Raw genomic sequence first — 72,089 nt, forward strand, 5'->3', positions numbered from 1 at the left:
TTCAATGGCAAAAATCAATGAATATTGTAAATGCACAAACAGTAATTTCTCCGCATTGCAAGGTGCAATTCTGAAATTTTTTGCTTTTTCCTGCTCCTCTTAGCATGATAAAGAAGTTTCAATGAGAGTGAGATGCCAGCTCCTTTCATTCAGTCAGTAGCTTCAAACATTTCCGGACATTTTTCAATGGCAAAAATCAATGAATATTGTAAATGCACAAACAGTAATTTCTCCGCATTGCAAGGTGCAATTCTGAAATTTTTTGCTTTTTCCTGCTCCTCTTAGCATGATAAAGAAGATTCAAAGAGAGTGAGATGCCAGCTCCTTTCATTCAGTCAGTAGCTTCAAACATTTCTGGACTTTTTTCAATGGCAAAAATCAATGAATATTGTAAATGCACAAACAGTAATTTCTCCACATTGCAAGGTGCAATTCTGAAATTTTTTGCTTTTTCCTGCTCCTCTTAGCATGATAAAGAAGATTCACAGAGAGTGAGATGCCAGCTCTTTTCATTCAGTCAGTAGCTTCAAACATTTCTGGTATATGAATAACATGATGTTTTTCAATGGCAAAAATCAATGAATATTGTAAATGCACAAACAGTAATTTCTCCGCATTGCAAGGTGCAATTCTGAAATTTTTTGCTTTTTCCTGCTCCTCTTAGCATGATAAAGAAAATTTAAAGAGAGTGAGATGCCAGCTCCTTTCATTCAGTCAGTAGCTTCAAACATTTCTGGACATTTTTCAATGGCAAAAATCAATGAATGTTGTAAATGCACAAACAGTAATTTCTCCACATTGCAAGGTGCCATTCTCAAATTTTTTGCTTTTTCCTGCTCTTCTTAGCATGATAAAGAAGATTCAAAGAGAGTGAGATGCCAGCTCTTTTCATTCAGTCAGTAGCTTCAAACATTTCTGGTATATGAATAACATGATGTTTTTTTAATGGCAAAAATCAATGAATATTGTAAATGCACAAACAGTAATTTCTCCGCATTGCAAGGTGCAATTCTGAAATTTTTTGCTTTTTCCTGCTCCTCTTAGCATGATAAAGAAGATTCAAAGAGAGTGAGATGCCAGCTCCTTTCATTCAGTCAGTAGCTTCAAACATTTCTGGACGTTTTTCAATGGCAAAAATCAATGAATATTGTAAATGCACAAACAGTAATTTCTCCACATTGCAAGGCGCAATTCTGAAATGTTTTGCTTTTTCCTGCTCCTCTTAGCATGATAAAAAAGATTCAAAGAGAGTGAGATGCCAGCTCTTTTCATTCAGTCAGTGGCTTCAAACATTTCTGGTATATGAATAACATGATGTTTTTCAATGGCAAAAATCAATGAATATTGTAAATGCACAAACAGTAATTTCTCCGCATTGCAAGGTGCAATTCTGAAATTTTTTGCTTTTTCCTGCTCCTCTTAGCATGATAAAGAAGATTCAAAGAGAGTGAGATGCCAGCTCCTTTCATTCAGTCAGTAGCTTCAAACATTTCTGGACGTTTTTCAATGGCAAAAATCAATGAATGTTGTAAATGCACAAACAGTAATTTCTCCACATTGCAAGGTGCAATTCTGAAATTTTTTGTTTTTTCCTGCTCCTCTTAGCATGATAAAGAAGATTCAAAGAGAGTGAGATGCCAGCTCCTTTCATTCAGTCAGTAGCTTCAAACATTTCTGGACGTTTTTCAATGGCAAAAATCAATGAATATTGTAAATGCACAAACAGTAATTTCTCCACATTGCAAGGTGCAATTCTGAAATTTTTTGCTTTTTCCTGCTCCTCTTAGCATGATAAAGAAGATTCAAAGAGAGTGAGATGCCAGCTCTTTTCATTCAGTCAGTAGCTTCAAACATTTCTGGTATATGAATAACATGATGTTTTTCAATGGCAAAAATCAATGAATATTGTAAATGCACAAACAGTAATTTCTCCGCATTGCAAGGTGCAATTCTGAAATTTTTTGCTTTTTCCTGCTCCTCTTAGCATGATAAAGAAGATTCAAAGAGAGTGAGATGCCAGCTCCTTTCATTCAGTCAGTAGCTTCAAACATTTCTGGACGTTTTTCAATGGCAAAAATCAATGAATATTGTAAATGCACAAACAGTAATTTCTCCACATTGCAAGGTGCAATTCTGAAATTTTTTGCTTTTTCCTGCTCCTCTTAGCATGAAAAAGAAGATTCAAAGAGAGTGAGATGCCAGCTCTTTTCATTGTCAGAAGCTTCAAACATTTCTGGTATATGAATAACATGATGTTTTTCAATGGCAAAAATCAAGGAATATTGTAAATGCACAAACAGTAATTTCTCCGCATTGCAAGGTGCAATTCTGAAATTTTTTGCTTTTTCCTGCTCCTCTTAGCATGATAAAGAAGATTCAAAGAGAGTGAGATGCCAGCTCCTTTCATTCAGTTAGTAGCTTCAAACATTTCTGGACGTTTTTCAATGGCAAAAATCAATGAATATTGTAAATGCACAAACAGTAATTTCTCCACATTGCAAGGTGCAATTCTGAAATTTTTTGCTTTTTCCTGCTCCTCTTAGCATGATAAAGAAGATTCAAAGAGAGTGAGATGCCAGCTCTTTTCATTCAGTCAGTAGCTTCAAACATTTCTGGTATATGAATAACATGATGTTTTTCAATGGCAAAAATCAATGAATATTGTAAATGCACAAACAGTAATTTCTCCGCATTGCAAGGTGCAATTCTGAAATTTTTTGCTTTTTCCTGCTCCTCTTAGCATGATAAAGAAGATTCAAAGAGAGTGAGATGCCAGCTCCTTTCATTCAGTCAGTAGCTTCAAACTTTTCTGGACGTTTTTCAATGGCAAAAATCAATGAATATTGTAAATGCACAAACAGTAATTTCTCCGCATTGCAAGGTGCAATTCTGAAATTTTTTGATTTTTCCTGCTCCTCTTAGCATGATAAAGAAGTTTCAAAGAGAGTCAGATGCCAGCTCCTTTCATTCAGTCAGTAGCTTCAAACATTTCTGGACATTTTTCAATGGCAAAAATCAATGAATATTGTAAATGCACAAACAGTAATTTCTCCGCATTGCAAGGTGCAATTCTGAAATTTTTTGCTTTTTCCTGCTCCTCTTAGCATGATAAAGAAGATTCAAAGAGAGTGAGATGCCAGCTCCTTTCATTCAGTCAGTAGCTTCAAACATTTCTGGACTTTTTTCAATGGCAAAAATCAATGAATATTGTAAATGCACAAACAGTAATTTCTCCACATTGCAAGGTGCAATTCTGAAATTTTTTGCTTTTTCCTGCTCCTCTTAGCATGATAAAGAAGATTCACAGAGAGTGAGATGCCAGCTCTTTTCATTCAGTCAGTAGCTTCAAACATTTCTGGTATATGAATAACATGATGTTTTTCAATGGCAAAAATCAATGAATATTGTAAATGCACAAACAGTAATTTCTCCGCATTGCAAGGTGCAATTCTGAAATTTTTTGCTTTTTCCTGCTCCTCTTAGCATGATAAAGAAAATTTAAAGAGAGTGAGATGCCAGCTCCTTTCATTCAGTCAGTAGCTTCAAACATTTCTGGACGTTTTTCAATGGCAAAAATCAATGAATGTTGTAAATGCACAAACAGTAATTTCTCCACATTGCAAGGTGCCATTCTCAAATTTTTTGCTTTTTCCTGCTCTTCTTAGCATGATAAAGAAGATTCAAAGAGAGTGAGATGCCAGCTCTTTTCATTCAGTCAGTAGCTTCAAACATTTCTGGTATATGAATAACATGATGTTTTTTTAATGGCAAAAATCAATGAATATTGTAAATGCACAAACAGTAATTTCTCCGCATTGCAAGGTGCAATTCTGAAATTTTTTGCTTTTTCCTGCTCCTCTTAGCATGATAAAGAAGATTCAAAGAGAGTGAGATGCCAGCTCCTTTCATTCAGTCAGTAGCTTCAAACATTTCTGGACGTTTTTCAATGGCAAAAATCAATGAATGTTGTAAATGCACAAACAGTAATTTCTCCACATTGCAAGGTGCAATTCTGAAATTTTTTGTTTTTTCCTGCTCCTCTTAGCATGATAAAGAAGATTCAAAGAGAGTGAGATGCCAGCTCCATTCATTCAGTCAGTAGCTTCAAACATTTCTGGACGTTTTTCAATGGCAAAAATCAATGAATATTGTAAATGCACAAACAGTAATTTCTCCACATTGCAAGGTGCAATTCTGAAATTTTTTGCTTTTTCCTGCTCCTCTTAGCATGATAAAGAAGATTCAAAGAGAGTGAGATGCCAGCTCTTTTCATTCAGTCAGTAGCTTCAAACATTTCTGGTATATGAATAACATGATGTTTTTCAATGGCAAAAATCAATGAATATTGTAAATGCACAAACAGTAATTTCTCCGCATTGCAAGGTGCAATTCTGAAATTTTTTGCTTTTTCCTGCTCCTCTTAGCATGATAAAGAAGATTCAAAGAGAGTGAGATGCCAGCTCCTTTCATTCAGTCAGTAGCTTCAAACATTTCTGGACGTTTTTCAATGGCAAAAATCAATGAATATTGTAAATGCACAAACAGTAATTTCTCCACATTGCAAGGTGCAATTCTGAAATTTTTTGCTTTTTCCTGCTCCTCTTAGCATGAAAAAGAAGATTCAAAGAGAGTGAGATGCCAGCTCTTTTCATTGTCAGAAACTTCAAACATTTCTGGTATATGAATAACATGATGTTTTTCAATGGCAAAAATCAATGAATATTGTAAATGCACAAACAGTAATTTCTCCGCATTGCAAGGTGCAATTCTGAAATTTTTTGCTTTTTCCTGCTCCTCTTAGCATGATAAAGAAGATTCAAAGAGAGTGAGATGCCAGCTCCTTTCATTCAGTCAGTAGCTTCAAACATTTCTGGACGTTTTTCAATGGCAAAAATCAATGAATATTGTAAATGCACAAACAGTAATTTCTCCACATTGCAAGGTGCAATTCTGAAATTTTTTGCTTTTTCCTGCTCCTCTTAGCATGAAAAAGAAGATTCAAAGAGAGTGAGATGCCAGCTCTTTTCATTGTCAGAAGCTTCAAACATTTCTGGTATATGAATAACATGATGTTTTTCAATGGCAAAAATCAATGAATATTGTAAATGCACAAACAGTAATTTCTCCGCATTGCAAGGTGCAATTCTGAAATTTTTTGCTTTTTCCTGCTCCTCTTAGCATGATAAAGAAGATTCAAAGAGAGTGAGATGCCAGCTCCTTTCATTCAGTCAGTAGCTTCAAACATTTCTGGATGTTTTTCAATGGCAAAAATCAATGAATATTGTAAATGCACAAACAGTAATTTCTCCGCATTGCAAGGTGCAATTCTGAAATTTTTTGCTTTTTCCTGCTCCTCTTAGCATGATAAAGAAGATTCAAAGAGAGAGAGATGCCAGCTCCTTTCATTCAGTCAGTAGCTTCAAACATTTCTGGACGTTTTTCAATGGCAAAAATCAATGAATATTGTAAATGCACTAACAGTAATTTCTCCACATTGCAAGGTGCAATTCTGAAATTTTTTGCTTTTTCCTGCTCCTCTTAGCATGAAGAAGGAGATTCAAAGAGAGTGAGATGCCAGCTCTTTTCATTCAGTCAGTGGCTTCAAACATTTCTGGTATATGAATAACATGATGTTTTTCAATGGCAAAAATCAATGAATATTGTAAATGCACAAACAGTAATTTCTCCACATTGCAAGGTGCAATTCTGAAATTTTTTGCTTTTTCCTGCTCCTCTTAGCATGATAAAGAAGATTCAAAGAGAGTGAGATGCCAGCTCTTTTCATTAAGTCAGTAGCTTCAAATATTTCTGGTATATGAATAACATGATGTTTTTCAATGGCAAAAATCAATGAATATTGTAAATGCACAAACAGTAATTTCTCCGCATTGCAAGGTGCAATTCTGAAATTTTTTGCTTTTTCCTGCTCCTCTTAGCATGATAAAGAAGATTCAAAGAGAGTGAGATGCCAGCTCCTTTCATTCAGTCAGTAGCTTTAAACATTTCTGGACGTTTTTCAATGGCAAAAATCAATGAATATTGTAAATGCACAAACAGTAATTTCTCCACATTGCAAGGTGCAATTCTGAAATTTTTTGCTTTTTCCTGCTCCTCTTAGCATGATAAAGAAGATTCAAAGAGAGTGAGATGCCAGCTCTTTTCATTCAGTCAGTAGCTTCAAACATTTCTGGTATATGAATAACATGATGTTTTTCAATGGCAAAAATCAATGAATATTGTAAATGCACAAACAGTAATTTCTCCGCATTGCAAGGTGCAATTCTGAAATTTTTTGCTTTTTCCTGCTCCTCTTAGCATGATAAAGAAGATTCAAAGAGAGTGAGATGCCAGCTCCTTTCATTCAGTCAGTAGCTTCAAACATTTCTGGACGTTTTTCAATGGCAAAAATCAATGAATATTGTAAATGCACAAGCAGTAATTTCTCCACATTGCAAGGTGCAATTCTGAAATTTTTTGCTTTTTCCTGCTCCTCTTAGCATGAAAAAGAAGATTCAAAGAGAGTGAGATGCCAGCTCTTTTCATTGTCAGAAGCTTCAAACATTTCTGGTATATGAATAACATGATGTTTTTCAATGGCAAAAATCAATGAATATTGTAAATGCACAAACAGTAATTTCTCCGCATTGCAAGGTGCAATTCTGAAATTTTTTGCTTTTTCCTGCTCCTCTTAGCATGATAAAGAAGATTCAAAGAGAGTGAGATGCCAGCTCCTTTCATTCAGTCAGTAGCTTCAAACATTTCTGGATGTTTTTCAATGGCAAAAATCAATGAATATTGTAAATGCACAAACAGTAATTTCTCCGCATTGCAAGGTGCAATTCTGAAATTTTTTGCTTTTTCCTGCTCCTCTTAGCATGATAAAGAAGATTCAAAGAGAGAGAGATGCCAGCTCCTTTCATTCAGTCAGTAGCTTCAAACATTTCTGGATGTTTTTCAATGGCAAAAATCAATGAATATTGTAAATGCACTAACAGTAATTTCTCCACATTGCAAGGTGCAATTCTGAAATTTTTTGCTTTTTCCTGCTCCTCTTAGCATGAAGAAGGGGATTCAAAGAGAGTGAGATGCCAGCTCTTTTCATTCAGTCAGTGGCTTCAAACATTTCTGGTATATGAATAACATGATGTTTTTCAATGGCAAAAATCAATGAATATTGTAAATGCACAAACAGTAATTTCTCCACATTGCAAGGTGCAATTCTGAAATTTTTTGCTTTTTCCTGCTCCTCTTAGCATGATAAAGAAGATTCAAAGAGAGTGAGATGCCAGCTCTTTTCATTTTCAGAAGCTTCAAACATTTCTGGTATATGAATAACATGATGTTTTTCAATGGCAAAAATCAATGAATATTGTAAATGCACAAACAGTAATTTCTCCGCATTGCAAGGTGCAATTCTGATATTTTTTGCTTTTTCCTGCTCCTCTTATCATGATAAAGAAGATTCAAAGAGAGTGAGATGCCAGCTCCTTTCATTCAGTCAGTAGCTTCAAACATTTCTGGATGTTTTTCAATGGCAAAAATCAATGAATATTGTAAATGCACAAACAGTAATTTCTCCACATTGCAAGGTGCAATTCTGAAATTTTTTGCTTTTTCCTGCTCCTCTTAGCATGATAAAGAAGATTCAAAGAGAGTGAGATGCCAGCTCCTTTCATTCAGTCAGTAGCTTCAAACATTTCTGGTATATGAATAACATGATGTTTTTCAATGGCAAAAATCAATGAATATTGTAAATGCACAAACAGTAATTTCTCCACATTGCAAGGTGCAATTCTGAAATTTTTTGCTTTTTCCTGCTCCTCTTAGCAAGATAAAGAATATTCAAAGAGAGTGAGATGCCAGCTCTTTTTATTCAGTCAGTAGCTTCAAACATTTCTGGTATATGAATAACATGATGTTTTTCAATGGCAAAAATCAATGAATATTGTAAATGCACAAACAGTAATTTCTCCGCATTGCAAGGTGCAATTCTGAAATTTTTTGCTTTCTTCTGCTCCTCTTAGCATGATAAAGAAGATTCAAAGAGAGTGAGATGCCAGCTCCTTTCATTCAGTCAGTAGCTTCAAACATTTCTGGACGTTTTTCAATGGCAAAAATCAATGAATATTGTAAATGCACAAACAGTAATTTCTCCACATTGCAAGGTGCAATTCTGAAATTTTTTGCTTTTTCCTGCTCCTCTTAGCATGATAAAGAAGATTCAAAGAGAGTGAGATGCCAGCTCTTTTCATTCAGTCAGTAGCTACAAACATTTCTGGTATATGAATAACATGATGTTTTTCATTGGCAAAAATCAATGAATATTGTAAATGCACAAACAGTAATTTCTCCGCATTGCAAGGTGCAATTCTGAAATTTTTTGCTTTTTCCTGCTCCTCTTAGCATGATAAAGAAGATTCAAAGAGAGTGAGATGCCAGTTCCTTTCATTCAGTCAGTAGCTTCAAACATTTCTGGACGTTTTTCAATGGCAAAAATCAATGAATGTTGTAAATGCACAAACAGTAATTTCTCCACATTGCAAGGTGCAATTCTGAAATTTTTTGCTTTTTCCTGCTCCTCTTAGCATGATAAAGAAGATTCAAAGAGAGTGAGATGCCAGCTCTTTTCATTCAGTCAGTAGCTTCAAACATTTCTGGTATATGAATAACATGATGTTTTTCAATGGCAAAAATCAATGAATATTGTAAATGCACAAACAGTAATTTCTCCGCATTGCAAGGTGCAATTCTGAAATTTTTTGCTTTTTCCTGCTCCTCTTAGCATGATAAAGAAGATTCAAAGAGAGTGAGATGCCAGCTCCTTTCATTCAGTCAGTAGCTTCAAACATTTCTGGACGTTTTTCAATGGCAAAAATCAATGAATATTGTAAATGCACAAACAGTAATTTCTCCACATTGCAAGGTGCAATTCTGAAATTTTTTGCTTTTTCCTGCTCCTCTTAGCATGATAAAGAAGATTCAAAGAGAGTGAGATGCCAGCTCCTTTCATTCAGTCAGTAGCTTCAAACATTTCTGGACGTTTTTCAATGGCAAAAATCAATGAATATTGTAAATGCACAAACAGTAATTTCTCCACATTGCAAGGTGCAATTCTGAAATTTTTTGCTTTTTCCTGCTCCTCTTAGCATGATAAAGAAGATTCAAAGAGAGTGAGATGCCAGCTCTTTTCATTCAGTCAGTAGCTTCAAACATTTCTGGTATATGAATAACATGATGTTTTTCAATGGCAAAAATCAATGAATATTGTAAATGCACAAACAGTAATTTCTCCGCATTGCAAGGTGCAATTCAGAAATTTTTTGCTTTTTCCTGCTCCTCTTAGCATGATAAAGAAGATTCAAAGAGAGTGAGATGCCAGCTCCTTTCATTCAGTCAGTAGCTGCAAACATTTCTGGACGTTTTTCAATGGCAAAAATCAATGAATATTGTAAATGCACAAACAGTAATTTCTCCACATTGCAAGGTGCAATTCTGAAATTTTTTGCTTTTTCCTGCTCCTCTTAGGATGATAAAGAAGATTCAAAGAGAGTGAGATGCCAGCTCTTTTCATTCAGTCAGTAGCTACAAACATTTCTGTTATATGAATAACATGATGTTTTTCAATGGCAAAAATCAATGAATATTGTAAATGCACAAACAGTAATTTCTCCGCATTGCAAGGTGCAATTCTGAAATTTTTTGCTTTTTCCTGCTCCTCTTAGCATGATAAAGAAGATTCAAAGAGAGTGAGATGCCAGCTCCTTTCATTCAGTCAGTAGCTTCAAACATTTCTGGACGTTTTTCAATGGCAAAAATCAATGAATATTGTAAATGCACAAACAGTAATTTCTCCACATTGCAAGGTGCAATTCTGAAATTTTTTGCTTTTTCCTGCTCCTCTTAGCATGAAGAAGGAGATTCAAAGAGAGTGAGATGCCAGCTCTTTTCATTCAGTCAGTGGCTTCAAACATTTCTGGTATATGAATAACATGATGTTTTTCAATGGCAAAAATCAATGAATATTGTAAATGCACAAACAGTAATTTCTCCACATTGCAAGGTGCAATTCTGAAATTTTTTGCTTTTTCCTGCTCCTCTTAGCATGATAAAGAAGATTCAAAGAGAGTGAGATGCCAGCTCTTTTCATTTTCAGAAGCTTCAAACATTTCTGGTATATGAATAACATGATGTTTTTCAATGGCAAAAATCAATGAATATTGTAAATGCACAAACAGTAATTTCTCCGCATTGCAAGGTGCAATTCTGAAATTTTTTGCTTTTTCCTGCTCCTCTTATCATGATAAAGAAGATTCAAAGAGAGTGAGATGCCAGCTCCTTTCATTCAGTCAGTAGCTTCAAACATTTCTGGATGTTTTTCAATGGCAAAAATCAATGAATATTGTAAATGCACAAACAGTAATTTCTCCACATTGCAAGGTGCAATTCTGAAATTTTTTGCTTTTTCCTGCTCCTCTTAGCATGATAAAGAAGATTCAAAGAGAGTGAGATGCCAGCTCCTTTCATTCAGTCAGTAGCTTCAAACATTTCTGGTATATGAATAACATGATGTTTTTCAATGGCAAAAATCAATGAATATTGTAAATGCACAAACAGTAATTTCTCCACATTGCAAGGTGCAATTCTGAAATTTTTTGCTTTTTCCTGCTCCTCTTAGCAAGATAAAGAATATTCAAAGAGAGTGAGATGCCAGCTCTTTTTATTCAGTCAGTAGCTTCAAACATTTCTGGTATATGAATAACATGATGTTTTTCAATGGCAAAAATCAATGAATATTGTAAATGCACAAACAGTAATTTCTCCGCATTGCAAGGTGCAATTCTGAAATTTTTTGCTTTCTTCTGCTCCTCTTAGCATGATAAAGAAGATTCAAAGAGAGTGAGATGCCAGCTCCTTTCATTCAGTCAGTAGCTTCAAACATTTCTGGACGTTTTTCAATGGCAAAAATCAATGAATATTGTAAATGCACAAACAGTAATTTCTCCACATTGCAAGGTGCAATTCTGAAATTTTTTGCTTTTTCCTGCTCCTCTTAGCATGATAAAGAAGATTCAAAGAGAGTGAGATGCCAGCTCTTTTCATTCAGTCAGTAGCTACAAACATTTCTGGTATATGAATAACATGATGTTTTTCATTGGCAAAAATCAATGAATATTGTAAATGCACAAACAGTAATTTCTCCGCATTGCAAGGTGCAATTCTGAAATTTTTTGCTTTTTCCTGCTCCTCTTAGCATGATAAAGAAGATTCAAAGAGAGTGAGATGCCAGTTCCTTTCATTCAGTCAGTAGCTTCAAACATTTCTGGACGTTTTTCAATGGTAAAAATCAATGAATGTTGTAAATGCACAAACAGTAATTTCTCCACATTGCAAGGTGCAATTCTGAAATTTTTTGCTTTTTCCTGCTCCTCTTAGCATGATAAAGAAGATTCAAAGAGAGTGAGATGCCAGCTCTTTTCATTCAGTCAGTAGCTTCAAACATTTCTGGTATATGAATAACATGATGTTTTTCAATGGCAAAAATCAATGAATATTGTAAATGCACAAACAGTAATTTCTCTGCATTGCAAGGTGCAATTCTGAAATTTTTTGCTTTTTCCTGCTCCTCTTAGCATGATAAAGAAGATTCAAAGAGAGTGAGATGCCAGCTCCTTTCATTCAGTCAGTAGCTTCAAACATTTCTGGACGTTTTTCAATGGCAAAAATCAATGAATATTGTAAATGCACAAACAGTAATTTCTCCACATTGCAAGGTGCAATTCTGAAATTTTTTGCTTTTTCCTGCTCCTCTTAGCATGATAAAGAAGATTCAAAGAGAGTGAGATGCCAGCTCCTTTCATTCAGTCAGTAGCTTCAAACATTTCTGGACGTTTTTCAATGGCAAAAATCAATGAATATTGTAAATGCACAAACAGTAATTTCTCCACATTGCAAGGTGCAATTCTGAAATTTTTTGCTTTTTCCTGCTCCTCTTAGCATGATAAAGAAGATTCAAAGAGAGTGAGATGCCAGCTCTTTTCATTCAGTCAGTAGCTTCAAACATTTCTGGTATATGAATAACATGATGTTTTTCAATGGCAAAAATCAATGAATATTGTAAATGCACAAACAGTAATTTCTCCGCATTGCAAGGTGCAATTCTGAAATTTTTTGCTTTTTCCTGCTCCTCTTAGCATGATAAAGAAGATTCAAAGAGAGTGAGATGCCAGCTCCTTTCATTCAGTCAGTAGCTTCAAACATTTCTGGACGTTTTTCAATGGCAAAAATCAATGAATATTGTAAATGCACAAACAGTAATTTCTCCACATTGCAAGGTGCAATTCTGAAATTTTTTGCTTTTTCCTGCTCCTCTTAGGATGATAAAGAAGATTCAAAGAGAGTGAGATGCCAGCTCTTTTCATTCAGTCAGTAGCTACAAACATTTCTGTTATATGAATAACATGATGTTTTTCAATGGCAAAAATCAATGAATATTGTAAATGCACAAACAGTAATTTCTCCGCATTGCAAGGTGCAATTCTGAAATTTTTTGCTTTTTCCTGCTCCTCTTAGCATGATAAAGAAGATTCAAAGAGAGTGAGATGCCAGCTCCTTTCATTCAGTCAGTAGCTTCAAACATTTCTGGACGTTTTTCAATGGCAAAAATCAATGAATATTGTAAATGCACAAACAGTAATTTCTCCACATTGCAAGGTGCAATTCTGAAACTTTTTGCTTTTTCCTGCTCCTCTTAGCATGATAAAGAAGATTCAAAGAGAGTGAGATGCCAGCTCTTTTCATTCAGTCAGTAGCTACAAACATTTCTGGTATATGAATAACATGATGTTTTTCAATGGCAAAAATCAATGAATATTGTAAATGCACAAACAGTAATTTCTCCGCATTGCAAGGTGCAATTCTGAAATTTTTTGCTTTTTCCTGCTCCTCTTAGCATGTTAAAAAATTTTCAAAGAAAGTGAGATGCCAGCTCCTTTCATTCAGTCAGTAGCTTCAAACATTTCTGGACGTTTTTCAATGGCAAAGATCAATGAATGTTGTAAATGCATAAACAGTAATTTCTAAACATTGCAAGGTGCAATTCTGAAATTTTTTGCTTTTTCCTGCTCCTCTTAGCATGATAAAGAAGATTCAAAGAGAGTGAGATGCCAGCTCTTTTCATTCAGTCAGTAGCTTCAAACATTTCTGGTATATGAATAACATGATGTTCTTCAATGGCAAAAATCAATGAATATTGTAAATGCACAAACAGTAATTTCTCCGCATTGCAAGGTGCAATTCTGAAATTTTTTGATTTTTCCTGCTCCTCTTAGCACGATAAAGAAGATTCAAAGAGAGTGAGATGCCAGCTCCTTTCATTCAGTCAGTAGCTTCAAACATTTCTGGACGTTTTTCAATGCTAAAAATCAATGAATATTGTAAATGCACAAACAGTAATTTCTCCACATTGCAAGGTGCAATTCTGAAATTTTTTCCTTTTTCCTGCTCCTCTTAGGATGATAAAGAAGATTCAAAGAGAGTGAGATGCCAGCTCTTTTCATTCAGTCAGTAGCTACAAACATTTCTGTTATATGAATAACATGATGTTTTTCAATGGCAAAAATCAATGAATATTGTAAATGCACAAACAGTAATTTCTCCGCATTGCAAGGTGCAATTCTGAAATTTTTTGCTTTTTCCTGCTCCTCTTAGAATGATAAAGAAGATTCAAAGAGAGTGAGATGCCAGCTCCTTTCATTCAGTCAGTAGCTTCAAACATTTCTGGACGTTTTTCAATGGCAAAAATCAATGAATGTTGTAAATGCACAAACAGTAATTTCTCCACATTGCAAGGTGCAATTCTGAAATTTTTTGCTTTTTCCTGCTCCTCTTAGCATGATAAAGAAGATTCAAAGAGAGTGAGATGCCAGCTCTTTTCATTCAGTCAGTAGCTACAAACATTTCTGGTATATGAATAACATGATGTTTTTCAATGGCAAAAATCAATGAATATTGTAAATGCACAAACAGTAATTTCTCCGCATTGCAAGGGGCAATTCTGAATTTTTTTGCTTTTTCCTGCTCCTCTTAGCATGTTAAAAAATTTTCAAAGAGAGTGAGATGCCAGCTCCTTTCATTCAGTCAGTAGCTTCAAACATTTCTGGACGTTTTTCAATGGCAAAGATCAATGAATGTTGTAAATGCACAAACAGTAATTTCTAAACATTGCAAGGTGCAATTCTGAAATTTTTTTCTTTTTCCTGCTCCTCTTAGCATGATAAAGAAGATTCAAAGAGAGTGAGATGCCAGCTCTTTTCATTCAGTCAGTAGCTTCAACCATTTCTGGTATATGAATAACATGATGTTTTTCAATGGCAAAAATCAATGAATATTGTAAATGCACAAACAGTAATTTCTCCACATTGCAAGGTGCAATTCTGAAATTTTTTGCTTTTTCCTGCTCCTCTTAGCATGATAAAGAAGATTCAAAGAGAGTGAGATGCCAGCTCCTTTCATTCAGTCAGTAGCTTCAAACATTTCTGGACGTTTTTCAATGGCAAAAATCAATGAATATTGTAAATGCACAAACAGTAATTTCTCCACATTGCAAGGTGCAATTCTGAAATTTTTTGCTTTTTCCTGCTCCTCTTAGCATGATAAAGAAGATTCAAAGAGAGTGAGATGCCAGCTCTTTTCATTCAGTCAGTAGCTTCAAACATTTCTGGTATATGAATAACATGATGTTTTTCAATGGCAAAAATCAATGAATATTGTAAATGCACAAACAGTAATTTCTCCGCATTGCAAGGTGCAATTCTGAAATTTTTTGCTTTTTCCTGCTCCTCTTAGCATGATAAAGAAGATTCAAAGAGAGTGAGATGCAAGCTCCTTTCATTCAGTCAGTAGCTTCAAACATTTCTGGACTTTTTTCAATGGCAAAAATCAATGAATATTGTAAATGCACAAACAGTAATTTCTCCACATTGCAAGGTGCAATTCTGAAATTTTTTGCTTTTTCCTGCTCCTCTTAGCATGATAAAGAAGATTCAAAGAGAGTGAGATGCCAGCTCTTTTCATTCAGTCAGTAGCTACAAACATTTCTGGTATATGAATAACATGTTGTTTTTCAATGGCAAAAATCAATGAATATTGTAAATGCACAAACAGTCATTTCTCCGCATTGCAAGGTGCAATTCTGAAATTTTTTGCTTTTTCCTGCTCCTCTTAGCATGATAAAGAAGATTCAAAGAGAGTGAGATGCAAGCTCCTTTCATTCAGTCAGTAGCTTCAAACATTTCTGGACGTTTTTCAATGGCAAAGATGAATGAATGTTGTAAATGCACAAACAGTAATTTCTAAACATTGCAAGGTGCAATTCTGAAATTTTTTGCTTTTTCCTGCTCCTCTTAGCATGATAAAGAAGATTCAAAGAGAGTGAGATGCCAGCTCTTTTCATTCAGTCAGTAGCTTCAACCATTTCTGGTATATGAATAACATGATGTTTTTCAATGGCAAAAATCAATGAATATTGTAAATGCACAAACAGTAATTTCTCCGCATTGCAAGGTGCAATTCTGAAATTTTTTGATTTTTCCTGCTCCTCTTAGCATGATAAAGAAGATTCAAAGAGAGTGAGATGCCAGCTCCTTTCATTCAGTCAGTAGCTTCAAACATTTCTGGACGTTTTTCAATGCTAAAAATCAATGAATATTGTAAATGCACAAACAGTAATTTCTCCACATTGCAAGGTGCAATTCTGAAATTTTTTCCTTTTTCCTGCTCCTCTTAGGATGATAAAGAAGATTCAAAGAGAGTGAGATGCCAGCTCTTTTCATTCAGTCAGTAGCTACAAACATTTCTGTTATATGAATAACATGATGTTTTTCAATGGCAAAAATCAATGAATATTGTAAATGCACAAACAGTAATTTCTCCGCATTGCAAGGTGCAATTCTGAAATTTTTTGCTTTTTCCTGCTCCTCTTAGCATGATAAAGAAGATTCAAAGAGAGTGAGATGCCAGCTCCTTTCATTCAGTCAGTAGCTTCAAACATTTCTGGACGTTTTTCAATGGCAAAAATCAATGAATGTTGTAAATGCACAAACAGTAATTTCTCCACATTGCAAGGTGCAATTCTGAAATTTTTTGATTTTTCCTGCTCCTCTTAGCATGATAAAGAAGATTCAAAGAGAGTGAGATGCCAGCTCTTTTCATTCAGTCAGTAGCTACAAACATTTCTGGTATATGAATAACATGATGTTTTTCAATGGCAAAAATCAATGAATATTGTAAATGCACAAACAGTAATTTCTCCGCATTGCAAGGGGCAATTCTGAATTTTTTTGCTTTTTCCTGCTCCTCTTAGCATGTTAAAAAATTTTCAAAGAGAGTGAGATGCCAGCTCCTTTCATTCAGTCAGTAGCTTCAAACATTTCTGGACGTTTTTCAATGGCAAAGATCAATGAATGTTGTAAATGCACAAACAGTAATTTCTAAACATTGCAAGGTGCAATTCTGAAATGTTTTGCTTTTTCCTGCTCCTCTTAGCATGATAAAGAAGATTCAAAGAGAGTGAGATGCCAGCTCTTTTCATTCAGTCAGTAGCTTCAACCATTTCTGGTATATGAATAACATGATGTTTTTCAATAGCAAAAATCAATGAATATTGTAAATGCACAAACAGTAATTTCTCCACATTGCAAGGTGCAATTCTGAAATTTTTTGCTTTTTCCTGCTCCTCTTAGCATGATAAAGAAGATTCAAAGAGAGTGAGATGCCAGCTCCTTTCATTCAGTCAGTAGCTTCAAACATTTCTGGACGTTTTTCAATGGCAAAAATCAATGAATATTGTAAATGCACAAACAGTAATTTCTCCACATTGCAAGGTGCAATTCTGAAATTTTTTGCTTTTTCCTGCTCCTCTTAGCATGATAAAGAAGATTCAAAGAGAGTGAGATGCCAGCTCTTTTCATTCAGTCAGTAGCTTCAAACATTTCTGGTATATGAATAACATGATGTTTTTCAATGGCAAAAATCAATGAATATTGTAAATGCACAAACAGTAATTTCTCCGCATTGCAAGGTGCAATTCTGAAATTTTTTGCTTTTTCCTGCTCCTCTTAGCATGATAAAGAAGATTCAAAGAGAGTGAGATGCAAGCTCCTTTCATTCAGTCAGTAGCTTCAAACATTTCTGGACTTTTTTCAATGGCAAAAATCAATGAATATTGTAAATGCACAAACAGTAATTTCTCCACATTGCAAGGTGCAATTCTGAAATTTTTTGCTTTTTCCTGCTCCTCTTAGCATGATAAAGAAGATTCAAAGAGAGTGAGATGCCAGCTCCTTTCATTCAGTCAGTAGCTTCAAACATTTCTGGAAGTTTTTCAATGGCAAAAATCAATGAATATTGTAAATGCACAAACAGTAATTTCTCCACATTGCAAGGTGCAATTCTGAAATTTTTTGCTTTTTCCTGCTCCTCTTAGCATGATAAAGAAGATTCAAAGAGAGTGAGATGCCAGCTCTTTTCATTCAGTCAGTGGCTTCAAACATTTCTGGTATATGAATAACATGATGTTTTTCAATGGCAAAAATCAATGAATATTGTAAATGCACAAACAGTAATTTCTCCGCATTGCAAGGTGCAATTCTGAAATGTTTTGCTTTTTCCTGCTCCTCTTAGCATGATAAAGAAGATTCAAAGAGAGTGAGATGCCAGCTCCTTTCATTCAGTCAGTAGCTTCAAACATTTCTGGACGTTTTTCAATGGCAAAAATCAATGAATATTGTAAATGCACAAACAGTAATTTCTCCACATTGCAAGGTGCAATTCTGAAATTTTTTGCTTTTTCCTGCTCCTCTTAGCATGATAAAGAAGATTCAAAGAGAGTGAGATGCCAGCTCTTTTCATTCAGTCAGTAGCTTCAAACATTTGTGGTATATGAATAACATGATGTTTTTCAATGGCAAAAATCAATGAATATTGTAAATGCACAAACAGTAATTTCTCCGCATTGCAAGGTGCAATTCTGAAATTTTTTGCTTTTTCCTGCTCCTCTTAGCATGATAAAGAAGATTCAAAGAGAGTGAGATGCCAGCTCCTTTCATTCAGTCAGTAGCTTCAAACATTTCTGGACGTTTTTCAATGGCAAAAATCAATGAATATTGTAAATGCACAAACAGTAATTTCTCCACATTGCAAGGTGCAATTCTGAATTTTTTTGCTTTTTCCTGCTCCTCTTAGCATGATAAAGAAGATTCAAAGAGAGTGAGATGCCAGCTCTTTTCATTCAGTCAGTAGCTTCAAACATTTCTGGTATATGAATAACATGATGTTTTTCAATGGCAAAAATCAATGAATATTGTAAATGCACAAACAGTAATTTCTCCGCATTGCAAGGTGCAATTCTGAAATTTTTTGCTTTTTCCTGCTCCTCTTCGCATGATAAAGAAGATTCAAAGAGAGTGAGATGCCAGCTCCTTTCATTCAGTCAGTAGCTTCAAACATTTCTGGACGTTTTTCAATGGCAAAAATCAATGAATATTGTAAATGCACAAACAGTAATTTCTCCACATTGCAAGGTGCAATTCTGAAATTTTTTGCTTTTTCCTGCTCCTCTTAGCATGATAAAGAAGATTCAAAGAGAGTGAGATGCCAGCTCTTTTCATTCAGTCAGTAGCTTCAAACATTTCTGGTATATGAATAACATGATGTTTTTCAATGGCAAAAATCAATGAATATTGTAAATGCACAAACAGTAATTTCTCCGCATTGCAAGGTGCAATTCTGAAATTTTTTGCGTTTTCCTGCTCCTCTTAGCATGATAAAGAAGATTCAAAGAGAGTGAGATGCCAGCTCCTTTCATTCAGTCAGTAGCTTCAAACATTTCTGGACGTTTTTCAATGGCAAAAATCAATGAATATTGTAAATGCACAAACAGAAATTTCTCCACATTGCAAGGTGCAATTCTGAAATTTTTTGCTTTTTCCTGCTCCTCTTAGCATGATAAAGAAGATTCAAAGAGAGTGAGATGCCAGCTCTTTTCATTGTCAGAAGCTTCAAACATTTCTGGTATATGAATAACATGATGTTTTTCAATGGCAAAAATCAATGAATATTGTAAATGCACAAACAGTAATTTCTCCACATTGCAAGGTGCAATTCTAAAATTTTTTGCTTTTTCCTGCTCCTCTTAGCATGATAAAGAAGATTCAAAGAGAGTGAGATGCCAGCTCTTTTCATTCAGTCAGTAGCTTCAAACATTTCTGGTATATGAATAACATGATGTTTTTCAATGGCAAAAATCAATGAATATTGTAAATGCACAAACAGTAATTTCTCCGCATTGCATGGTGCAATTCTGAAATTTTTTGCTTTTTTCTGCTCCACTTAGCATGATAAAGAAGATTCAAAGAGAGTGAGATGCCAGCTCCTTTCATTCAGTCAGTAGCTTCAAACATTTCTGGACGTTTTTCAATGGCAAAAATCAATGAATATTGTAAATGCACAAACAGTAATTTCTCCACATTGCAAGGTGCAATTCTGAATTTTTTTGCTTTTTCCTGCTCCTCTTAGCATGATAAAGAAGATTCAAAGAGAGTGAGATGCCAGCTCTTTTCATTCAGTCAGTAGCTTCAAACATTTCTGGTATATGAATAACATGATGTTTTTCAATGGCAAAAATCAATGAATATTGTAAATGCACAAACAGTAATTTCTCCGCATTGCAAGGTGCAATTCTGAAATTTTTTGCTTTTTCCTGCTCCTCTTCGCATGATAAAGAAGATTCAAAGAGAGTGAGATGCCAGCTCCTTTCATTCAGTCAGTAGCTTCAAACATTTCTGGACGTTTTTCAATGGCAAAAATCAATGAATATTGTAAATGCACAAACAGTAATTTCTCCACATTGCAAGGTGCAATTCTGAAATTTTTTGCTTTTTCCTGCTCCTCTTAGCATGATAAAGAAGATTCAAAGAGAGTGAGATGCCAGCTCTTTTCATTCAGTCAGTAGCTTCAAACATTTCTGGTATATGAATAACATGATGTTTTTCAATGGCAAAAATCAATGAATATTGTAAATGCACAAACAGTAATTTCTCCGCATTGCAAGGTGCAATTCTGAAATTTTTGGCGTTTTCCTGCTCCTCTTAGCATGATAAAGAAGATTCAAAGAGAGTGAGATGCCAGCTCCTTTCATTCAGTCAGTAGCTTCAAACATTTCTGGACGTTTTTCAATGGCAAAAATCAATGAATATTGTAAATGCACAAACAGTAATTTCTCCACATTGCAAGGTGCAATTCTGAAATTTTTTGCTTTTTCCTGCTCCTCTTAGCATGATAAAGAAGATTCAAAGAGAGTGAGATGCCAGCTCTTTTCATTCAGTCAGTAGCTTCAAACATTTCTGGTATATGAATAACATGATGTTTTTCAATGGCAAAAATCAATGAATATTGTAAATGCACAAACAGTAATTTCTCCGCATTGCAAGGTGCAATTCTGAAATTTTTTGCTTTTTCCTGCTCCTCTTAGCATGATAAAGAAGATTCAAAGAGAGTGAGATGCCAGCTCCTTTCATTCAGTCAGTAGCTTCAAACATTTCTGGACGTTTTTCAATGGCAAAAATCAATGAATATTGTAAATGCACAAACAGTAATTTCTCCACATTGCAAGGTGCAATTCTGAAATTTTTTGCTTTTTCCTGCTCCTCTTAGCATGATAAAGAAGATTCAAAGAGAGTGAGATGCCAGCTCTTTTCATTGTCAGAAGCTTCAAACATTTCTGGTATATGAATAACATGATGTTTTTCAATGGCAAAAATCAATGAATATTGTAAATGCACAAACAGTAATTTCTCCACATTGCAAGGTGCAATTCTAAAATTTTTTGCTTTTTCCTGCTCCTCTTAGCATGATAAAGAAGATTCAAAGAGAGTGAGATGCCAGCTCTTTTCATTCAGTCAGTAGCTTCAAACATTTCTGGTATATGAATAACATGATGTTTTTCAATGGCAAAAATCAATGAATATTGTAAATGCACAAACAGTAATTTCTCCGCATTACATGGTGCAATTCTGAAATTTTTTGCTTTTTTCTGCTCCACTTAGCATGATAAAGAAGATTCAAAGAGAGTGAGATGCCAGCTCCTTTCATTCAGTCAGTAGCTTCAAACATTTCTGGACGTTTTTCAATGGCAAAAATCAATGAATATTGTAAATGCACAAACAGTAATTTCTCCACATTGCAAGGTGCAATTCTGAATTTTTTTGCTTTTTCCTGCTCCTCTTAGCATGATAAAGAAGATTCAAAGAGAGTGAGATGCCAGCTCTTTTCATTCAGTCAGTAGCTTCAAACATTTCTGGTATATGAATAACATGATGTTTTTCAATGGCAAAAATCAATGAATATTGTAAATGCACAAACAGTAATTTCTCCGCATTGCAAGGTGCAATTCTGAAATTTTTTGCTTTTTCCTGCTCCTCTTCGCATGATAAAGAAGATTCAAAGAGAGTGAGATGCCAGCTCCTTTCATTCAGTCAGTAGCTTCAAACATTTCTGGACGTTTTTCAATGGCAAAAATCAATGAATATTGTAAATGCACAAACAGTAATTTCTCCACATTGCAAGGTGCAATTCTGAAATTTTTTGCTTTTTCCTGCTCCTCTTAGCATGATAAAGAAGATTCAAAGAGAGTGAGATGCCGGCTCTTTTCATTCAGTCAGTAGCTTCAAACATTTCTGGTATATGAATAACATGATGTTTTTCAATGGCAAAAATCAATGAATATTGTAAATGCACAAACAGTAATTTCTCCGCATTGCAAGGTGCAATTCTGAAATTTTTTGCGTTTTCCTGCTCCTCTTAGCATGATAAAGAAGATTCAAAGAGAGTGAGATGCCAGCTCCTTTCATTCAGTCAGTAGCTTCAAACATTTCTGGACGTTTTTCAATGGCAAAAATCAATGAATGTTGTAAATGCACAAACAGTAATTTCTCCACATTGAAAGGTGCAATTCTGAAATTTTTTGCTTTTTCCTGCTCCTCTTAGCATCATGAAGAAGATTCAAAGAGAGTGAGATGCCAGCTCTTTTCATTGTCAGAAGCTTCAAACATTTCTGGTATATGAATAACATGATGTTTTTCAATGGCAAAAATCAATGAATATTGTAAATGCACAAACAGTAATTTCTCCTCATTGCAAGGTGCAATTCTGAAATTTTTTGCTTTTTCCTGCTCCTCTTAGCATGATAAAGAAGATTCAAAGAGAGTGAGATGCCAGCTCCTTTCATTCAGTCAGTAGCTTCAAACATTTCTGGATGTTTTTCAATGGCAAAAATCAATGAATATTGTAAATGCACAAACAGTAATTTCTCCGCATTGCAAGGTGCAATTCTGAAATTTTTTGCTTTTTCCTGCTCCTCTTAGCATGATAAAGAAGATTCAAAGAGAGTGAGATGCCAGCTCCTTTCATTCAGTCAGTAGCTTCAAACATTTCTTGACGTTTTTCAATGGCAAAAATCAATGAATATTGTAAATGCACAAACAGTAATTTCTCCACATTGCAAGGTGCAATTCTGAAATTTTTTGCTTTTTCCTGCACCTCTTAGCATGATAAAGAAGATTCAAAGAGAGTGAGATGCCAGCTCTTTTCATTCAGTCAGTAGCTTCAAACATTTCTGGTATATGAATAACATGATGTTTTTCAATGGCAAAAATCAATGAATATTGTAAATGCACAAACAGTAATTTCTCCGCATTGCAAGGTGCAATTCTGAAATTTTTTGCTTTTTCCTGCTCCTCTTAGCATGATAAAGAAGATTCAAAGAGAGTGAGATGCCAGCTCCTTTCATTCAGTCAGTAGCTTCAAACATTTCTGGACGTTTTTCAATGGCAAAAATCAATGAATATTGTAAATGGACAAACAGTAATTTCTCCACATTGCAAGGTGCAATTCTGAAATTTTTTGCTTTTTCCTGCTCCTCTTAGCATGATAAAGAAGATTCAAAGAGAGTGAGATGCCAGCTCTTTTCATTGTCAGAAGCTTCAAACATTTCTGGTATATGAATAACATGATGTTTTTCAATGGCAAAAATCAATGAATATTGTAAATGCACAAACAGTAATTTCTCCGCATTGCAAGGTGCAATTCTGAAATTTTTTGCTTTTTCCTGCTCCTGTTAGCATGATAAAGAAGATTCAAAGAGAGTGAGATGCCAGCTCCTTTCATTCAGTCAGTAGCTTCAAACATTTCTGGATGTTTTTCAATGGCAAAAATCAATGAATATTGTAAATGCACAAACAGTAATTTCTCCGCATTGCAAGGTGCAATTCTGAAATTTTTTGCTTTTTCCTGCTCCTCTTAGCATGGTAAAGAAGATTCAAAGAGAGTGAGATCCCAGCTCCTTTCATTCAGTCAGTAGCTTCAAACATTTCTGGACGTTTTTCAATGGCAAAAATCAATGAATATTGTAAATGCACAACCAGTAATTTCTCCACATTGCAAGGTGCATTTCTGAAATTTTTTGCTTTTTCCTGCTCCTCTTAGCATGATAAAGAAGATTCAAAGAGAGTGAGATGCCAGGTCTTTTCATTCAGTCAGTAGCTTCAAACAATTCTGGTATATGAATTACATGATGTTTTTCAATGGCAAAAATCAATGAATATTGTAAATGCACAAACAGTAATTTCTCCACATTGCAAGGTGCAATTCTGAAATTTTTTGCTTTTTCCTGCTCCTCTTAGCATGATAAAGAAGATTCAAAGAGAGTGAGATGCCAGCTCCTTTCATTCAGTCAGTAGCTTCAAACATTTCTGGACGTTTTTCAATGGCAAAAGTCAATGAATATTGTAAATGCACAAACAGTAATTACTCCGCATTGCAAGGTGCAATTCTGAAATTTTTTGCTTTTTCCTGCTCCTCTTAGCATGATAAAGAAGATTCAAAGAGAGTGAGATGCCAGCTCTTTTCATTGTCAGAAGCTTCAAACATTTCTGGTATATGAATAACATGATGTTTTTCAATGGCAAAAATCAATGAATATTGTAAATGCACAAACAGTAATTTCTCCGCATTGCAAGGTGCAATTCTGAAATTTTTTGCTTTTTCCTGCTCCTCTTAGCATGATAAAGAAGATTCAAACAGAGTGAGATGCCAGCTCCTTTCATTCAGTCAGTAGCTTCAAACATTTCTGGATGTTTTTCAATGGCAAAAATCAATGAATATTGTAAATGCACAAACAGTAATTTCTCCGCATTGCAAGGTGCAATTCTGAAATTTTTTGCTTTTTCCTGCTCCTCTTAGCATGGTAAAGAAGATTCAAAGAGAGTGAGATCCCAGCTCCTTTCATTCAGTCAGTAGCTTCAAACATTTCTGGACGTTTTTCAATGGCAAAAATCAATGAATATTGTAAATGCACAACCAGTAATTTCTCCACATTGCAAGGTGCATTTCTGAAATTTTTTGCTTTTTCCTGCTCCTCTTAGCATGATAAAGAAGATTCAAAGAGAGTGAGATGCCAGGTCTTTTCATTCAGTCAGTAGCTTCAAACATTTCTGGTATATGAATAACATGATGTTTTTCAATGGCAAAAATCAATGAATATTGTAAATGCACAAACAGTAATTTCTCCGCATTGCAAGGTGCAATTCTGAAATTTTTTGCTTTTTCCTGCTCCTCTTAGCATGATAAAGAAGATTCAAAGAGAGTGAGATGCCAGCTCCTTTCATTCAGTCAGTAGCTTCAAACATTTCTGGACGTTTTTCAATGGCAAAAATCAATGAATATTGTAAATGCACAAACAGTAATTACTCCGCATTGCAAGGTGCAATTCTGAAATTTTTTGCTTTTTCCTGCTCCTCTTAGCATGATAAAGAAGATTCAAAGAGAGTGAGATGCCAGCTAGTTTCATACAGTCAGTAGCTTCAAACATTTCTTGACGTTTTTCAATGGCAAAAATCAATGAATATTGTAAATGCACAAACAGTAATTTCTCCACATTGCAAGGTGCAATTCTGAAATTTTTTGCTTTTTCCTGCTCCTCTTAGCATGATAAAGAAGATTCAAAGAGAGTGAGATGCCAGCTCTTTTCATTCAGTCAGTAGCTTCAAACATTTCTGGTATATGAATAACATGATGTTTTTCAATGGCAAAAATCAATGAATATTGTAAATGCACAAACAGTAATTTCTCCGCATTGCAAGGTGCAATTCTGAAATTTTTTGCTTTTTCCTGCTCCTCTTAGCATGATAAAGAAGATTCAAAGAGAGTGAGATGCCAGCTCCTTTCATTCAGTCAGTAGCTTCAAACATTTCTGGACGTTTTTCAATGGCAAAAATCAATGAATATTGTAAATGCACAAACAGTAATTTCTCCACATTGCAAGGTGCAATTCTGAAATTTTTTGCTTTTTCCTGCTCCTCTTAGCATGATAAAGAATATTCAAAGAGAGTGAGATGCCAGCTCTTTTCATTCAGTCAGTAGCTTCAAACATTTCTGGTATATGAATAACATGATGTTTTTCAATGGCAAAAATCAATGAATATTGTAAATGCACAAACAGTAATTTCTCCGCATTGCAAGGTGCAATTCTGAAATTTTTTGCTTTTTCCTGCTCCTCTTAGCATGATAAAGAAGATTCAAAGAGAGTGAGATGCCAGCTCCTTTCATTCAGTCAGTAGCTTCAAACATTTCTGGACGTTTTTCATTGGCAAAAATCAATGAATATTGTAAATGCACAAACAGTAATTTCTCCACATTGCAAGGTGCAATTCTGAAATTTTTTGCTTTTTCCTGCTCCTCTTAACATGATAAAGTAGATTCAAAGAGAGTGAGATGCCAGCTCTTTTCATTGTCAGAAGCTTCAAACATTTCTGGTATATGAATAACATGATGTTTTTCAATGGCAAAAATCAATGAATATTGTAAATGCACAAACAGTAATTTCTCCGCATTGCAAGGTGCAATTCTGAAATTTTTTGCTTTTTCCTGCTCCTCTTAGCATGATAAAGAAGATTCAAAGAGAGTGAGATGCCAGCTCCTTTCATTCAGTCACTAGCTTCAAACATTTCTGGATGTTTTTCAATGGCAAAAATCAATGAATATTGTAAATGCACAAACAGTAATTTCTCCGCATTGCAAGGTGCAATTCTGAAATTTTTTGCTTTTTCCTGCTCCTCTTAGCATGTTAAAGAAGATTCAAAGAGAGTGAGATCCCAGCTCCTTTCTTTCAGTCAGTAGCTTCAAACATTTCTGGACGTTTTTCAATGGCAAAAATCAATGAATATTGTAAATGCACAAACAGTAATTTCTCCACATTGCAAGGTGCATTTCTGAAATTTTTTGCTTTTTCCTGCTCCTCTTAGCATGATAAAGAAGATTCAAAGAGAGTGAGATGCCAGGTCTTTTCATTCAGTCAGTAGCTTCAAACATTTCTGGTATATGAATAACATGATGTTTTTCAATGGCAAAAATCAATGAATATTGTAAATGCACAAACAGTAATTTCTCCGCATTGCAAGGTGCAATTCTGAAATTTTTTGCTTTTTCCTGCTCCTCTTAGCATGATAAAGAAGATTCAAAGAGAGTGAGATGCCAGCTCCTTTCATTCAGTCAGTAGCTTCAAACATTTCTGGAAGTTTTTCAATGGCAAAAATCAATGAATATTGTAAATGCACAAACAGTAATTTCTCCACATTGCAAGGTGCAATTCTGAAATTTTTTGCTTTTTCCTGTTCCTCTTAGCATGATAAAGAAGATTCAAAGAGAGTGAGATGCCAGCTCTTTTCATTCAGTCAGTAGTTTCAAACATTTCTGGTATATGAATAACATGATGTTTTTCAATGGCAAAAATCAATGAATATTGTAAATGCACAAACAGTAATTTCTCCGCATTGCAAGGTGCAATTCTGAAATTTTTTGCTTTTTCCTGCTCCTCTTAGCATGATAAAGAAGATTCAAAGAGAGTGAGATGCCAGCTCCTTTCATTCAGTCAGTAGCTTCAAATATTTCTGGACGTTTTTCATTGGCAAAAATCAATGAATATTGTAAATGCACAATCAGTAATTTCTCCACATTGCAAGGTGCAATTCTGAAATTTTTTGCTTTTTCCTGCTCCTCTTAGCATGATAAAGAAGATTCAAAGAGAGTGAGATGCCAGCTCTTTTCATTCAGTCAGTAGCTTCAAATATTTCTGGTATATGAATAACATGATGTTTTTCTATGGCAAAAATCAATGAATATTGTAAATGCACAAACAGTATTTTCTCCGCATTGCAAGGTGCAATTCTGAAATTTTTTGCTTTTTCCTGCTCCTCTTAGCATGATAAAGAAGATTCAAAGAGAGTGAAATGCCAGCTCCTTTCATTCAGTCAGTAGCTTCAAACATTTCTGGACGTTTTTCAATGGCAAAAATCAATGAATATTGTAAATGCACAAACAGTAATTTCTCCACATTGCAAGGTGCAATTCTGAAATTTTTTGCTTTTTCCTGCTCCTCTTAGCATGATAAAGAAGATTCAAAGAGAGTGATATGCCAGCTCTTTTCATTCAGTCAGTAGCTTCAAATATTTCTGGTATATGAATAACATGATGTTTTTCAATGACAAAAATCAATGAATATTGTAAATGCACAAACAGTAATTTCTCCGCATTGCAAGGTGCAATTCTGAAATTTTTTGCTTTTTCCTGCTCCTCTTAGCATGATAAAGAAGATTCAAAGAGAGTGAGACGCCAGCTCCTTTCATTCAGTCAGTAGCTTCAAACATTTCTGGACGTTTTTCAATGGCAAAAATCAATGAATATTGTAAATGCACAAACAGTAATTTCTCCACATTGCAAGTTGCAATTCTGAAATTTTTTGCTTTTTCCTGCTCCTCTTAGCATGATAAAGAAGATTCAAAGAGAGTGAGATGCCAGCTCTTTTCATTCAGTCAGTAGCTTCAAACATTTCTGGTATATGAATAACATGATATTTTTCAATGGCAAAAATCAATGAATATTGTAAATGCACAAACAGTAATTTCTCCGCATTGCAAGGTGCAATTCTGAAATTTTTTGCTTTTTCCTGCTCCTCTTAGCATGATAAAGAAGATTCAAAGAGAGTGAGATGCCAGCTCCTTTCATTCAGTCAGTAGCTTCAAACATTTCTGGACGTTTTTCAATAGCAAAAATCAATGAATATTGTAAATGCACAAACAGTAATTTCTCCACATTGCAAGGTGCAATTCTGAAATTTTTTGCTTTTTCCTGCTCCTCTTAGCATGATAAAGAAGATTCAAAGAGAGTGAGATGCCAGCTCTTTTCATTGTCAGAAGCTTCAAACATTTCTGGTATATGAATAACATGATGTTTTTCAATGGCAAAAATCAATGAATATTGTAAATGCACAAACAGTAATTTCTCCGCATTGCAAGGTGCAATTCTGAAATTTTTTGCTTTTTCCTGCTCCTCTTAGCATGATAAAGAAGATTCAAAGAGAGTGAGATGCCAGCTCCTTTAATTCAGTCAGTAGCTTCAAACATTTCTGGATGTTTTTCAATGGCAAAAATCAATGAATATTGTAAATGCACAAACAGTAATTTCTCCGCATTGCAAGGTGCAATTCTGAAATTTTTTGCTTTTTCCTGCTCCTCTTAGCATGATAAAGAAGATTCAAAGAGAGTGAGATGCCAGGTCTTTTCATTCAGTCAGTAGCTTCAAACATTTCTGGTATATGAATAACATGATGTTTTTCAATGGCAAAAATCAATGAATATTGTAAATGCACAAACAGTAATTTCTCCGCATTGCAAGGTGCAATTCTGAAATTTTTTGCTTTTTCCTGCTCCTCTTAGCATGATAAAGAAGATTCAAAGAGAGTGAGATGCCAGCTCCTTTCATTCAGTCAGTAGCTTCAAACATTTCTGGACGTTTTTCAATGGCAAAAATCAATGAATATTGTAAATGCACAAACAGTAATTTCTCCACATTGCAAGGTGCAATTCTGAAATTTTTTGCTTTTTCCTGTTCCTCTTAGCATGATAAAGAAGATTCAAAGAGAGTGAGATGCCAGCTCTTTTCATTCAGTCAGTAGCTTCAAACATTTCTGGTATATGAATAACATGATGTTTTTCAATGGCAAAAATCAATGAATATTGTAAATGCACAAACAGTAATTTCTCCGCATTGCAAGGTGCAATTCTGAAATTTTTTGCTTTTTCCTGCTCCTCTTAGCATGATAAAGAAGATTCAAAGAGAGTGAGATGCCAGCTCCTTTCATTCAGTCAGTAGCTTCAAACATTTCTGGACGTTTTTCAATAGCAAAAATCAATGAATATTGTAAATGCACAAACAGTAATTTCTCCACATTGCAAGGTGCAATTCTGAAATTTTTTGCTTTTTCCTGCTCCTCTTAGCATGATAAAGAAGATTCAAAGAGAGTGAGATGCCAGCTCTTTTCATTGTCAGAAGCTTCAAACATTTCTGGTATATGAATAACATGATGTTTTTCAATGGCAAAAATCAATGAATATTGTAAATGCACAAACAGTAATTTCTCCGCATTGCAAGGTGCAATTCTGAAATTTTTTGCTTTTTCCTGCTCCTCTTAGCATGATAAAGAAGATTCAAAGAGAGTGAGATGCCAGCTCCTTTCATTCAGTCAGTAGCTTCAAACATTTCTGGATGTTTTTCAATGGCAAAAATCAATGAATATTGTAAATGCACAAACAGAAATTTCTCCGCATTGCAAGGTGCAATTCTGAAATTTTTTGCTTTTTCCTGCTCCTCTTAGCATGATAAAGAAGATTCAAAGAGAGTGAGATGCCAGCTCCTTTCATTCAGTCAGTAGCTTCAAACATTTCTGGACGTTTTTCAATGGCAAAAATCAATGAATATTGTAAATGCACAAACAGTAATTTCTCCACATTGCAAGGTTCAATTCTGAAATTTTTTGCTTTTTCCTGCTCCTCTTAGCATGAAAAAGAAGATTCAAAGAGAGTGAGATGCCAGCTCTTTTCATTCAGTCAGTAGCTTCAAACATTTCTGGTATATGAATAACATGATGTTTTTCAATGGCAAAAATCAATGAATATTGTAAATGCACAAACAGTAATTTCTCCGCATTGCAAGGTGCAATTCTGAAATTTTTTGCTTTTTCCTGCTCCTCTTAGCATGATAAAGAAGATTCAAAGAGAGTGAGATGCCAGCTCCTTTCATTCAGTCAGTAGCTTCAAACATTTCTGGACGTTTTTCAATGGCAAAAATCAATGAATATTGTAAATGCACAAACAGTAATTTCTCCACATTGCAAGGTGCAATTCTGAAATTTTTTGCTTTTTCCTGCTCCTCTTAGCATGATAAAGAAGATTCAAAGAGAGTGAGATGCCAGCTCTTTTCATTGTCAGAAGCTTCAAACATTTCTGTTATATGAATAACATGATGTTTTTCAATGGCAAAAATCAATGAATATTGTAAATGCACAAACAGTAATTTCTCCGCATTGCAAGGTGCAATTCTGAAATTTTTTGCTTTTTCCTGCTCCTCTTAGCATGATAAAGAAGATTCAAAGAGAGTGAGATGCCAGCTCCTTTAATTCAGTCAGTAGCTTCAAACATTTCTGGATGTTTTTCAATGGCAAAAATCAATGAATATTGTAAATGCACAAACAGTAATTTCTCTGCATTGCAAGGTGCAATTCTGAAATTTTTTGCTTTTTCCTGCTCCTCTTAGCATGATAAAGAAGATTCAAAGAGAGTGAGATCCCAGCTCCTTTCATTCAGTCAGTAGCTTCAAACATTTCTGGACGTTTTTCAATGGCAAAAATCAATGAATATTGTAAATGCACAAACAGTAATTTCTCCACATTGCAAGGTGCATTTCTGAAATTTTTTGCTTTTTCCTGCTCCTCTTAGCATGATAAAGAAGATTCAAAGAGAGTGAGATGCCAGGTCTTTTCATTCAGTCAGTAGCTTCAAACATTTCTGGTATATGAATAACATGATGTTTTTCAATGGCAAAAATCAATGAATATTGTAAATGCACAAACAGTAATTTCTCCGCATTGCAAGGTGCAATTCTGAAATTTTTTGCTTTTTCCTGCTCCTCTTAGCATGATAAAGAAGATTCAAAGAGAGTGAGATGCCAGCTCCTTTCATTCAGTCAGTAGCTTCAAACATTTCTGGAAGTTTTTCAATGGCAAAAATCAATGAATATTGTAAATGCACAAACAGTAATTTCTCCACATTGCAAGGTGCAATTCTGAAATTTTTTGCTTTTTCCTGTTCCTCTTAGCATGATAAAGAAGATTCAAAGAGAGTGAGATGCCAGCTCTTTTCATTCAGTCAGTAGTTTCAAACATTTCTGGTATATGAATAACATGATGTTTTTCAATGGCAAAAATCAATGAATATTGTAAATGCACAAACAGTAATTTCTCCGCATTGCAAGGTGCAATTCTGAATTTTTTTGCTTTTTCCTGCTCCTCTTAGCATGATAAAGAAGATTCAAAGAGAGTGAGATGCCAGCTCCTTTCATTCAGTCAGTAGCTTCAAACATTTCTGGACGTTTTTCAATGGCAAAAATCAATGAATATTGTAAATGCACAAACAGTAATTTCTCCACATTGCAAGGTGCAATTCTGAAATTTTTTGCTTTTTCCTGCTCCTCTTAGCATGATAAAGAAGATTCAAAGAGAGTGATATGCCAGCTCTTTTCATTCAGTCAGTAGCTTCAAATTTTTCTGGTATATGAATAACATGATGTTTTTCAATGGCAAAAATCAATGAATATTGTAAATGCACAAACAGTAATTTCTCCGCATTGCAAGGTGCAATTCTGAAATTTTTTGCTTTTTCCTGCTCCTCTTAGCATGATAAAGAAGATTCAAAGAGAGTGAGACGCCAGCTCCTTTCATTCAGTCAGTAGCTTCAAACATTTCTGGACGTTTTTCAATGGCAAAAATCAATGAATATTGTAAATGCACAAACAGTAATTTCTTCACATTGCAAGGTGCAATTCTGAAATTTTTTGCTTTTTCCTGCTCCTCTTAGCATGATAAAGAAGATTCAAAGAGAGTGAGATGCCAGCTCTTTTCATTCAGTCAGTAGCTTCAAACATTTCTGGTATATGAATAACATGATGTTTTTCAATGGCAAAAATCAATGAATATTGTAAATGCACAAACAGTAATTTCTCCGCATTGCAAGGTGCAATTCTGAAATTCTTTGCTTTTTCCTGCTCCTCTTAGCATGATAAAGAAGATTCAAAGAGAGTGAGATGCCAGCTCCTTTCATTCAGTCAGTAGCTTCAAACATTTCTGGACGTTTTTCAATGGCAAAAATCAATGAATATTGTAAATGCACAAACAGTAATTTCTCCACATTGCAAGGTGCAATTCTGAAATTTTTTGCTTTTTCCTGCTCCTCTTAGCATGATAAAGAAGATTCAAAGAGAGTGAGATGCCAGCTCCTTTCTTTCAGTCAGTAGCTTCAAACATTTCTGGACGTTTTTCAATGGCAAAAATCAATGAATATTGTAAATGCACAAACAGTAATTTCTCCGCATTGCAAGGTGCAATTCTGAAATTTTTTGCTTTTTCCTGCTCCTCTTAGCATGATAAAGAAGATTCAAAGAGAGTGAGATGCCAGCTCCTTTCATTCAGTCAGTAGCTTCAAACATTTCTTGACGTTTTTCAATGGCAAAAATCAATGAATATTGTAAATGCACAAACAGTAATTTCTCCACATTGCAAGGTGCAATTCTGAAATTTTTTGCTTTTTCCTGCTCCTCTTAGCATGATAAAGAAGATTCAAAGAGAGTGAGATGCCAGCTCTTTTCATTCAGTCAGTAGCTTCAAACATTTCTGGTATATGAATAACATGATGTTTTTCAATGGCAAAAATCAATGAATATTGTAAATGCACAAACAGTAATTTCTCCGCATTGCAAGGTGCAATTCTGAAATTTTTTGCTTTTTCCTGCTCCTCTTAGCATGATAAAGAAGATTCAAAGAGAGTGAGATGCCAGCTCCTTTCATTCAGTCAGTAGCTTCAAACATTTCTGGACGTTTTTCAATGGCAAAAATCAATGAATATTGTAAATGCACAAACAGTAATTTCTCCACATTGCAAGGTGCAATTCTGAAATTTTTTGCCTTTTCCTGCTCCTCTTAGCATGATAAAGAAGATTCAAAGAGAGTGAGATGCCAGCTCTTTTCATTCAGTCAGTAGCTTCAAACTTTTCTGGTATATGAATAACATGATGTTTTTCAATGTCAAAAATCAATGAATATTGTAAATGCACAAACAGTAATTTCTCCGCATTGCAAGGTGCAATTCTGAAATTTTTTGCTTTTTCCTGCTCCTCTTAGCATGATAAAGAAGATTCAAAGAGAGTGAGATGCCAGCTCCTTTCATTCAGTCAGTAGCTTCAAACATTTCTGGACGTTTTTCAATGGCAAAAATCAATGAATATTGTAAATGCACAAACAGTAATTTCTCCACATTGCAAGGTGCAATTCTGAAATTTTTTGCTTTTTCCTGCTCCTCTTAGCATGATAAAGAAGATTCAAAGAGAGTGAGATGCCAGCTCTTTTCATTGTCAGAAGCTTCAAACATTTCTGGTATATGAATAACATGATGTTTTTCAATGGCAAAAATCAATGAATATTGTAAATGCACAAACAGTAATTTCTCCGCATTGCAAGGTGCAATTCTGAAATTTTTTGCTTTTTCCTGCTCCTCTTAGAATGATAAAGAAGATTCAAAGAGAGTGAGATGCCAGCTCCTTTCATTCAGTCAGTAGCTTCAAACATTTCTGGATGTTTTTCAATGGCAAAAATCAATGAATATTGTAAATGCACAAACAGTAATTTCTCCGCATTGCAAGGTGCAATTCTGAAATTTTTTGCTTTTTCCTGCTCCTCTTAGCATGATAAAGAAGATTCAAAGAGAGTGAGATGCCAGCTCCTTTCATTCAGTCAGTAGCTTCAAACATTTCTGGACGTTTTTCAATGGCAAAAATCAATGAATATTGTAAATGCACAAACAGTAATTTCTCCACATTGCAAGGTGCAATTCTGAAATTTTTTGCTTTTTCCTGCTCCTCTTAGCATGATAAAGAAGATTCAAAGAGAGTGATATGCCAGCTCTTTTCATTCAGTCAGTAGCTTCAAATTTTTCTGGTATATGAATAACATGATGTTTTTCAATGGCAAAAATCAATGAATATTGTAAATGCACAAACAGTAATTTCTCCGCATTGCAAGGTGCAATTCTGAAATTTTTTGCTTTTTCCTGCTCCTCTTAGCATGATAAAGAAGATTCAAAGAGAGTGAGACGCCAGCTCCTTTCATTCAGTCAGTAGCTTCAAACATTTCTGGACGTTTTTCAATGGCAAAAATCAATGAATATTGTAAATGCACAAACAGTAATTTCTTCACATTGCAAGGTGCAATTCTGAAATTTTTTGCTTTTTCCTGCTCCTCTTAGCATGATAAAGAAGATTCAAAGAGAGTGAGATGCCAGCTCTTTTCATTCAGTCAGTAGCTTCAAACATTTCTGGTATATGAATAACATGATGTTTTTCAATGGCAAAAATCAATGAATATTGTAAATGCACAAACAGTAATTTCTCCGCATTGCAAGGTGCAATTCTGAAATTCTTTGCTTTTTCCTGCTCCTCTTAGCATGATAAAGAAGATTCAAAGAGAGTGAGATGCCAGCTCCTTTCATTCAGTCAGTAGCTTCAAACATTTCTGGACGTTTTTCAATGGCAAAAATCAATGAATATTGTAAATGCACAAACAGTAATTTCTCCACATTGCAAGGTGCAATTCTGAAATTTTTTGCTTTTTCCTGCTCCTCTTAGCATGATAAAGAAGATTCAAAGAGAGTGAGATGCCAGCTCCTTTCATTCAGTCAGTAGCTTCAAACATTTCTGGACGTTTTTCAATGGCAAAAATCAATGAATGTTGTAAATGCACAAACAGTAATTTCTCCACATTGCAAGGTGCAATTCTGAAATTTTTTGCTTTTTCCTGCTCCTCTTAGCATGATGAAGAAGATTCAAAGAGAGTGAGATGCCAGCTCTTTTCATTCAGTCAGTAGCTTCAAACATTTCTGGTATATGAATAACATGATGTTTTTCAATGGCAAAAATCAATGAATATTGTAAATGCACAAACAGTAATTTCTCCGCATTGCAAGGTGCAATTCTGAAATTTTTTGCTTTTTCCTGCTCCTCTTAGCATGATAAAGAAGATTCAAAGAGAGTGAGATGCCAGCTCCTTTCATTCAGTCAGTAGCTTCAAACATTTCTGGACGTTTTTCAATGGCAAAAATCAATGAATATTGTAAATGCACAAACAGTAATTTCTCCACATTGCAAGGTGCAATTCTGAAATTTTTTGCTTTTTCCTGCTCCTCTTAGCATGATAAAGAAGATTCAAAGAGAGTGAGATGCCAGCTCCTTTCTTTCAGTCAGTAGCTTCAAACATTTCTGGACGTTTTTCAATGGCAAAAATCAATGAATATTGTAAATGCACAAACAGTAATTTCTCCGCATTGCAAGGTGCAATTCTGAAATTTTTTGCTTTTTCCTGCTCCTCTTAGCATGATAAAGAAGATTCAAAGAGAGTGAGATGCCAGCTCCTTTCATTCAGTCAGTAGCTTCAAACATTTCTTGACGTTTTTCAATGGCAAAAATCAATGAATATTGTAAATGCACAAACAGTAATTTCTCCACATTGCAAGGTGCAATTCTGAAATTTTTTGCTTTTTCCTGCTCCTCTTAGCATGATAAAGAACATTCAAAGAGAGTGAGATGCCAGCTCTTTTCATTCAGTCAGTAGCTTCAAACATTTCTGGTATATGAATAACATGATGTTTTTCAATGGCAAAAATCAATGAATATTGTAAATGCACAAACAGTAATTTCTCCGCATTGCAAGGTGCAATTCTGAAATTTTTTGCTTTTTCCTGCTCCTCTTAGCATGATAAAGAAGATTCAAAGAGAGTGAGATGCCAGCTCCTTTCATTCAGTCAGTAGCTTCAAACATTTCTGGACGTTTTTCAATGGCAAAAATCAATGAATATTGTAAATGCACAAACAGTAATTTCTCCACATTGCAAGGTGCAATTCTGAAATTTTTTGCCTTTTCCTGCTCCTCTTAGCATGATAAAGAAGATTCAAAGAGAGTGAGATGCCAGCTCTTTTCATTCAGTCAGTAGCTTCAAACTTTTCTGGTATATGAATAACATGATGTTTTTCAATGTCAAAAATCAATGAATATTGTAAATGCACAAACAGTAATTTCTCCGCATTGCAAGGTGCAATTCTGAAATTTTTTGCTTTTTCCTGCTCCTCTTAGCATGATAAAGAAGATTCAAAGAGAGTGAGATGCCAGCTCCTTTCATTCAGTCAGTAGCTTCAAACATTTCTGGACGTTTTTCAATGGCAAAAATCAATGAATATTGTAAATGCACAAACAGTAATTTCTCCACATTGCAAGGTGCAATTCTGAAATTTTTTGCTTTTTCCTGCTCCTCTTAGCATGATAAAGAAGATTCAAAGAGAGTGAGATGCCAGCTCTTTTCATTGTCAGAAGCTTCAAACATTTCTGGTATATGAATAACATGATGTTTTTCAATGGCAAAAATCAATGAATATTGTAAATGCACAAACAGTAATTTCTCCGCATTGCAAGGTGCAATTCTGAAATTTTTTGCTTTTTCCTGCTCCTCTTAGAATGATAAAGAAGATTCAAAGAGAGTGAGATGCCAGCTCCTTTCATTCAGTCAGTAGCTTCAAACATTTCTGGATGTTTTTCAATGGCAAAAATCAATGAATATTGTAAATGCACAAACAGTAATTTCTCCGCATTGCAAGGTGCAATTCTGAAATTTTTTGCTTTTTCCTGCTCCTCTTAGCATGATAAAGAAGATTCAAAGAGAGTGAGATGCCAGCTCCTTTCATTCAGTCAGTAGCTTCAAACATTTCTGGACGTTTTTCAATGGCAAAAATCAATGAATATTGTAAATGCACAAACAGTAATTATTCCACATTGCAAGGTGCATTTCTGAAATTTTTTGCTTTTTCCTGCTCCTCTTAGCATGATAAAGAAGATTCAAAGAGAGTGAGATGCCAGGTCTTTTCATTCAGTCAGTAGCTTCAAACATTTCTGGTATATGAATAACATGATGTTTTTCAATGGCAAAAATCAATGAATATTGTAAATGCACAAACAGTAATTTCTCCACATTGCAAGGTGCAATTCTGAAATTTTTTGCTTTTTCCTGCTCCTCTTAGCATGATAAAGAAGATTCAAAGAGAGTGAGATGCCAGCTCCTTTCATTCAGTCAGTAGCTTCAAACATTTCTGGACGTTTTTCATTGGCAAAAATCAATGAATATTGTAAATGCACAATCAGTAATTTCTCCACATTGCAAGGTCCAATTCTGAAATTTTTTGCTTTTTCCTGCTCCTCTTAGCATGATAAAGAAGATTCAAAGAGAGTGAGATGCCAGCTCTTTTCATTCAGTCAGTAGCTTCAAACATTTCTGGCATATGAATAACATGATGTTTTTCTATGGCAAAAATCAATGAATATTGTAAATGCACAAACAGTATTTTCTCCGCATTGTAAGGTGCAATTCTGAAATTTTTTGCTTTTTCCTGCTCCTCTTAGCATGATAAAGAAGATTCAAAGAGAGTGAGATGCCAGCTCCTTTCATTCAGTCAGTAGCTTCAAACATTTCTGGACGTTTTTCAATGGCAAAAATCAATGAATATTGTAAATGCACAAACAGTAATTTCTCCACATTGCAAGGTGCAATTCTGAAATTTTTTGCTTTTTCCTGCTCCTCTTAGCATGATAAAGAAGATTCAAAGAGAGTGATATGCCAGCTCTTTTCATTCAGTCAGTAGCTTCAAATATTTCTGGTATATGAATAACATGATGTTTTTCAATGGCAAAAATCAATGAATATTGTAAATGCACAAACAGTAATTTCTCCGCATTGCAAGGTGCAATTCTGAAATTTTTTGCTTTTTCCTGCTCCTCTTAGCATGATAAAGAAGATTCAAAGAGAGTGAGACGCCAGCTCCTTTCATTCAGTCAGTAGCTTCAAACATTTCTGGACGTTTTTCAATGGCAAAAATCAATGAATATTGTAAATGCACAAACAGTAATTTCTCCACATTGCAAGGTGCAATTCTGAAATTTTTTGCTTTTTCCTGCTCCTCTTAGCATGATAAAGAAGATTCAAAGAGAGTGAGAAGCCAGCTCAATTCATTCAGTCAGTAGCTTCAAACATTTCTGGTATATGAATAACATGATGTTTTTCAATGGCAAAAATCAATGAATATTGTAAATGCACAAACAGTAATTTCTCCGCATTGCAAGGTGCAATTCTGAAATTTTTTGCCTTTTCCTGCTCCTCTTAGCATGATAAAGAAGATTCAAAGAGAGTGAGATGCCAGCTCCTTTCATTCAGTCAGTAGCTTCAAACATTTCTGGACGTTTTTCAATGGCAAAAATCAATGAATATTGTAAATGCACAAACAGTAATTTCTCCACATTGCAAGGTGCAATTCTGAAATTTTTTGCTTTTTCCTGCTACTCTTAGCATGATAAAGAAGATTCAAAGAGAGTGAGATGCCAGCTCTTTTCATTCAGTCAGTAGCTTCAAACATTTCTGGTATATGAATAACATGATGTTTTTCTATGGCAAAAATCAATGAATATTGTAAATGCACAAACAGTAATTTCTCCGCATTGCAAGGTGCAATTCTGAAATTTTTTGCTTTTTCCTGCTCCTCTTATCATGATAAAGAAGATTCAAAGAGAGTGAGATGCCAGCTCCTTTCATTCAGTCAGTAGCTTCAAACATTTCTGGACGTTTTTCAATGGCAAAAATCAATGAATATTGTAAATGAACAAACAGTACTTTCTCCACATTGCAAGGTGCAATTCTGAAATTTTTTGCTTTTTCCTGCTCCTCTTAGCATGATAAAGAAGATTCAAAGAGAGTGAGATGCCAGCTCTTTTCATTCAGTCAGTAGCTTCAAACATTTCTGGTATATGAATAACATGATGTTTTTCAAAGGCAAAAATCAATGAATATTGTAAATGCACAAACAGTAATTTCTCCGCATTGCAAGGTGCAATTCTGAAATTTTTTGCTTTTTCCTGCTCCTCTTAGCATGATAAATAAGATTCAAAGAGAGTGAGATGCCAGCTCCTTTCTTTCAGTCAGTAGCTTCAAACATTTCTGGACGTTTTTCATTGGCAAAAATCAATGAATATTGTAAATGCACAATCAGTAATTTCTCCACATTGCAAGGTGCAATTCTGAAATTTTTTGCTTTTTCCTGCTCCTCTTAGCATGATAAAAAAGATTCAAAGAGAGTGAGATGCCAACTCTTTTCATTCAGTCAGTAGCTTTAAACATTTCTGGTATATGAATAACATGATGTTTTTCTATGGCAAAAATCAATGAATATTGTAAATGCACAAACAGTAATTTCTCCGCATTGCAAGGTGCAATTCTGAAATTTTTTGCTTTTTCCTGCTCCTCTTAGCATGATAAAGAAGATTCAAAGAGAGTGAGATGCCAGCTCCTTTCATTCAGTCAGTAGCTTCAAACATTTCTGGACGTTTTTCAATGGCAAAAATCAATGAATATTGTAAATGCACAAACAGTAATTTCTCCACATTGCAAGGTGCAATTCTGAAATTTTTTGCTTTTTCCTGCTCCTCTTAGCATGATAAAGAAGATTCAAAGAGAGTGAGATGCCAGCTCTTTTCATTCAGTCAGTTGCTTCAAATATTTCTGGTATATGAATAACATGATGTTTTTCAATGGCAAAAATCAATGAATATTGTAAATGCACAAACAGTAATTTCTCCGCATTGCAAGGTGCAATTCTGAAATTTTTTGCTTTTTCCTGCTCCTCTTAGCATGATAAAGAAGATTCAAAGAGAGTGAGATGCCAGCTCCTTTCATTCAGTCAGTAGCTTCAAACATTTCTGGACGTTTTTCAATGGCAAAAATCAATGAATATTGTAAATGCACAAACAGTAATTTCTCCACATTGCAAGGTGCAATTCTGAAATTTTTTGCTTTTTCCTGCTCCTCTTAGCATGATAAAGAAGATTCAAAGAGAGTGAGATGCCAGCTCTTTTCACTCAGTCAGTAGCTTCAAACATTTCTGGTATATGAATAACATGATGTTTTTCAAAGGCAAAAATCAATGAATATTGTAAATGCACAAACAGTAATTTCTCCGCATTGCAAGGTGCAATTCTGAAATTTTTTGCTTTTTCCTGCTCCTCTTAGCATGATAAATAAGATTCAAAGAGAGTGAGATGCCAGCTCCTTTCATTCAGTCAGTAGCTTCAAACATTTCTGGACGTTTTTCATTGGCAAAAATCAATGAATATTGTAAATGCACAATCAGTAATTTCTCCACATTGCAAGGTGCAATTCTGAAATTTTTTGCTTTTTCCTGCTCCTCTTAGCATGATAAAAAAGATTCAAAGAGAGTGAGATGCCAACTCTTTTCATTCAGTCAGTAGCTTCAAACATTTCTGGTATATGAATAACATGATGTTTTTCTATGGCAAAAATCAATGAATATTGTAAATGCACAAACAGTAATTTCTCCGCATTGCAAGGTGCAATTCTGAAATTTTTTGCTTTTTCCTGCTCCTCTTAGCATGATAAAGAAGATTCAAAGAGAGTGAGATGCCAGCTCCTTTCATTCAGTCAGTAGCTTCAAACATTTCTGGACGTTTTTCAATGGCAAAAATCAATGAATATTGTAAATGCACAAACAGTAATTTCTCCACATTGCAAGGTGCAATTCTGAAATTTTTTGCTTTTTCCTGCTCCTCTTAGCATGATAAAGAAGATTCAAAGAGAGTGAGATGCCAGCTCTTTTCATTCAGTCAGTTGCTTCAAATATTTCTGGTATATGAATAACATGATGTTTTTCAATGGCAAAAATCAATGAATATTGTAAATGCACAAACAGTAATTTCTCCGCATTGCAAGGTGCAATTCTGAAATTTTTTGCTTTTTCCTGCTCCTCTTAGCATGATAAAGAAGATTCAAAGAGAGTGAGATGCCAGCTCCTTTCATTCAGTCAGTAGCTTCAAACATTTCTGGACGTTTTTCAATGGCAAAAATCAATGAATATTGTAAATGCACAAACAGTAATTTCTCCACATTGCAAGGTGCAATTCTGAAATTTTTTGCTTTTTCCTGCTCCTCTTAGCATGATAAAGAAGATTCAAAGAGAGTGAGATGCCAGCTCTTTTCATTCAGTCAGTAGCTTCAAACATTTCTGGTATATGAATAACATGATGTTTTTCAATGGCAAAAATCAATGAATAATGTCATTGTACAAACAGTAATTTCTCTGCATTGCAAGGTGCAATTCTGAAATTTTTTGCTTTTTCATGCTCCTCTTAGCATGCTAAAGAAGATTCAGAGAGCGTGAGATGCCAGCTCCTTTCATTCAGTCATTAGCTTCAAATTATTTTCTTTTTCCTGCTCCTCTTAGCATGCTAAAGAAGATTCAAAGAGAATGAGATGACAGCTCCTCTGTTTCAGCCAGTACCTTCAAACATTACTGGTATATGAGTAACATGATGTATTTCAATGGCAAAAATCAATGAATAATGTCAATGTACAAACAGTAATTTCTCCGCATTGCAAGGTGCAATTATGAAATGTTTCGATTTTTCATGCTCCTCTTAGCATGCTAAAGAAGATTCATAGAGCATGAGATGTCAGATCATTTCATTCAGTCAGTAGCTTCAAACATTTCTGGACGTTTTACAGTGGCAAAAATCAATAAATAATGTGAATGCACAAACATTGATTTCTCTGCATTGCAATGTGCAATTCTGATTTTTTTTGCTTTTTCCTGCTCCTCTTAGCATTATAAAGAAGATGTAAAGAGAGTGAGATGCCAGCTCCTTTCTTATAGCCAGTACCTTCAAACATTTCTGGTATATGAGTAACGTGTTGTTTATCAATGGCAAAAATCAATGAATAATGTGAATGTACAAACAGTAATTTCTCCGCAATGCAAGGTGAAATTTTGAAATTTTTTGCTTTTTCATGCTCTTCTTAGCATTCTAAAGAAGATTCAGAGAGAGTGAGATGCCAGCTCCTTTCATTCAGTCAGTAGCTTCAAACATTTCTGGACGTTTACAATGGCAAAAATCAATGAATAATGTGAATACACAAACATTGATTTCTCTGCATTGCAAGGTGCAATTCTGAAATCTTTTGCTTTTTCCTGCTCCTCTTAGCATGCTAAAGAAGATGTAAAGAGAGTGAGATGCCAGCTCCTTTCTTATAGCCAGTACCTTCAAACATTTCTGGTATATGAGTAACGTGTTGTTTATCAATGGCAAAAATCAATGAATAATGTGAATGTACAAACAGTAATTTCTCCGCAATGCAAGGTGAAATTTTGAAATTTTTTGCTTTTTCATGCTCTTCTTAGCATTCTAAAGAAGATTCAGAGAGAGTGAGATGCCAGCTCCTTTCATTCAGTCTGTAGCTTCAAACATTTCTGGACGTTTACAATGGCAAAAATCAATGAATAATGTGAATACACAAACATTGATTTCTCTGCATTGCAAGGTGCATTTCTGAAATCTTTTGCTTTTTCCTGCTCCTCTTAGCATGCTAAAGAAGATTCAAAGAGAGTGAGATGCCAGCTCCTCTCTTTCAGCCAGTACCTTCAAACATTTCTGGTATATGAGTAACCTGATGCTTTTCAATGCCAAAAATCAATGAATAATGTCAATGTACAAACAGTAATTTCTCCGCATTGCAAGGTGAATTTCTGAAATGTTTCGCTTTTTCATGCTCCTCTTTGCATGCTAAAGAAGATTCAGAGAGCGTGAGATGCCAGCTCCATTCATTTAGTCAGTAGCTTCAAACATTTCTGGACGTTTACAATGGCAAAAATCAATGAATAATATGAATGCACAAACATTGATTTCTCTGCATTGCAAGGTGCAATTCTGAAATTTTTTGCTTTTTCATGCTCCTCTTAACATGCTAAAGAAGATTTAAAGAGAGTGAGATGCCAGCTCCTTTCTTTCAGCCAGTACCTTCAAACATTTCTGGTATATGAGAAACATGATGTTTTTCAATGGCAAAAATCAATGAATAATGTCTATGTACAAACAGTAATTTCTCCGCATTCCAAGGTGAAATTCTGAATTTTTTTGCTTTTTCATGCACCTCTTAGCATGCTAAAGAAGATTCAGAGAGAGTGATATTCACCTCCTTTCATTCAGTCAGTAGCTTCAAACATTTCTGAACGTTTTACAATGGCAAAAATCAATGAATAATGTCAATGTACAAACAGTAATTTCTCTGCATTGCAAGGTGCAATTCTGACATTTTTTGCTTTTTCATGCTCCTCTTAGCATGCTAAAGAAGATTCAAAGAGAGTGAGATGCCAGCAACTTTCTTTCAGCCAGTACCTTCAAACATTTCTGGTATATGAGTAACATGATGTTTTTCAATGGCACAAATCAATGAATAATGTCAATGTACAAACAGTAATTTCTCCGTATTGCAAGCTGCAATTCTGAAATGTTTCGCTTTTTCCTGCTCCTCTTAGCATGCTAAAGAAGATTCAGAGAGCGTGAGATGCCAGCTCCTTTCATTCAGTCAGTAGCTTCAAACATTTCTGGACGTTTTACAATGGCAAAAATCAATAAATAATGTGAATGCACAAACATTGATTTCTCTGCATTGCAATGTGCAATTCTTAATTTTTTTGCTTTTTCCTGCTCCTCTTAGCATGATAAAGAAGATGCAAAGAGAGTGAGATGCCAGCTCCTTTCTTATAGCCAGTACCTTCAAACATTTCTGGTATATGAGTAACGTGATGTTTTTCAATGGCAAAAATCAATGAATAATGTGAATGCACAAACATTGATTTCTCTGCATTGTATGGTGCAATTCTGAAATTTTTTGCTTTTTCCTGCTCCTCTTAGCATGCTAAAGAAGATTCAAAGAGAGTGAGATGCCAGCTCCTCTCTTTCGGCCAGTACCTTCAAACATTTCTGGTATATGAGTAACATGATGTTTTTCAATGGCAAAAATCAATGAATAATGTCAATGTACAAACAGTAATTTCTCCGCATTGCAAGGTGCAATTCTGAAATTTTTTGCTTTTTCATGCTCCTCTTAACATGCTAAAGAAGATTTAAAGAGAGTGAGATGCCAGCTCCTTTCTTTCAGCTAGTACCTTCAAACATTTCTGGTATATGAGTAACATGATGTTTTTCAATCGCAAAAATCAATGAATAATGTCAATGTACAAACAGTAATTTCTCCGCATTGCAAGGAGCAATTCTGAAATTTATTGCTTTTTCATGCTCCTCTTAGCATGCTAAATATGATTCAGAGAGAGTGAGATGCCAGCTCCTTTCTTTCAGCCAGTACCTCCAAACATTTCTGGTATCTTTGTAACATGATGTTTTTCAATGGCAAAAATCAATAAATAATGTGAATGCACAAACATTGATTTCTCTGCATTGCAAGTTACAATTCTGAATTTTTTTGCTTTTTCCTGCTCCTCTTAGCATGCTAAAGAAGATTCAAAGAGAGTGAGAAGCCAGCTCCTTTCTTTCAGCCAGTACCTTCAAACATTTCTGGTATATGAGTAACATGATGTTTTTCAATGGAAAAAATCAATGAATAATGTCAATGTACAAACAGGAATTTCTCCTCATTGCAAGGTGCAATTCTGAATTTTTTTTGCTTTTTCATGCTCCTCTTAGCATGCTAAAGAAGATTCAGAGAGAGTGAGATGCCAGCTCCTTTCATTCAGTCAGTAGCTTCAAACTTTTCTGGACGTTTTACAATGGCAAAAATCAATGAATAATGTGAATGCACAAACATTAATTTCTCTGCATTGCAAGGTGCATTTCTGAATTTTTTTGCTTTTTCCTGCTCCTCTTAGCATGATAAAGAAGATTCAAAGAGAGTGAGATGCCAGCTCCATTCTTTCAGCTAGTACCTTCAAACTTTTCTGGTATATGAGTAACATGATTTTTTTCAATGGCAAAAATCAATGGATAATGGCAATGTACAAACAGTAATTTCTCCGCATTGCAAGGTGCAATTCTGAAATTTTTTGCTTTTTCATGCTCCTCTTAGCATGCTAAAGAAGATTCAGAGAGCGTGAGATGCCAGCTCCTTTCATTCAGTCATTAGCTTCAAATTATTTTCTTTTTCCTGCTCCTCTTAGCATGCTAAAGAAGATTCAAAGAGAATGAGATGACAGCTCCTCTGTTTCAGCCAGTACCTTCAAACATTTCTGGTATATGAGTAACATGATGTATTTCAATGGCAAAAATCAATGAATAATGTCAATGTACAAACAGTAATTTCTCCGCATTGCAAGGTGCAATTCTGAAATGTTTCGATTTTTCATGCTCCTCTTAGCATGCTAAAGAAGATTCATAGAGCATGAGATGTCAGCTCATTTCATTCAGTCAGTAGCTTCAAACATTTCTGGACGTTTTACAGTGGCAAAAATCAATAAATAATGTGAATGCACAAACATTGATTTCTCTGCATTGCAATGTGCAATTCTGATTTTTTTTGCTTTTTCCTGCTCCTCTTAGCATTATAAAGAAGATGTAAAGAGAGTGAGATGCCAGCTCCTTTCTTATAGCCAGTACCTTCAAACATTTCTGGTATATGAGTAACGTGTTGTTTATCAATGGCAAAAATCAATGAATAATGTGAATGTACAAACAGTAATTTCTCCGCAATGCAAGGTGAAATTTTGAAATATTTTGCTTTTTCATGCTCTTCTTAGCATTCTAAAGAAGATTCAGAGAGAGTGAGATGCCAGCTCCTTTCATTCAGTCAGTAGCTTCAAACATTTCTGGACGTTTACAATGGCAAAAATCAATGAATAATGTGAATACACAAACATTGATTTCTCTGCATTGCAAGGTGCAATTCTGAAATCTTTTGCTTTTTCCTGCTCCTCTTAGCATGCTAAAGAAGATGTAAAGAGAGTGAGATGCCAGCTCCTTTCTTATAGCCAGTACCTTCAAACATTTCTGGTATATGAGTAACGTGTTGTTTATCAATGGCAAAAATCAATGAATAATGTGAATGTACAAACAGTAATTTCTCCGCAATGCAAGGTGAAATTTTGAAATTTTTTGCTTTTTCATGCTCTTCTTAGCATTCTAAAGAAGATTCAGAGAGTGTGAGATGCCAGCTCCTTTCATTCAGTCATTAGCTTCAAACATTTCTGGACGTTTACAATGGCAAAAATCAATGAATAATGTGAATACACAAACATTGATTTCTCTGCATTGCAAGGTGCAATTCTGAAATCTTTTGCTTTTTCCTGCTCCTCTTAGCATGCTAAAGAAAATTCAAAGAGAGTGAGATGCCAGCTCCTCTCTTTCAGCCAGTACCTTCAAACATTTCTGGTATATGAGTAACCTGATGTTTTTCAATGCCAAAAATCAATGAATAATGTCAATGTACAAACAGTAATTTCTCCGCATTGCAAGGTGAATTTCTGAAATGTTTCGCTTTTTCATGCTCCTCTTTGCATGCTAAAGAAGATTCAGAGAGCGTGAGATGCCAGCTCCATTCATTTAGTCAGTAGCTTCAAACATTTCTGGACGTTTACAATGGCAAAAATCAATGAATAATATGAATGCACAAACATTGATTTCTCTGCATTGCAAGGTGCAATTCTGAAATTTTTTGCTTTTTCCTGCTCCTCTTAGCATGCTAAAGAGGATTCAAAGAGAGTGAGATGCCAGCTCCTCTCTTTCAGCCAGTACCTTCAAACATTTCTGGTATATGAGTAACATGATGTTTTTCAATGGCAAAAATCAATGAATAATGTCAATGTACAAACAGTAATTTCTCCGCATTGCAAGGTGCAATTCTGAAATTTTTGCTTTTCATGCACCTCTTAGCATGCTAAAGAAGATTCAGAGAGAGTGATATTCACCTCCTTTCATTCAGTCAGTAGCTTCAAACATTTCTGAACGTTTTACAATGGCAAAAATCAATGAATAATGTCAATGTACAAACAGTAATTTCTCTGCATTGCAAGGTGCAATTCTGACATTTTTTGCTTTTTCATGCTCCTCTTAGCATGCTAAAGAAGATTCAAGAGAGTGAGATGCCAGCAACTTTCTTTCAGCCAGTACCTTCAAACATTTCTGGTATATGAGTAACATGATGTTTTTCAATGGCACAAATCAATGAATAATGTCATTGTACAAACAGTAATTTCTCCGTATTGCAAGGTGCAATTCTGAAATGTTTCGCTTTTTCCTGCTCCTCTTAGCATGCTAAAGAAGGATCAGAGAGCGTGAGATGCCAGCTCCTTTCATTCAGTCAGTAGCTTCAAACATTTCTGGACGTTTTACAATGGCAAAAATCAATAAATAATGTGAATGCACAAACATTGATTTCTCTGCATTGCAATGTGCAATTCTTAATTTTTTTGCTTTTTCCTGCTCCTCTTAGCATGATAAAGAAGATGCAAAGAGAGTGAGATGCCAGCTCCTTTCTTATAGCCAGTACCTTCAAACATTTCTGGTATATGAGTAACGTGATGTTTTTCAATGGCAAAAATCAATGAATAATGTGAATGCACAAACATTGATTTCTCTGCATTGTATGGTGCAATTCTGAAATTTTTTGCTTTTTCCTGCTCCTCTTAGCATGCTAAAGAAGATTCAAAGAGAGTGAGATGCCAGCTCCTCTCTTTCAGCCAGTACCTTCAAACATTTCTGGTATATGAGTAACATGATGTTTTTCAATGGCAAAAATCAATGAATAATGTCAATGTACAAACAGTAATTTCTCCGCATTGCAAGGTGCAATTCTGAAATTTTTTGCTTTTTCATGCTCCTCTTAACATGCTAAAGAAGATTTAAAGAGAGTGAGATGCCAGCTCCTTTCTTTCAGCCAGTACCTTCAAACATTTCTGGTATATGAGAAACATGATGTTTTTCAATGGCAAAAATCAATGAATAATGTCTATGTACAAACAGTAATTTCTCCGCATTCCAAGGTGAAATTCTGAATTTTTTTGCTTTTTCATGCACCTCTTAGCATGCTAAAGAAGATTCAGAGAGAGTGATATTCACCTCCTTTCATTCAGTCAGTAGCTTCAAACATTTCTGAACGTTTTACAATGGCAAAAATCAATGAATAATGTCAATGTACAAACAGTAATTTCTCTGCATTGCAAGGTGCAATTCTGACATTTTTTGCTTTTTCATGCTCCTCTTAGCATGCTAAAGAAGATTCAAAGAGAGTGAGATGCCAGCAACTTTCTTTCAGCCAGTACCTTCAAACATTTCTGGTATATGAGTAACATGATGTTTTTCAATGGCACAAATCAATAAATAATGTCAATGTACAAACAGTAATTTCTCCGTATTGCAAGGTGCAATTCTGAAATGTTTCGCTTTTTCCTGCTCCTCTTAGCATGCTAAAGAAGATTCAGAGAGCGTGAGATGCCAGCTCCTTTCATTCAGTCAGTAGCTTCAAACATTTCTGGACGTTTTACAATGGCAAAAATCAATAATGTGAATGCACAAACATTGATTTCTCTACATTGCAATGTGCAATTCTGAATTTTTTTGCTTTTTCCTGCTCCTCTTAGCATGATAAAGAAGATGCAAAGAGAGTGAGATGCCAGCTCCTTTGTTATAGCCAGTACCTTCAAACATTTCTGGTATATGAGTAACGTGATGTTTTTCAATGGCAAAAATCAATGAATAATGTGAATGCACAAACATTGATTTCTCTGCATTGCATGGTGCAATTCTGAAATTTTTTGCTTTTTCCTGCTCCTCTTAGCATGCTAAAGAAGATTCAAAGAGAGTGAGATGCCAGCTCCTCTCTTTCAGCCAGTACCTTCAAACATTTCTGGTATATGAGTAACATGATGTTTTTCAATCGCAAAAATCAATGAATAATGTCAATGTACAAACAGTAATTTCTCCGCATTGCAAGGAGCAATTCTGAAATTTATTGCTTTTTCATGCTCCTCTTAGCATGCTAAATATGATTCAGAGAGAGTGAGATGCCAGCTACTTTCTTTCAGCCAGTACCTCCAAACATTTCTGGTATCTTTGTAACATGATGTTTTCAATGGCAAAAATCAATAAATAATGTGAATGCACAAACATTGATTTCTCTGCATTGCAAGTTACAATTCTGAATTTTTTTGCTTTTTCCTGCTCCTCTTAGCATGCTAAAGAAGATTCAAGGAGAGTGAGAAGCCAGCTCCTTTCTTTCAGCCAGTACCTTCAAACATTTCTGGTATATGAGTAACATGATGTTTTTCAATGGAAAAAATCAATGAATAATGTCAATGTACAAACAGGAATTTCTCCTCATTGCAAGGTGCAATTCTGAATTTTTTTTGCTTTTTCATGCTCCTCTTAGCATGCTAAAGAAGATTCAGAGAGAGTGAGATGCCAGCTCCTTTCATTCAGTCAGTAGCTTCAAACTTTTCTGGACGTTTTACAATGGCAAAAATCAATGAATAATGTGAATGCACAAACATTAATTTCTCTGCATTGCAAGGTGCATTTCTGAATTTTTTTGCTTTTTCCTGCTCCTCTTAGCATGATAAAGAAGATTCAAAGAGAGTGAGATGCCAGCTCCATTCTTTCAGCTAGTACCTTCAAACTTTTCTGGTATATGAGTAACATGATTTTTTTCAATGGCAAAAATCAATGGATAATGGCAATGTACAAACAGTAATTTCTCCGCATTGCAAGGTGCAATTCTGAAATTTTTTGCTTTTTCATGCTCCTCTTAGCATGCTAAAGAAGATTCAAAGAGAGTGAGATGCCAGCTCCTTTCTTTCAGCAAGTACCTTCAAACATTTCTGGTATATGAGTAACATGATGTTTTTCAATGGCAAAAATCAATGAATAATGTCAATGTACAAACAGTAATTTCTTCGAATTGCAAGGTGCAATTCTGAAATTTTTTGATTTTTCATGCTCCTCTTAGCATGCTAAAGAAGATTCAGAGAGAGAGATATCCACCTCCTTTCATTCAGTCAGTAGCTTCAAACATTTCTGTACATTTAAAAATGGCAAAAATCAATTAATAATGTGAATGCACAAACAATGATTTCTCTGCATTGCAAGTTGCAATTCTGAATTTTCTTGCTTTTTCCTGCTCCTCTTAGCATGATAAAGAAGATTCAAAGAGAGTGAGATGCCAGCTCCTTTCTTTCAGCCAATACCTCCAAACATTTCTGGTATCTGAGTTACATGATGTTTTTCAATGGCAAAAATCAATGAATAATGTCAATGTACAAACAGTAATTTCTTTGCATTGCAAAGTGCAATTCTGAAATTTTTTGCTTTTTCATGCTCCTCTTAGCATGATAAAGAAGATTCAAAGAGAGTGAGATGCCAGCTCCTTTCCTTCAGCCAGTACCTTCAAACTTTTCTGGTATATGAGTAACATGATGTTTTTCAATGGCAAAAATCAATGAATAATGTCAATGTACAAACAGTAATTTCTCTGCATTGCAAGGTGCAATTCTGAAATTTTTTGCTTTTTCATGCTCCTCTTAGCATGCTAAAGAAGATTCAGAGAGCGTGAGATGCCAGCTCTTTTCATTCAGTCATTAGCTTCAAATTATTTTCTTTTTCCTGCTCCTCTTAGCATGCTAAAGAAGATTCAAAGAGATTGAGATGACAGCTCCTCTGTTTCAGCCAGTACCTTCAAACATTTCTGGTATATGAGTAACATGATGTATTTCAATGGCAAAAATCAATGAATAATGTCAATGTACAAACAGTAATTTCTCCGCATTGCAAGGTGCAATTCTGAAATGTTTCGCTTTTTCATGCTCCTCTTACCATGCTAAAGAAGATTCAGAGAGCATGAGATGCCAGCTCCTTTCATTCAGTCAGTAGCTTCAAACATTTCTGGACGTTTTACAGTGTCAAAAATCAATAAATAATGTGAATGCACAAACATTGATTTCTCTGCATTGCAATGTGCAATTCTGATTTTTTTTGCTTTTTCCTGCTCTTCTTAGCATGATAAAGAAGATGTAAAGAGAGTGAGATGCCAGCTCCTTTCTTATAGCCAGTACCTTCATACATTTCTGGTATATGAGTAACGTGTTGTTTATCAATGGCAAAAATCAATGAATAATGTGAATGTACAAACAGTAATTTCTCCGCAATGCAAGGTGAAATTCTGAAATTTTTTGCTTTTTCATGCTCTTCTTAGCATTCTAAAGAAGATTCAGAGAGAGTGAGATGCCAGCTCCTTTCATTCAGTCAGTAGCTTCAAACATTTCTGGACGTTTACAATGGCAAAAATCAATGAATAATGTGAATACACAAACATTGATTTCTCTGCATTGCAAGGTGCAATTCTGAAATTTTTTGCTTTTTGCTGCTCCTCTTAGCATGATAAAGAAGATTCAAATAGAGTGAGATGCAAGCTCCATTCATTCAGCCAGTACCTTCAAACATTTCTGGTATATGAGTAACATGATGTTTTTAAATGGCAAAAGTCAATGAATAATGGCAATGTACAAACAGTAATTTCTCCGCATTGCAAGGTGCAATTCTGAAATTTTTTGCATTTTCATGCTCCTCTTAGCATGCTAAAGAAGATTCAAAGAGAGTGAGATGCCAGCTCCTTTCTTTCAGCCAGTACCTTCAAACATTTCTGGTATATGAGTAACATGATGTTTTTCAATGGCAAAAATCAATGAATAATGTCAATGTACAAACAGTAATTTCTCCGCATTACAAAGTGCAATTTTGAAATTTGTTGCTTTTTCATGCTCCTCTTAGCATTCTAAAGATGATTCAGAGAGAGTGAGATGCCAGCTCCTTTCATTCAGTCAATAGCTTCAAACATTTCTGGACATTTTACAATGGCAAAAATCAATAAATAATGTGAATGCACAAACATTGATTTCTCTGCATTGCAAGGTGCAATTCTGAATTTTTTTGCTTTTTCCTGCTCCTCTTAGCATGATAAAGAAGATTCAAAGAGAGTGAGATGCCAGCTCCTTTCTTTCAGCCAGTATCTTCAAACATTTCTGCTATCTGAGTAACATGATGTTTTTCAATGGCAAAAATCAATGAATAATGTCAATGTACAAACAGTAATTTCTCTGCATTGCAAGGTGCAATTCTGAAATTTTTTGCTTTTTCATGCTCCTCTTAGCATGCTAAAGAAGATTCAGAGAGCGTGAGATGCCAGCTCCTTTCATTCAGTCATTAGCTTCAAATTTTTTGCTTTTTCCTGCTCCTCTTAGCATGCTAAAGAAGATTCAAAGAGAGTGAGATGACAGCTCCTTTGTTTCAGCCAGTACCTTCAAACATTTCTGGAATATGAGTAACATAATGTCTTTCAATGGCAAAAATCAATGAATAATGTCAATGTACAAACAGTAATTTCTCCGCATTGCAAGGTGCAATTCTGAAATGTTTTGCTTTTTCATGCTCCTCTTAGCATGCTAAAGAAGATTCAGAGAGAGTGATATCCACCTCCTTTCATTCAGTCAGTAGCTTCAAACATTTCTGGACGTTTTACAATGGCAAAAATCAATCAATAATGTGAATGCACAAACATTGATTTCTCTGCATTGCAAGTTGCAATTCTGAATTTTTTTACTTTTTCCTGCTCCTCTTAGCATGATAAAGAAGATTCAAAGAGAGTGAGATGTCAGCTCCTTTCTTTCGGCCAGTACCTTCAAACATTTCTGGTATATGAGTAACATGATGTTTTTCAATGGCAAAAATCAATGAATAATGTCAATGTACAAACAGTAATTTCTCTGCATTGCAAGGTGCAATTCTGAATTTTTTTGCTTTTTCATGCTCCTCTTAGCATGCTAAAGAAGATTCAGAGAGAGTGAGACGCCAGCTCCTTTCATTCAGTCAGTAGCTTCAAACATTTCTGGACGTTTTACAATGGCAAAAATCAATGAATAATGTGAATGCACAAACATTGATTTCTCTGCATTGCAATGTGCAATTCTGAAATTTTTTGCTTTTTCCTGCTCCTCTTAGCATGCTAAAGAAGATTCAAAGAGAGTGAGATGCCAGCTCCTTTCTTTCAGCCAGTACCTTCAAACATTTCTGGTATATGAGTAACATGATGTTTTTCAATGGCAAAAATCAATGAATAATGTCAATGTACAAACAGTAATTTCTCCTCATTGCAATGTGCAATTCTGAAATTTTTTGCTTTTTCATGCTCCTCTTAGCATGGTAAAGAAGATTCAGAGAGAGTGAGATGCCAGCTCCTTTCATTCAGTCAGTAGCTTCAAACTTTTCTGGACGTTTTACAATGGCAAAAATCAATGAATACTGTGAATGCACAATCATTGATTTCTCTGCATTGCAAGGTGCAATTCCGAAATTTTTTGCTTTTTCCTGCTCCTCTTAGCATGATAAAGAAGATTCAAAGAGAGTGAAATGCCAGCTCCATTCATTCAGCCAGTACCTTCAAACATTTCTGGTATATGAGTAACATGATGTTTTTAAATGGCAAAAATCAATGAATAATGGCAATGTACAAACAGTAATTTCTCCGCATTGCAAGGTGCAATTCTGAAATTTTTTGCATTTTCATGCTCCTCTTAGCATGCTAAAGAAGATTCAAAGAGAGTGAGATGCCAGCTCCTTTCTTTCAGCCAGTACCTTCAAACATTTCTGGTATATTAGTAACATGATGTTTTTCAATGGCAAAAATCAATGAATAATGTCAATGTGCAAACAGTAATTTCTCCGCATTACAAAGTGCAATTTTGAAATTTATTGCTTTTTCATGCTCCTCTTAGCATTCTAAAGATGATTCAGAGAGAGTGAGATGCCAGCTCCTTTCATTCAGTCAATAGCTTCAAACATTTCTGGACATTTTACAATGGCAAAAATCAATAAATAATGTGAATGCACAAACATTGATTTCTCTGCATTGCAAGGTGCAATTCTGAATTTTTTTGCTTTTTCCTGCTCCTCTTAGCATGATAAAGAAGATTCAAAGAGAGTGAGATGCCAGCTCCTTTCTTTCAGCCAGTACCTTCAAACATTTCTGCTATCTGAGTAACATGATGTTTTTCAATGGCAAAAATCAATGAATAATGTCAATGTACAAACAGTAATTTCTCTGCATTGCAAGGTGCAATTCTGAAATTTTTTGCTTTTTCATGCTCCTCTTAGCATGCTAAAGAAGATTCAGAGAGCGTGAGATGCCAGCTCCTTTCATTCAGTCATTAGCTTCAAATTTTTTGCTTTTTCCTGCTCCTCTTAGCATGCTAAAGAAGATTCAAAGAGATTGAGATGACAGCTCCTCTGTTTCAGCCAGTACCTTCAAACATTTCTGGTATATGAGTAACATGATGTCTTTCAAAGGCAAAAATCAATGAATAATGTCAATGTACAAACAGTAATTTCTCCGCATTGCAAGGTGCAATTCTGAAATGTTTCGCTTTTTCATGCTCCTCTTAGCATGCTAAAGAAGATTCAGAGAGAGTGAGATGCCAGCTCCTTTCATTCAGTCAGTAGCTTCAAACATTTCTGGACGTTTTACAATGGCAAAAATCAATAAACAATGTGAATGCACAAACATTGATTTCTCTGCATTGCAATGTGCAATTCTGATTTCTTTTGCTTTTTCCTGCTCCTCTTAGCATGATAAAGAAGAGGTAAAGAGAGTGAGATGCCAGCTCCTTTCTTATAGCCAGTACCTTCAAACATTTGTGGTATATGAGTAACGTGATGTTTTTCAATGGCAAAAATCAATGAATAATGTGAATGTACAAACAGTAATTTCTCCGCATTGCAAGGTGAAATTCTGAAATTTTTTGCTTTTTCATGCTCTTCTTAGCATTCTAAAGAAGATTCAGAGAGACTGAGATGCCTGCTCCTTTCATTCAGTCAGTAGCTTCAAACATTTCTGGACGTTTACAATGGCAAAAATCAATGAATAATGTGAATACACAAACATTGATTTATCTGCATTGCAAGGTGCAATTCTGACATTTTTTGCTTTTTCCTGCTCCTCGTAGCATGCTAAAGAAGAATCAAAGAGAGTGAGATGCCAGCTCCTCTCTTTCAGCCATTACCTTCAAACATTTCTGGTATATGAGTAACATGATGTTTTTCAATGGCAAAAATCAATGAATAATGTCAATGTACAAACAGTAATTTCTTCGCATTGCAAGGAGCAATTCTGAAATTTTTTGCTTTTTCATGCTCCTCTTAGTATGCTAAAGAAGATTCAGAGAGAGTGAGATGCCAGCTCTTTTCATTCAGTCTGTAGCTTCAAACTTTTCTGGACATTTTACAATGGCAAAAATCAATGATTAATGTGAATGCACAAACATTGATTTCTCTGCATTGCAAGGTGCAATTCCGAAATTTTTTGCTTTTTCCTGCTCCTCTTAGTATGATAAAGAAGATTCAAAGAGAGTGAGATGCCAGCTCCATTCATTCAGCCAGTACCTTAAAACATTTCTGGTATATGAGTAACATGATGTTTTTCAATGGCAAAAATCAACGAATAATGGCAATGTACAAACAGTAATTTCTCCGCATTGCAAGGTGCAATTTTGAAATTTATTGCTTTTTCATGCTCCTCTTAGCATGCTAAAGATGATTCAGAGAGAGTGAGATGCCAGCTCCTTTCATTCAGTCAATAGCTTCAAACATTTCTGAACATTTTACAATGGCAAAAATCAATAAATAATGTGAATGCACAAACATTGATTTCTCTGCCTTGCCAGGTGCAATTCTGAATTTTTTTGCTTTTTCCTGCTCCTCTTAGCATGATAAAGAAGATTCAAAGAGAGTGAGATGCCAGCTCCTTTCTTTCAGCAAGTACCTTCAAACATTTCTGGTATCTGAGTAACATGATGTTTTTCAATGGCAAAAATCAATGAATAATGTCAATGTACAAACAGTAATTTCTCTGCATTGCAAGGTGCAATTCTGAAATTTTTTGCTTTTTCATGCTCCTCTTAGCATGCTAAAGAAGATTCAGAGAGCGTGAGATGACAGCTCCTTTCATTCAGTCATTAGCTTCAAATTTTTTGCTTTTTCCTGCTCCTCTTAGCATGCTAAAGAAGATTCAAAGAGAGTGAGATGACAGCTCCTTTGTTTCAGCCAGTACCTTCAAACATTTCTGGAATATGAGTAACATAATGTCTTTCAATGGCAAAAATCAATGAATAATGTCAATGTACAAACAGTAATTTCTCCGCATTGCAAGGTGCAATTCTGAAATGTTTTGCTTTTTCATGCTCCTCTTAGCATGCTAAAGAAGATTCAGAGAGAGTGATATCCACCTCCTTTCATTCAGTCAGTAGCTTCAAACATTTCTGGACGTTTTACAATGGCAAAAATCAATCAATAATGTGAATGCACAAACATTGATTTCTCTGCATTGCAAGTTGCAATTCTGAATTTTTTTACTTTTTCCTGATCCTCTTAGCATGATAAAGAAGATTCAAAGAGAGTGAGATGCCAGCTCCTTTCTTTCGGCCAGTACCTTCAAACATTTCTGGTATATGAGTAACATGATGTTTTTCAATGGCAAAAATCAATGAATAATGTCAATGTACAAACAGTAATTTCTCTGCATTGCAAGGTGCAATTCTGAATTTTATTGCTTTTTCATGCTCCTCTTAGCATGCTAAAGAAGATTCAGAGAGCGTGAGATGCCAGCTCCTTTCATTCAGTCATTAGCTTCAAATTATTTGCTTTTTCCTGCTCCTCTTAGCATGCTAAAGAAGATTCAAAGAGATTGAGATGACAGCTCCTCTGTTTCAGCCAGTACCTTCAAACATTTCTGGTATATGAGTAACATGATGTCTTTCAATGGCAAAAATCAATGAATAATGTCAATGTACAAACAGTAATTTCTCCGCATTGCAAGGTGCAATTCTGAAATGTTTCGCTTTTTCATGCTCCTCTTAGCATGCTAAAGAAGATTCAGAGAGCATGAGATGCCAGCTCCTTTCATTCAGTCAGTAGCTTCAAACATTTCTGGACGTTTTACAATGGCAAAAATCAATAAACAATGTGAATGCACAAACATTGATTTCTCTGCATTGCAATGTGCAATTCTGATTTCTTGTGTTTTTTCCTGCTCCTCTTAGCATGACAAAGAAGAGGTAAAGAGAGTGAGATGCCAGCATCTTTCTTATAGCCAGTACCTTCAAACATTTGTGGTATATGAGTAACATGATGTCTTTCAATGGCAAAAATCAATGAATAATGTCAATGTACAAACAGTAATTTCTCCTCATTGCAAGGTGCAATTCTGAAATTTTTTGCTTTTTCATGCTCCCCTTAGCATGCTAAAGAAGATTCAGAGAGAGTGAGATGCCAGCTCCTTTCATTCAGTCAGTAGCTTCAAACATTTCTGGACGTTTTACAATGGCAAAAATCAAAGAATAATGTGAATGCACAAACATTGATTTCTCTGCATTGCAAGGTGCAATTCTGAAATGTATTGCTTTTTCCTGCTCCTCTTAGCATGATAAAGAAGATTCAAAGAGAATGAGATGCCAGCTCCATTCTTTCAGCCAGTACCTTCAAACATTTCTGGTATATGAGTAACATGATGTTTTTCAATGGCAAAAATCAATGAATAATGGCAATGTACAAACAGTAATTTCTCCGCATTGCAAGGTGCAATTCTGAAATTTTTTGCTTTTTCATGCTCCTCTTAGCATGCTAAAGAAGATTCAGAGAGAGTGATATCCACCTCCTTTCATTCAGTCAGTAGCTTCAAACATTTCTGGACATTTTACAATGGCAAAAATCAATGAATAATGTGAATGCACAAACATTGATTTCTCTGCATTGCAAGGTGCAATTCTGATTTTTTTTGCTTTTTCCTGCTCCTCTTAGCATGGTAAAGAAGATTCAAACAGAGTGAGATGCCAGCTCCTTTTTTTCAGCCTGTACCTCCAAACATTTCTGGTATCTGAGTAACATGATGCTTTACAATGGCAAAAATCAATGAATAATGTCAATGTACAAACAGTAATTTCTCTGCATTGCAAGGTGCAATTCTGAAATGTTTTGTTTTTCATGCTCCTGTTAGCATGATAAAGAAGATTCAAAGAGAGTGAGATGCCAGCTCCTTTCTTTCAGCAAGTACCTTCAAACATTTCTGGTATATGAGTGACATGATGTTTTTCAATGGCAAAAATCAATGAATAGTGTCAATGTACAAACAGTAATTTGTACGCATTGCAAGGTGCAATTTTGAAATTTATTGCTTTGTCATGCTTCTCTTAGCATGCTAAAGATGATTCAGAGAGAGTGAGATGCCAGCTCCTTTCATTCAGTCAGTAGCTTCAAACATTTCTGGACGTTTTACAATGGCAAAAATCAATAAATAATGTGAATGCACAAACATTAATTTCTCTGCATTGCAAGGTGCAATTCTGAATTTTTTTGATTTTTCCTGCTCCTCTTAGCATGATAAAGAAGATTCAAAGAGAGTGAGATGCCAGCTCCTTTCTTTCAGCCAGTACCTTCAAACATTTCTGGTACCTGAGTAACATGATGTTTTTCAATGGCAAAAATCAATGAATAATCTCAATGTGCAAACAGTAATTTCTCTGCATTGCAAGACGCAATTCTGAAATTTTTTGCATTTTCATGCTCCTCTTAGCATGCTAAAGAACATTCAGAGAGCGTGAGATGCCAGCTCCTTTCATTCAGTCATTAGCTTCAAATTTTTTGCTTTTTCCTGCTCCTCTTAGCATGCTAAAGAAGATTCAAAGAGAGTGAGATGACAGCTTCTTTGTTTCACCCAGTACCTTCAAACATTTCTGGTATATGAGTAACATGATGTCTTTCAATGGCAAAAATCAATGAATAATGTCAATGTACAAACAGTAATTTCTCCGCATTGCAAGGTGCAATTCTGAAATGTTTTGCTTTTTCATGCTCCTCTTAGAATGCTAAAGAAGATTCAGAGAGAGTGAGATGCCAGCTCCTTTCAATTAGTCAGTAGCTTCAAACATTTCTGGACATTTTACAATGGCAAAAATCAATAAATAATGTGAATGCACAAACATTGATTTCTCTGCATTGCAATGTGCAATTCTGATTTTTTTTTGCTTTTTCCTGCTCCTCTTAGCATGATAAAGAAGATGCAAAGAGAGTGAGATGCCAGCTCCTTTCTTATATCCAGTACCTTCAAACATTTCTGGTGTATGAGTAACGTGATGTTTTTCAATGGCAAAAATCAATGAATAATGTGAATGTACAAACAGTAATTTCTCCGCATTGCAAGGTGAAATTCAGAAATTTTTTGCATTTTCATGCACCTCTTAGCATGCTAAAGAAGATTCAGAGAGAGTGAGATGCCAGCGCCTTTCATTCAGTCTGTAGCTTCAAACATTTCTGGACGTTTACAATGGCAAAAATCAATGAATAATGTGAATGCACAAACATTGATTTCTCTGCATTGCAAGGTGCAATTCTGAAATTTTTTGCTTTTTCCTGCTCCTCTTAGCATGCTAAAGAAGATTCAAAGAGAGTGAGATGCCAACTACTCTCTTTCAGCCAGTACCTTCAAACATTTCTGGTATATGAGTAACATGATGTTTTTCAATGGCACAAATCAATGAATAATGTCAATGTACAAACAGTAATTTCTCCGCATTGCAAGGAGCAATTCTGAATTTTTTTGCTTTTTCATGCTCCTCTTAGCATGCTAAAGAAGATTCAGAGAGAGTGAGATGCCAGCTCCTTTCATTCAGTCTGTAGCTTCAAGCATTTCTGGACGTTTTACAATGGCAAAAATCAATGAATAATGTGAATGCACAAACATTGATTTCTCTGCATAGCAAGGTGCAATTCTGAAATTTTTTGCTTTTTCCTGCTCCTCTTAGCATGCTAAAGAAGATTCAAAGAGAGTGAGATGCCAGCTCCTTTCTTTCAGCCAGTACCTTCATACATTTCTGGTATATGAGTAACATGATGTTTTTCAATGGCAAAAATCAATGAATAATGTCAATGTACAAACAGTAATTTCTCCTTACTGCAAGGTGCAATTCTGAAATTTTTTGCTTTTTCATGCTCCTCTTAGCATGCTAAAGAAGATTCAGAGAGAGTGATATCCACCTCCTTTCATTCAGTCGTTAGCTTCAAATTTTTTGCTTTTTCCTGCTCCTCTTAGCATGATAAAGAAGATTCAAAGAGAGTGAGAAGCCAGCTCCTTTCTTTCAGCCAGTACCTCCAAACATTCCTGGTATCTGAGTAACATGATGTTTTTCAATGGCAAAAATCAATGAATAATGTCAATTTACAAACAGTAATTTCTCTGCATTGCAAGGTGCAATTCTGAAATTTTTTGCTTTTTCATGCTCCTCTTAGCATGCTAAAGAAGATTCAAAGAGAGTGAGATGCCAGCTCCTTTCTTTCAGCCAGCACCTTCAAACTTTTCTGGTATATGAGTAACATGATGTTTTTCAATGGCAAAAATCAATGAATAATGTCAGTATACAAACAGTAATTTCTCCGCATTGCAAGGTGCAATTTTGAAATTTATAGCTTTTTCTTGCTCCTCTTAGCATGCTAAAGAAGATTCAGAGAGAGTGAGATGCCAGCTCCTTTCAATCAGTCAGTAGCTTCAAACATTTCTGGACGTTTTACAATGGCAAAAATCAATAAATAATGTGAATGCACAAACATTGATTTCTCTGCATTGCAAGGTGCAATTCTAATTTTTTTGCTTTTTCCTGCTCCTCTTAGCATGATAAAGAAGATTCAAAGAGAGTGAGATGCCAGCCTCTTTCTTTCAGCCAGTACATTCAAACAATTCTGGTATCTGAGTAACATGATGTTTTTCAATGGCAAAAATCAATGAATAATGTCAATGTACAAACAGTAATTTCTCTGCATTGCAAGGTGCAATTGTGAAAGTTTTTGCTTTTTCATGCTCCTCTTAGCATGCTAAAGAAGATTCAGAGAGCGTGAGATGCCAGCTCCTTTCATTCAGTCATTAGCTTCAAATTTTTTGCTTTTTCCTGCTCCTCTTAGCATGCTAAAGAAGATTCAAAGAGAGTGAGATGCCAGTTCCTTTCTTTCAGCCAGTACCTTCAAACATTTCTGGTATATGAGTAACATGATGTTTTTCAATGGCAAAAATCAATGAATAATGTCAATGTGCAAACAGTAATTTCTCCTCATTGCAAGGTGCAATTCTGAAATTTTTGCTTTTTCATGCTCCTCTTATCATGCTAAAGAAGATTCAGAGAGAGTGATATCCACCTCCTTTCATTCAGTCATTAGCTTCAAATTTTTTGCTTTTTCCTGCTCCTCTTAGCATGCTAAAGAATATTCAAAGAGAGTGAGATGAAAGCTCCTTTGTTTCAGCCAGTACTTTCAAACATTTCTGGTATATGTGTAACATGATGTCTTTCAATGGCAAAAATCAATGAATAATGTCAATGAACAAACAGTAATTTCTCCGCATTGCAAGGTACAATTCTGAAATATTTTGCATTTTCATGCTCCTCTTAGCATGCTAAAGAAGATTCAGAGAGAGTGAGATGCCAGCTCCTTTCATTCAGTCAGTAGCTTCAAACATTTCTGGACGTTTACAATGGCAAAAATCAATGAATAATGTGAATGCACAAACATTGATTTCTCTGCATTGCAATGTGCAATTCTGAATTTTTTTGCTTTTTCCTGCTTCTCTTAGCATGATAAAGATGCAAAGAGAGTGAGATGCCAGCTCTTTTCATTCAGTCAGTACCTTCAAACATTTCTGGTATATGAGTAACGTGATGTTTTTCAATGGCAAAAATCAATGAATAATGTGAATGTACAAACGGTAATTTCTCCGCATTGCAAGGTGAAATTCTGAAATGTTTTGCTTTTTCATACTCTTCTTAGCATGCTAAAGAAGATTCAGAGAAAGTGAGATGCCAGCTCCTTTCATTCAGTCAATAGCTTCAAACATTTCTGGACGTTTACAATGGCAAAAATCAATGAATAATGTGAATGCACAAACATTGATTTCTCTGCATTGCAAGGTGCAATTCTGACATTTTTTGCTTTTTCCTGCTCCTCTTAGCATGCTAAAGAAGATTCAAAGAGAGTGAGATGCCAGCTCCTTTCTTTCAGCCAGTACCTTCAAACATTTCTGGTATATGAGTAACATGATGTTTTTCAATGGCAAAAATCAATGAATAATGTCAATGTACAAACAGTAATTTCTCCGCATTGCAAGGTGCAATTATGAATTTTTTTGCTTTTTCATGCTCCTCTTAGCATGCTAAAGAAGATTCAGAGAGAGTGAGATGCCAGCTCCTTTCATTCAGTCAGTAGCTTCAAACATTTCTGGACGTTTTACAATGGTAAAAATCAATGAATAATGTGAATGCACAAACATTGATTTCTCTGCATTGCAAGGTGAAATTCTGAATTTTTTTGCTTTTTCCTTCTCCTCTTTGCATGCTAAAGAAGATTCAAAGAGAGTGAGATGCCAGCTCCTTTCTTTCAGCCAGTACCTTCAAACATTTCTGGTATATGAGTAACATGATGTTTTTCAATGGCAAAAATCAATGAATAATGCAATGTACAAACAGTAATTTCTCCGCATTGCAAGGTGAAATTCTGAAATGTTTTGCTTTTTCATGCTCTTCTTAGCATGCTAAAGAAGATTCAGAGAGAGTGAGATGCCAGCTCCTTTCATTCAGTCAGTAGCTTCACACATTTCTGGACGTTTACAATGGCAAAAATCAATGAATAATGTGAATGCACAAACATTGATTTCTCTGCATTGCAAGGTGCAATTCTGAAATTTTTTGCTTTTTCCTGCTCCTCTTAGCATGCTAAAGAAGATTCAAAGAGAGTGAGATGCCAGCTCCTTTCTTTCAGCCAGTACCTTCAAACATTTCTGGTATATGAGTAACATGATGTTTTTCAATGGCAAAAATCAATGAATAATGTCAATGTACAAACAGTAAGTTCTCCGCATTGCAAGGTGCAATTCTGAAATGTTTTGCTTTTTCAAACTCCTCTTAGCATGCTAAAGAAGATTCAGAGAGAGTGAGATGCCAGCTCCTTTTATTCAGTCAGTAGATTCAAACATTTCTGGACGTTTTACAATGGCAAAAATCATTGAATAATGTGAATGCACAAACATTGATATCTCTGCATTGCAATGTGCAATTCTGAAAATTTTTGCTTTTTCCTGCTCCTCTTAGCATGATAAAGAAGATTCAAAGAGAGTGAGATGCCAGCTCCTTTTTTTCAGCCAATACCTCCAAACATTTCTGGTATCTGAGTAACATGATGCTTTACAATGGCAAAAATCAATGAATAATGTCAATGTACACACAGTAATTTCTCTGCATTGCAAGGTGCAATTCTGAAATGTTTTGTTTTTCATGCTCCTCTTAGCATGATAAAGAAGATTCAAAGAGAGTGAGATGCCAGCTCCTTTCTTTCAGCCAGTACCTTCAAACATTTCTGGTATATGAGTAACATGATGTTTTTCAATGGCAAAAATCAATGAATAGTGTCAATGTACAAACATTAATTTGTACGCATTGCAAGGTGCAATTTTGAAATTTATTGCTTTTTCATGCTTCTCTTAGCATGCTAAAGATGATTCAGAGAGAGTGAGATGCCAGCTCCTTTCATTCAGTCAGTAGCTTCAAAGATTTCTGGACGTTTTACAATGGCAAAAATCAATAAATAATGTGAATGCACAAACATTAATTTCTCTGCATTGCAAGGTGCAATTCTGAATTTTTTTGATTTTTCCTGCTCCTCTTAGCATGATAAAGAATATTCAAAGAGAGTGAGATGCCAGCTCCTTTCTTTCAGCCAGTACCTTCAAACATTTCTGGTACCTGAGTAACATGATGTTTTTCAATGGCAAAAATCAATGAATAATCTCAATGTACAAACAGTAATTTCTCTGCATTGCAAGACGCAATTCTGAAATTTTTTGCATTTTCATACTCCTCTTAGCATGCTAAAGAACATTCAGAGAGCGTGAGATGCCAGCTCCTTTCATTCAGTCATTAGCTTCAAATTTTTTGCTTTTTCCTGCTCCTCTTAGCATGCTAAAGAAGATTCAAAGAGAGTGAGATGACAGCTTCTTTGTTTCACCCAGTACCTTCAAACATTTCTGGTATATGAGTAACATGATGTCTTTCAATGGCAAAAATCAATGAATAATGTCAATGTACAAACAGTAATTTCTCCGCATTGCAAGGTGCAATTCTGAAATGTTTTGCTTTTTCATGCTCCTCTTAGAATGCTAAAGAAGAGTTAGAGAGAGTGAGATGCCAGCTCCTTTCAATTAGTCAGTAGCTTCAAACATTTCTGGACATTTTACAATGGCAAAAATCAATAAATAATGTGAATGCACAAACATTGATTTCTCTGCATTGCAATGTGCAATTCTGATTTTTTTTGCTTTTTCCTGCTCCTCTTAGCATGATAAAGAAGATGCAAAGAGAGTGAGATGCCAGCTACTTTCTTAAAGCCAGTACCTTCAAACATTTCTGGTGTATGAGTAACGTGATGTTTTTCAATGGCAAAAATCAATGAATAATGTGAATGTACAAACAGTAATTTCTCCGCATTGCAAGGTGAAATTCAGAAATTTTTTGCATTTTCATGCTCCTCTTAGCATGCTAAAGAAGATTCAGAGAGAGTGAGATGCCAGCGCCTTTCATTCAGTCTGTAGCTTCAAACATTTCTGGACGTTTACAATGGCAAAAATCAATGAATAATGTGAATGCACAAACATTGATTTCTCTGCATTGCAAGGTGCAATTCTGAAATTTTTTGCTTTTTCCTGCTCCTCTTAGCATGCTAAAGAAGATTCAAAGAGAGTGAGATGCCAGCTCCTTTCTTTCAGCAAGTACCTTCATACATTTCTGGTATATGAGTAACATGATGTTTTTCAATGGCAAAAATCAATGAATAATGTCAATGTACAAACAGTAATTTCTCCTTACTGCAAGGTGCAATTCTGAAATTTTTTGCTTTTTCATGCTCCTCTTAGCATGCTAAAGAAGATTCAGAGAGAGTGATATCCACCTCCTTTCATTCAGTCGTTAGCTTCAAATTTTTTGCTTTTTCCTGCTCCTCTTAGCATGATAAAGAAGATTCAAAGAGAGTGAGATGCCAGCTCCTTTCTTTCAGCCAGTACCTCCAAACATTCCTGGTATCTGAGTAACATGATGTTTTTCAATGGCAAAAATCAATGAATAATGTCACTGTACAAACAGTAATTTCTCTGCATTGCAAGGTGCAATTCTGAAATTTTTTGCTTTTTCATGCTCCTCTTAGCATGCTAAAGAAGATTCAAAGAGAGTGAGATGCCAGCTCCTTTCTTTCAGCCAGCACCTTCAAACATTTCTGGTATATGAGTAACATGATGTTTTTCAATGGCAAAAATCAATGAATAATGTCAGTATACAAACAGTAATTTCTCCGCATTGCAAGGTGCAATTTTGAAATTTATAGCTTTTTCTTGCTCCTCTTAGCATGCTAAAGAAGATTCAGAGAGAGTGAGATGCCAGCTCCTTTCAATCAGTCAGTAGCTTCAAACATTTCTGGACGTTTTACAATGGCAAAAATCAATAAATAATGTGAATGCACAAACATTGATTTCTCTGCATTGCAAGGTGCAATTCTGATTTTTTTGCTTTTTCCTGCTCCTCTTAGCATGATAAAGAAGATTCAAAGAGAGTGAGATGCCAGATTCTTTCTTTCAGCCAGTACATTCAAACAATTCTGGTATCTGAGTAACATGATGTTTTTCAATGGCAAAAATCAATGAATAATGTCAATGTACAAACAGTAATTTCTCTGCATTGCAAATTGCAATTCTGAAATGTTTTGCTTTTTCATGTTCCTCTTAGCATGCTAAAGAAGATTCAGAGAGAGTGAGATGCCAGCTCCTTTCATTCAGTCAGTAGCTTCAAACATTTCTGGACGTTTTACAATGGCAAAAATCAATGAATAATGTGAATGCACAAACATTGATTTCTCTGCATTGCAATGTGCAATTCTGAAAATTTTTGCTTTTTCATGCTCCTCTTATCATGCTAAAGAAGATTCACAGAGAGTGATATCCACCTCCTTTCATTCAGTCATTGGCTTCAATTTTTTTGCTTTTTCCTGCTCCTCTTAGCATGCTAAAGAATATTCAAAGAGAGTGAGATGACAGCTCCTTTGTTTCAGCCAGTACCTTCAAACATTTCTGGTATATGTGTAACATGATGTCTTTCAATGGCAAAAATCAATGAATAATGTCAATGAACAAACAGTAATTTCTCCGCATTGCAAGGTGCAATTCTGAAATATTTTGCTTTTTCATGCTCCTCTTAGCATGCTAAAGAAGATTCAGAGAGAGTGAGATGCCAGCTCCTTTCATTCAGTCAGTAGCTTCAAGCATTTCTGGACGTTTACAATGGCAAAAATCAATGAGTAATGTGAATGCACAAACATTGATTTCTCTGCATTGCAATGTGCAATTCTGAATTTTTTTGCTTTTTCCTGCTTCTCTTAGCATGATAAAGATGCAAAGAGAGTGAGATGCCAGCTCCTTTCTTATAGCCAGTACCTTCAAACATTTCTGGTATATGAGTAACGTGATGTTTTTCAATGGCAAAAATCAATGAATAATGTGAATGTACAAACAGTAATTTCTCCGCATTGCAAGGTGAAATTCTGAAATGTTTTGCTTTTTCATACTCTTCTTAGCATGCTAAAGAAGATTCAGAGAAAGTGAGATGCCAGCTCCTTTCATTCAGTCAATAGCTTCAAACATTTCTGGACGTTTACAATGGCAAAAATCAATGAATAATGTGAATGCACAAACATTGATTTCTCTGCATTGCAAGGTGCAATTCTGACATTTTTTGCTTTTTCCTGCTCCTCTTAGCATGCTAAAGAAGATTCAAAGAGAGTGAGATGCCAGCTCCTTTCTTTCAGCCAGTACCTTCAAACATTTCTGGTATATGAGTAACATGATGTTTTTCAATGGCAAAAATCAATGAATAATGTCAATGTACAAACAGTAATTTCTCCGCATTGCAAGGTGCAATTATGAATTTTTTTGCTTTTTCATGCTCCTCTTAGCATGCTAAAGAAGATTCAGAGAGAGTGAGATGCCAGCTCCTTTCATTCAGTCAGTAGCTTCAAACATTTCTGGACGTTTTACAATGGCAAAAATCAATGAATAATGTGAATGCACAAACATTGATTTCTCTGCATTGCAAGGTGAAATTCTGAATTTTTTTTGCTTTTTCCTGCTCCTCTTTGCATGCTAAAGAAGATTCAAAGAGAGTGAGATGCCAGCTCCTTTCTTTCAGCCAGTACCTTCAAACATTTCTGGTATATGAGTAACATGATGTTTTTCAATGGCAAAAATCAATGAATAATGCAATGCACAAACAGTAATTTCTCCGCATTGCAAGGTGAAATTCTGAAATGTTTTGCTTTTTCATGCTCTTCTTAGCATGCTAAAGAAGATTCAGAGAGAGTGAGATGCCAGCTCCTTTCATTCAGTCAGTAGCTTCAAACATTTCTGGACGTTTACAATGCAAAAATCAATGAATAATGTGAATGCACAAACATTGATTTCTCTGCATTGCAAGGTGCAATTCTGACATTTTTTGCTTTTTCCTGCTCCTCTTAGCATGCTAAAGAAGATTCAAAGAGAGTGAGATGCCAGCTCCTTTCTTTCAGCCAGTACCTTCAAACATTTCTGGTATATGAGTAACATGAGGTTTTTCAATGGCAAAAATCAATGAATAATGTCAATGTACAAACAGTAAGTTCTCCGCATTGCAAGGTGCAATTCTGAAATGTTTTGCTTTTTCATACTCCTCTTAGCATGCTAAAGAAGATTCAGAGAGAGTGAGATGCCAGCTCCTTTTATTCAGTCAGTAGATTCAAACATTTCTGGACGTTTTACAATGGCGAAAATCAATGAATAATGTGAATGCACAAACATTGATTTCTCTGCATTGCAATGTGCAATTCTGAAAATTTTTGCTTTTTCCTGCTCCTGTTAGCATGCTAAAGAAGATACAAAGAGAGTGAGATGCCAGCTCCTTTCTTTCAGCCAGTAACTTCAAACATTTCTGGTATATGAGTAACATGATGGTTTTCAATGGCAAAAATCAATGAATAATGTCAATGTGCAAACAGTAATTTCTCCTCATTGCAAGGTGCAATTCTGAAATTTTTGTTTTTTCATGCTCCTCTTATCATGCTAAAGAAGATTCAGAGAGAGTGATATCCACCTCCTTTCATTCAGTCATTAGCTTCAAATGTTTTGCTTTTCCTGCTCCTCTTAGCATGCTAACGAAGATTCAAAGAGAGTAAGATGACAGCTCCTTTGTTTCGGCCAGTACCTTCAAACATTTCTGGTATATGAGTAACATGATGTCTTTCAATGGCAAAAATCAATGAATAATGTCAATGAACAAACAGTAATTTCTCCGCATTGCAAGGTGCAATTCTGAAATGTTTTGCTATTTCATGCTCCTCTTAGCATGCTAAAGAAGATTCAGAGAGAGTGAGATGCCAGCTCCTTTCATTCAGTCAGTAGCTTCAAACATTTCTGGACGTTTACAATGGCAAAAATCAATGAATAATGTGAATGCACAAACATTGATTTCTCTGCATTGCAATGTGCAATTCTGAATTTTTTTGCTGTTTCCTGCTTCTCTTAGCATGATAAAGAATATGCAAAGAGAGTGAGATGCCAGCTCCTTTCTTATAGCCAGTACCTTCAAACATTTCTGGTATATGAGTAACGTGATGTTTTTCAATGGCAAAAATCAATGAATAATGTCAATGTACAAACAGTAATTTCTCCGCATTGCAAGGTGCAATTATGATTTTTTTTGCTTTTTCATGCTCCTCTTAGCATGCTAAAGAAGATTCAGAGAGAGTGAGATGCCAGCTCCTTTCATTCAGTCAGTAGCTTCAAACATTTCTGGACGTTTTACAATGGCAAAAATCAATGAATAATGTGAATGCACAAACATTGATTTCTCTGCATTGCAAGATGAAATTCTGAATTTTTTTGCTTTTTCCTGCTCCTCTTTGCATGCTAAAGAAGATTCAAAGAGAGTGAGATGCCAGCTCCTTTCTTCAGCCAGTACCTTCAAACATTTCTGGTATATGAGTAACATGATGTTTTTCAATGGCAAAAATCAATGAATAATGCAATGTACAAACAGTAATTTCTCCGCATTGCAAGGTGAAATTCTGAAATGTTTTGCTTTTTCATGCTCTTCTTAGCATGCTAAAGAATATTCAGAGAGAGTGAGATGCCAGCTCCTTTCATTGAGTCATTAGCTTCCAATTTTTTGCTTTTTCCTGCTCCTCTTAGCATGCTAAAGAAGATTCAAAGACATTGAGATGACAGCTCCTTTGTTTCAGCCAGTACCTTCAAACATTTCTGGTATATGAGTAGCATGATGTCTTTCAATGGCAAAAATCAATGAATAATGTCAACGTACAAACATTAATTTCTCCGCATTGCAAGTTGAAATTCTGAAATGTTTTGCTTTTTCATGCTCTTCTTAGCATGCTAAAGAAGATTCAGAGAAAGTGAGATGCCAGCTCCTTTCATTCAGTCAGTAGCTTCAAACATTTCTGGATGTTTACAACGGCAAAAATCAATGAATAATGTGAATGCACAAACATTGATTTCTCTGCATTGCAAGGTGCAATTCTGAAATTTTTTGCTTTTTCCTGCTCCTCTTAGCATGCTAAAGAAGATTCAAAGAGAGTGAGATGCCAGCTCCTTTCTTATAGCCAGTACCTTCAAACATTTCTGGTATATGAGTAACGTGATGTTTTTCAACGGCAAAAATCAATGAATAATGTGAATGTACAAACAGTAATTTCTCCGCATTGCAAGGTGAAATTCTGAATTTTTTTGCTTTTTCATGCTCCTCTTAGCATGCTAAAGAAGATTCAGAGAGAGTGAGATGCCAGCTCCTTTCATTCAGTCATTAGCTTCAAATTTTTTGCTGTTTCCTGCTCCTCTTAGCATGCTAAAGAAGATTCAAAGAGAGTGAGATGACAGCTCCTTTGTTTCAGCCAGTACCTTCAAACATTTCTGGTATATGAGTAACATGATGTCTTTCACTGGCAAAAACCAATGAATAATGTCAATGTACAAACAGTAATTTCTCTGCATTGCAAGGTGCAATTCTGAAATGTTTTGCTTTTTCATGCTCCTCTTAGCATGCTAAAGAAGATTCAGAGAGAGTGAGATGCCAGCTCCTTTCATTCAGTCAGTAGCTTCAAACATTTCTGGACGTTTTACAATGGCAAAAATCAATAAATAATGAGAATGCACAAACATTGATTTCTCTGCATTGCAAGATGCAATTCTGAATTTTTTTTGCTTTTTCCTTCTCCTCTTAGCATGATAAAGAAGATTCAAAGAGAGTGAGATAGCAGCTCCTTTCATTCAGTCATTAGCTTCAAATTTTTTGCTTTTTCCTGCTCCTCTTAGCATGCTAAAGAAGATTCAAAGAGAATGAGATGACAGTTCCTTTGTTTCAGCCAGTACCTTCAAACATTTCTGGTATATGAGTAACGTGATGTTTTTCAATGGCAAAAATCAATGAATAATGTCAATGTACAAACAGGAATTTCTCCGCATTGCAAGGTGCAATTATGATTTTTTTTGCTTTTTCATGCTCCTCTTAGCATGCTAAAGAAGATTCAGAGAGAGTGAGATGCCAGCTCCTTTCATTCAGTCAGTAGCTTCAAACATTTCTGGACGTTTTACAATGGCAAAAATCAATGAATAATGTGAATGCACAAACATTGATTTCTCTGCATTGCAAGATGAAATTCTGAATTTTTTTGCTTTTTCCTGCTCCTCTTTGCATGCTAAAGAAGATTCAAAGAGAGTGAGATGCCAGCTCCTTTCTTCAGCCAGTACCTTCAAACATTTCTGGTATATGAGTAACATGATGTTTTTCAATGGCAAAAATCAATGAATAATGCAATGTACAAACAGTAATTTCTCCGCATTGCAAGGTGAAATTCTGAAATGTTTTGCTTTTTCATGCTCTTCTTAGCATGCTAAAGAATATTCAGAGAGAGTGAGATGCCAGCTCCTTTCATTGAGTCATTAGCTTCCAATTTTTTGCTTTTTCCTGCTCCTCTTAGCATGCTAAAGAAGATTCAAAGACATTGAGATGACAGCTCCTTTGTTTCAGCCAGTACCTTCAAACATTTCTGGTATATGAGTAGCATGATGTCTTTCAATGGCAAAAATCAATGAATAATGTCAACGTACAAACATTAATTTCTCCGCATTGCAAGGTGAAATTCTGAAATGTTTTGCTTTTTCATGCTCTTCTTAGCATGCTAAAGAAGATTCAGAGAAAGTGAGATGCCAGCTCCTTTCATTCAGTCAGTAGCTTCAAACATTTCTGGACGTTTACAACGGCAAAAATCAATGAATAATGTGAATGCACAAACATTGATTTCTCTGCATTGCAAGGTGCAATTCTGAAATTTTTTGCTTTTTCCTGCTCCTCTTAGCATGCTAAAGAAGATTCAAAGAGAGTGAGATGCCAGCTCCTTTCTTATAGCCAGTACCTTCAAACATTTCTGGTATATGAGTAACGTGATGTTTTTCAACGGCAAAAATCAATGAATAATGTGAATGTACAAACAGTAATTTCTCCGCATTGCAAGGTGAAATTCTGAATTTTTTTGCTTTTTCATGCTCCTCTTAGCATGCTAAAGAAGATTCAGAGAGAGTGAGATGCCAGCTCCTTTCATTCAGTCATTAGCTTCAAATTTTTTGCTTTTTCCTGCTCCTCTTAGCATGCTAAAGAAGATTCAAAGAGAGTGAGATGACAGCTCCTTTGCTTCAGCCAGTACCTTCAAACATTTCTGGTATATGAGTAACATGATGTCTTTCACTGGCAAAAACCAATGAATAATGTCAAAGTACAAACAGTAATTTCTCTGCATTGCAAGGTGCAATTCTGAAATGTTTTGCTTTTTCATGCTCCTCTTAGCA

Source organism: Phyllobates terribilis, unplaced genomic scaffold, assembly GCF_046119375.1.
Source record: "Phyllobates terribilis strain yellow unplaced genomic scaffold, ASM4611937v1 Scaffold_42__1_contigs__length_11168841, whole genome shotgun sequence".
Classification (NCBI taxonomy): Eukaryota; Metazoa; Chordata; class Amphibia; order Anura; family Dendrobatidae; genus Phyllobates; species Phyllobates terribilis.